Source organism: Arachis stenosperma, chromosome 1, assembly GCF_014773155.1.
Source record: "Arachis stenosperma cultivar V10309 chromosome 1, arast.V10309.gnm1.PFL2, whole genome shotgun sequence".
NCBI lineage: Eukaryota > Viridiplantae > Streptophyta > Magnoliopsida > Fabales > Fabaceae > Arachis > Arachis stenosperma.
The window spans coordinates 129,067,364-129,128,311 of NC_080377.1; the positions used below are offsets into that span (position 1 = coordinate 129,067,364).

A 60,948-nucleotide genomic window follows, 5' to 3' on the forward strand; every position below is an offset into this window, starting at 1 on the left:
TGGTTGGCATTCTAGAAGACTCACTATTGAATTCCACCAATCAAAGAAGTTGATTATCCTAGTGATGAGCGGATAATTTGTATACTTTTTGGCATTGTTTTTAGTATGTTTTTGATATGATATAGTTAGTTTTTAGTATATTTTTATTAGTTTTTAATTAAAATTCACTTTTCTGGACTTTACTATGAGTTTGTGTGTTTTTCTGTGATTTCAGGTATTTTCTGGCTGAAATTGAGGGACCTGAGCAAAAATCTGATCCTGAGACCAAAAAGGACTGCAGATGCTGTTGGATTCTGACCTCCCTGCATTCGAAGCGGATTTTCTGGAGCTACAGAAGCCCAATTGGCGCGCTCTCAACGGCGTTGGAAAGTAGACATCCTGGGCTTTCCAGCAATATATAATAGTCCATACTTTGCCCAAGATTTGATGGCCCAAACCGGCGTTCAAAGTCTCAAGGAATCCCAGCGTTAAACGCTGGAACTGGCACCCAAATGGGAGTTAACGCCCAAACTGGCACCAAAGCTGGCGTTTAACTCCAAGAAGAGTCTCTACACGAAATTGCTTCATTGCTCAGCCCAAGCACACACCAAGTGGGCCCAGAAGAGGATTTTTATGTCATTTACTCATTTCTGTACACCCTAGGCTACTAGTTTCTTATAAGTAGGACCTTTTACTATTGTATAGAAATCTTTTGATCACTTTTAGATCTCTAGATCATCTTTGGACATTTTAGTTCTTAGATCATGGAGGCTGGCCATTCGGCCATGCCTAGACCTTATGCTTATGTATTTCAACGGTGGAGTTTCTACACACCATAGATTAAGGTGTGGAGCTCTGCTGTACCTCGAGTATTAATGCAATTACTATTTCTTTCATTCAAATTCCGCTTGTTCTACTCTTGTTCTACAAGCATTTGAGGCTTGGTGAATATCTCTGGATTCCTGATGCACGATGCATGGTTGATCGCCTGACAACCGAGTGCTCGCCTGACAAACGAGCCAACCATTCCGTGAGATCAGAGTCTTCGTGGTATAGGCAGAACTGATGGCAGCATTCAAGAGAATCCGGAAGGTCTAACCTTGTCTGTGGTATTCTGAGTAGGATTCAATGATTGAATGACTGTGACGTGCTTCAAACCTGTAACCTACTGGGCGTTAGTGACAGACGCAAAAGAGTTATCTATTCCGTAGGGAGGGAACCACACGGTGATTGGCAGCACTGTGACAGAGTGTGTGCATTAGCTTTCACTGCGAGGATGGGAGGTAGTGCTGACAACAGTGAGACCCTATACGAGCTTGCCATGGAAAGGAGTAAGAAGGGTTGGATGAAGACAGTAGGAAAGAGAGACGGAAGGGAAGGCATCTTCATGCGCTTATCTGAAGTCCTACCAATGAATTACATAAGCATCACTATCTTTATCTTTTATGTTGTTTTCGTTCATCACCATATATATCTGAGTTTGCCTGACTAAGATTTACAAGATGACCATAGCTTGCTTCAATACTAACATCTCCGTGGGATCGACCCTTACTCACGTAAGGTTTATTACTTGGACGACCCAGTGCACTTGCTGGTTAGTTGTGCGAAGTTGTGTAATGCCATGGTATTGAGCGCACCAAGTTTTGGAGCCATTACCAGGATTATGAGAGTTGTGAAAAAGTATAGTTCACAATTTCGCGCACCAAGTTTTTGGCGCCGTTGCGGGGATTGTTCTAGTTTTGAGCAGCCTTTGGTAACATCAGTGCCAAGATCCGGCAACAACATCAAATTTTTGGTGTTATTGCCGGGATTGTTCAGGCTGGACAACTGACGGTTCATCTTGTTGCTTAGATTAGGTTTTTTTTTTCGAAATTCTTGAAGATGAATTCTAGAGTTTTCATGATGATTTGTGAAATCTGGCTGGCTGAGAAGCCATGTCTAATCTGATTGGACCGAGTTTCAACTTATCACCACAAGAGCCTGTTGATTTCGTATCAATCTTGCTTTTGGAGCAGTGATTTGCTAAGGCTTGGCTGACCTTTGGTCATGTCTAGTGTTTTGGACCGAAGCTTTCTTTGGAAGCTTGGCTGGCTGTGAAGCCATGTCTAATTCCTGGACCGGAGTCTTAGACTAGCATTGCACTGATTCCTGGAATTCTCATTAAGAATTTGATACCTTCTTTTTCCACTTAATTTTCGAAAAACAAAAAAAAATTTAAAAATAAAAAAATCATAAAATTCAAAATATTCTTGTTTGAGTCGAGTGTCTCATTCTAAGTTTGGTGTCAATTGCATGCATTCATATGTCTTAGTGATCTTCAAGATGTTCTTGATGATTCACTTGCTCTGATCTTTGAATTCTATTGACTTGAGTATTTTGTGTGTCTCATATGCATTTTCAGTTCATTAGTGTCAGTAGTATACAAACTGCTAAGTTTGGTGTCTTGCATGCATTGTTATTGATTTTGTTGCATTTTAATATTAAAAATCCAAAAATATTCTAAATTGTGTCTTTTCAAGTCAATGATACAAGGATTGAAGATTCAGAACACACTGCAGAGGAATTATACAGAAAAAGCTGAGCATTCAAAATGCCCAGTGAAGAGGCAGACTGGCGTTTAAACGCCAGCCAGGGCACCTGGTTGGGCGTTTAACGCCCAAAAAGGTAGCATTTTGGGCGTTAAACGCCAGAATGTATACCATTCTGGGCGTTTAACGCCAGGATGGTGCTAGGGGGAAGATTTGTTTTCAAATCAATTTTTTTCAAGTTTTTCAAAATCAATCTTTTTCAAATCAAATCTTTTCACTCAAATGTTTTCAAAATTAATTTCTTTCCTTTCAAGATACTTACTAACAATTAATGATTTGATTGAACATTTTTGCCTTTTCTGTTAAGGAAGGTTTTATGTTTGAATCATATCTTTTCTGTTAGGCAAGTCACTAATTTTCCAAATCAAATCTTTTAAAATAATTTTCAAAACATATCTTTTAAAATGGTTTTCAAATATCTTCTCAATCACATCTTTTAAGACAATAACCTTTCAATCATATTTTTTTATCATACTTTTCAAATTAGTTTTCAATCAATCTTTTTAGTTTCTAATTTCAAAATCTTTTTCAAAAATCACTTAATTTCTCTTCCACTTTCAATTTTCGAAAATTATCAATCAAATTTTCAAAATGTTTCAAAATCTTTTAATTGAATTTTCGAAATCCTCTTCCCTCCTTCTCACATCCTTCTATTTTTGGAGTACCACTCCTTCTAAATGCACAATTCGAACCTTATCTAATTAAAGTTCGAATTCTTCTTCTCCTTCTTCTTTCTATTTCTCTTTTCCTGACATTTCAAGGAACTCTATACTGTGACATAGAGGATTCCACATTTTCTTTTTCTCTTCTCTTTCATATGAGCAGGAGCAGAGACAAAGGCATTCTTGTTGAAGCTGACCCTGAACCCGAGAGAACCCTGAAGAGAAAGCTAAGAGAAGCCAAGGCACAACTCTCTTTAGAGGACCTGACCGAATTCTTCAAGGAAGAAGAACACATGGCAGCCGAAAACAACAACAATGCCAACAATGCAAGGAAGGTGCTGGGTGACTTTACTGCACCTACTCCCGACTTCTATGGGAGAAGCATCTCTATCCCTGCCATTGGAGCAAACAACTTTGAGCTTAAGCCTCAATTAGTTTCTCTAATGCAACAGAAATTGCAAGTTCCATGGACTTCCAATGGAAGATCCTCATCAGTTTTTAGCTGAATTCTTGCAAATCTATGACACAGTCAAGACTAATGGGTAACCTGAGGTCTATAGACTGATGCTATTCCCTTTTGCTGTAAGAGACAGAGCTAGAATATGGTTGGATTCTCAACCTAAAGAAAGCCTGGACTTGGGAAAGCTAGTCAATGCTTTTGGCAAAGTTCTTTCCACCACAAAGATGGAGTAAGCTTAGAGTGGAAGTCCAAACCTTCAGACAGAAGGATGGAGAATCCCTCTATGAAGCTGGGAAAGATACAAACAATTAATCAGAAGATGTCCTTCAGACATGCTTTCTGAATGGAGCATCATAGGTATTTTCTATGATGGTCTCTCTGAACTATCCAAGATGTCTTTGGATAGCTCTGCTGGAGGATCTCTTCATCTGAAGAAGACGCCTACAGAGGCTCAAGAGCTAATTGAAATGGTTGCAAATACCAATTCATGTACACTTCTGAAAGGAATCCTGTGAACAATGGGACTAGTCAGAAGAGAGGAGTTCTTGAGATTGACACTCTGAATGCCATATTGGCTCAGAATAAAATATTGACTCAATAAGTCAATTTGATTTCTCAAAGTCTGTCTGGAATGCAAAATGCACCAAACAGTACTAAGGATGCTTCATCTGAGAAGAAGCTTATGATCCTGAGAACCTTCCATGGAAGAGGTGAATTACCTAGGAGAATCCTATGGAAATACCTACAATTCTTCATGGAGAAATCACCCAAATCTCTCATGGAAGAATCAGAGAGACCTCAACAAGGTTTCAATAACAATAATAGTGGAAGAAACAGGTTTTAGCAATGGCAAGCCTTTTCCTCATCTTCTTAGCAACAGACAGAGAGTTCTAAGCAGAATACTTCTGACTTAACAATGGTCTCTGATCTAATAAAGACCACTCAAAGTTTCATGAATGAAACAAGGTCCTCCATCAGAAATTTGGAAGGACAAGTGGGTCAGCTGAGCAAGAAGGTTACTGAACTCCTCCTAGTACTCTCCCAAGTAATACAGAAGAAAATCCAAAAGGAGAGTGCAAGGCCATCAACATGGCCGAATATGGAGAGGAAAGAGAGGAAGAAGACGCCACTGAGAAAGACCCAGTGGGCGTGCACCACTCTCCTCTGAGTTCCTCAATGAGGAACCTTGGGAATCTGAGGCTCAAAATGAGACCATAGAGATTCCATTGGACTTACTTCTGCCATTCATGAGCTCTGATGAGTATTCTTCCTCTGAAGAGGATGAGTATGTTACTGAAGAGCAAGTTGCTAAAACTTGGAGCAATCATGAAACTAAATGACAAGTTATTTGGAAATGAGACTTGGGAGGATGAACCTCCCTTGCTCACCAAAGAACTGGATGACTTGTCTAGGCAGAAACTGCCTCAAAAGAGGCAGGATCCTGGGAAGTTTTCTATACCTTGTACCATAGGCACCATGACCTTCAAGAAGGCCTTGTGTGACTTAGGGTCAAGAGTGAACCTCATGCCCCTCTCTGTAATGGAGAAATTAGGGATCTTAGAGGTGCAAGCTGCAAGAATCTCATTAGAGATGGCAGACAACTCAAGAAAACAAGCCCATGGACTTGTAGAGGATGTTCTGGTTAAAGTGGAAGACCAGTACATTCCTACTGATTTCATAGTCCTAGAGACTGGGAAGTGCATGGATGAATCCATCATCCTTGGCAGACCCTTCCTAGCCACAGCAAAGGCTGTGATTGATGTTGACAGAGGAGAGTTAATCATTCAAGTGAATGAAAAATCCTTGGTGTTTAAGGCCCAAGGATATCCCTCTGTCATCATGGAGAGGAAGCATGAAGAGCTCCTCTCAAACAGAGCCAAACAGAGCCCCCACAGTCAAACTCTAAGTTTGGTGTTGGGAGGCTACAACCAAACTCTAAGTTTGGTGTTGAAACCCCACATTCAAACTCTAAGTTTGGTGTTGGGAGGTTTCAACACGGTTCTGAGCATTTCTGAGGCTCCATGAGAGCCCTCTGTCAAGCTAATGACATTAAAGAAGCGCTTGTTGGGAGGCAACCCAATGTTTTATAATTAATTATTTTCTTTTGTTATTTATCTTTTTTGTAGGTTGATGATCATAAGAAGTCACAAAAACAATGAAAAAAGCAAAAACAGAATGAAAAACAGGAAGAAAAACAGCACCCTGGAGGAGAAGAAACTGGCGTTCAAACGCCAGTAATGCTAGCTGTTGGGCGTTTAACGCCCAGTCTGGCACATTCTGGGCGTTAACGCCAGAAAGGGGAGACTGGCGTTAAACGCCAGTAAAGGGCAAGAACCTGGCGTTAAATGCCAGGATGGGCACCAGCCCGGCGTTTAACGCCAGAAATGGCTCAAAACGTGATTTTGAGCAACATTTGGTGCAGGGATGACTTTTCCTTGACACTAGGATCTGTGACCCACAGGACCCTACCATCACTCTCTTCTTCCCCCATTCACCAATCACCTCAACACCTCTTCCCCAAAAACCCCTCACCTATCAAATCCCATCTTTCTCTTCACCACTCACATCCATCCTTCATAAAACCCCACCAACCTCACCCTTCAAATTCAAACCACTTTACCTCCCAAACCCACCCATAATGGCCGAACCTTTACCCCCTCTCTCCTATAAATACCCTTCTTCAACTCTTCACTTTCACACAACCTAAACACCCTTTCTTCCCCCTTCTTGGCCAAATACACCACCATCTCCCTTTCCTCATTTCTCTTCTTCTACTCTCTTCTTTCTTTTGCTCGAGGACGAGCAAACATTTAAGTTTGGTGTGGTAAAAGCGTTGCTTTTTGTTTTTCCATAACCATTTATGGCATCCAAGGCCGGAGAAACCTCTAAAAAGAGGAAAGGGAAGGCAAAAGCTTCCACCTCCGAGTCATGGGAGATGGATAGATTCCTTGAAGAAGGGTGCATCAAGACCATCTATGAAGTTGGGCCTTGAAGAGGTGATCTCCGAGGTCCCCTTAACCCGAATCCAAAGAATTATCTCACTATGGTTCGGGGGAAATACTTGGATTTTGTCCGGAGAGTGTGAGGGTGGCGTTCAACTTGCCTATGATGCAAGGAGATGAGCATCCTTACACTAGAAGGGTCAACTTTGATCAAAGGTTGGACCAAGTCCTCACAGTCATATGTGAAGAGGGCGCACAATGGAAGCAAGATTCAAGAGGAAAGCCGGTCCAATTGAGAAGGCATGACCTCAAGCCCGTGGCTAGAGGATGGTTAGAGTTCATACAACGCTCAATCATCCCCACTAGCAACCGGTCCGAAGTTACCATAGACCGGGCCATCATGATCCATAGTATCATGATTGGAGAAGAAATAGAGGTTCATGAGGACAAGCCCATCACCAAGAAAAGGATGGAGTACACAAGAGATCTCACTCATCATGAGATCCCTGAGATTCCTCAAGGGATGAATTTTCCTCCACAAAACTATTGGGAGCAACTAAACACCTCCCTAGGAGAACTAAGTTCCAACATGGGACAACTGAGGGTGGAGCATCAAGAACACTCCATTATCCTTCATGAAATTAGAGAAGATCAAAGAATCATGAGGGAGGAGCAACAAAGACAAGGAAGAGACATTGAGGAGCTCAAGCACTCCATAGGATCTTCAAGAGCAAGAAAGAGCCGCCATCACTAAGGTGGACCCGTTCTTTGATTTCCTTGTTATGTTCTTCTGTTTTTCGAATTTTAATGCTTATGTTTATCCATTTGTGTCTTATGATCATTAGTGTCTTAGTGTCTATGCCTTAAAGTTATGAATGTCCTATGAATCCATCACCTTTCTTCAATAAAAAGTGCCTAATTGATAAAAGAAAGAATTGCATGAATTTTGAATTTTATAATAGTTAATTATTTGATGTGGTGGCAATATTTTTGTTCTCTGAATGTATGCTTAAACAGTGAATATGTCTTTTGAATTTGTGGTTCATGAATGTTGGCTCTTGAAAGAATGATGAAAAGGAGACATGTTACTGAGGATCTGAAAAATCAATAAAATGATTCTTGAAGCAAGAAAAAGCATTTCAAAAAAAAAAAAAACCGAAAAAAAAAAAAAAAAAAAGAAAGGAATAAGAGTTGTGATCCAAGGCAATAAGAGTGTGCTTAAGAACCCTGGATACCTCTAATTGGGGACTTTAGCAAGCTGAGTCACAATCTGAAAGGTTCACCCAATTATGTGTCTGTGGCATGTGTATCCGGTGGTAATACTGGAAGACAGAGTGCTTTGGGCCACAGCCAAGACTCAATAAATAGCTATGTTCAAGAATCATCATACTTTACTAAGAAAATCATTAACACTATCTGGATTCTAAGTTCCTAAAGAAGCCACCATTCTGGATTTCAAAGGATCAAAGGATAGTGAGATGCCAAACTGTTCGGAGGCAAAAAGTTAAAAGCCCCGCTCATCTGATTAATACTGATCTTCACAGATGTTTTTGGAATTCATTGCTATTTCTTCTTTTTATCTTATTTGATTTTCAGTTGCTTGAGGACAAGCAACAATTTAAGTTTGGTGTTGTGATGAGCGGATAATTTGTATACTTTTTGGCATTGTTTTTAGTATGTTTTTGATATGATATAGTTAGTTTTGTATATTTTTATTAGTTTTTAATTAAAATTCACTTTTCTGGACTTTACTATGAGTTTGTGTGTTTTTCTGTGATTTCAGGTATTTTCTGGCTGAAATTGAGGGACCTGAGCAAAAATCTGATCCTGAGACCAAAAAGGACTGCAGATGCTGTTGGATTCTGACCTCCCTGCATTCGAAGCGGATTTTCTGGAGCTACAGAAGCCCAATTGGCGCGCTCTCAACGGCGTTGGAAAGTAGACATCCTGGGCTTTCCAGCAATATATAATAGTCCATACTTTGCCCAAGATTTGATGGCCCAAACCGGCGTTCAAAGTCACCTCAAGGAATCCCAGCGTTAAACGCTGGAACTGGCACCCAAATGGGAGTTAAACGCCCAAACTGGCACCAAAGCTGGCGTTTAACTCCAAGAAGAGTCTCTACACGAATTGCTTCATTGCTCAGCCCAAGCACACCAAGTGGGCCCGGAAGAGGATTTTTATGTCATTTACTCATTTCTGTACACCCTAGGCTACTAGTTTCTTATAAGTAGGACCTTTTACTATTGTATAGAAATCTTTTGATCACTTTTAGATCTCTAGATCATCTTTGGACATTTTAGTTCTTAGATCATTGGGAGGCTGGCCATTCGGCCATGCCTAGACCTTATGCTTATGTATTTTCAACGGTGGAGTTTCTACACACCATAGATTAAGGTGTGGAGCTCTGCTGTACCTCGAGTATTAATGCAATTACTATTGTTCTTTCATTCAAATTCCGCTTGTTCTTTATCCAAGATATCACTTGTTCTTCAACATGATGAAGGTGATGATTGACGCCCATCACCATTCTCACTCATGAACAAAGTGACTGACAACCACTCTTGTTCTACAAGCATTTGAGGCTGGTGAATATCTCTTGGATTCCTGATTGCACGATGCATGGTTGATCGCCTGACAACCGAGTGCTCGCCTGACAAACGAGCCAACCATTCCGTGAGATCAGAGTCTTCGTGGTATAGGCAAGAACTGATGGCAGCATTCAAGAGAATCCGGAAGGTCTAACCTTGTCTGTGGTATTCTGAGTAGGATTCAATGATTGAATGACTGTGACGTGCTTCAAACCTGTAACCTACTGGGCGTTAGTGACAGACGCAAAAGAGTTATTCTATTCCGGTAGGGGAGGGAACCACACCGGTGATTGGCAGCACTGTGACAGAGTGTGTGCATTAGCTTTCACTGCGAGGATGGGAGGTAGCTGCTGACAACAGTGAGACCCTATACGAGCTTGCCATGGAAAGGAGTAAGAAGGGTTGGATGAAGACAGTAGGAAAGCAGAGAGACGGAAGGGAAGGCATCTTCATGCGCTTATCTGAAGTTCCTACCAATGAATTACATAAGCATCACTATCTTTATCTTTTATGTTGTTTTCGTTCATCACCATATATATCTGAGTTTGCCTGACTAAGATTTACAAGATGACCATAGCTTGCTTCAATACTAACAATCTCCGTGGGATCGACCCTTACTCACGTAAGGTTTATTACTTGGACGACCCAGTGCACTTGCTGGTTAGTTGTGCGAAGTTGTGTAATGCCATGGTATTGAGCGCACCAAGTTTTTGGAGCCATTACCAGGGATTATGAGAGTTGTGAAAAAGTATAGTTCACAATTTCGCGCACACCTAGATCCAGGTATATATGCTTCCATTTTTGCCTTTTGCCATATCAGTTTCACATTTTCACACTGGAACATACAATGGTTTATTGTTTCGTTTTCTTCCTGGCATAATGGGCATGTAAGAGGCATGTTGAGAAATCTTTGGTGAATGAGCTGCATGACAGGAATTTTTTCATAGAGACATTTTCAGAGAAAAATTGTGATCTTCTGAGGTGTGAGCAGTTTCCATAAATTGGACTAAATTCCTCTTTGTTGCATATACTCTAGACACAGCTTAATTGGCTCATGGTAGAACAGGTAAGCAATTCGATACCCAGAGGCTATATCATAGCATTTAGAGTTGTTTAGCAACCATTGAACCTTGTTTTAACCTTCATTTGGGGTTATGGCAAGTATTCATTGTGCAATTTCAGGGAAAAATCTCTCTGAGATGAGTTGTTGGTTCCATTGCTTACCGCTAGAGAATAAATCTTTGACTAGCAAAATGTGATTTAAATCTTGGCTTGAATTGTTGTCATAGAGAACTCTATATGGAAAGACCGGAGGAAACCAAGGGTCTTTGAAGGTCCGAATGGTCTCACCGTACCCCACTCTCCAGATAATGCCTTTTTCAGCTACACTTTGCCCGTGAAAAAGACTCTGCCAGCCCCAAGAAGGTAATACTCCTTTATCCGCGCTTAGAAAATAACCATACTTATAATATTTTCTCTTTAAGATTTTAGCTAAAATAGAGTTAGGTTGGGTCATGACTCTCCAGCATTACTTGCCTAGTAGAGCTAAGTTCTGTGCTCGCAAATCCTTTATACCAAGTCCTCCCTCTCTTTTTGGCCTTGTCATCTTGTCCCAACTAATCCAAGCCATGTGTCTTTCCTCTCCTTGCTGTCCTTACCGAAATTGGGTCAGAATCCCATGAATGTCTTTAATTAAAGTATCTGGCAGTTTGAAACATGATAAGGTATAGATGGGGATTGCTTCCCCTACTGCCTGGATCAAAATATGACGACCTCCATTTGATAATAAACTCTTCTTCCAGCCCTGTACTCTCTTGAAGACCCGGTCCTTAATTGAGTTGAACGTGGCTTTTTTTGATCTCTTGATTATTGAAGGTAGCCCTAGATACTTATCTTGTGCGCCAATATAAGTGATGTTCATCCTTGTTGCAAGCATTTCTCGGATTATAGCAGGGGTATTATTGCTAAAGAAGATTGCTGACTTAAAGAGATTAACTTTTTGTCCACTAAAGCTTTCATATGACATTAAAAGGTCTAGAATTCGGTCACAACTTTCTTCAGAGGCCTTACAAAATAAAATATGTCGTTAGCGAATAATAGATGATTAACTTTAGGGCACCTTCTAGTTATCTAAATACCGTGAATCAAACCGTTTTGCTCTGCCTTATGTAGCAGGAAGGATAAACCTTCCGCACAAAAAAGAAAAAGATATGGTAATAGAAGGTCCCCTTGCCGAATCCCTCTATTTGGTTTGAAGAAACCAAATGGTTGACCTTCCACAACAACAGAGTAAGAAACTGTGGTAACTAACTCACGAATCCAATTAATCCATCTCGTGCCAAACCCCAATTTTTCCATGTTGAACCATAGAAATTGCCATTCAACCCTATCATACGCTTTACTCATATCAAGTTTAATAACCATTTCATGCTCCAATCCCCTTTTCTTATTTTTAAGGTAGTACATGCCCTCATGGGCAATTAAAATGTTATCAGAAATCAGCCGCCCTTTAAGAAAAGCACTCTGATTAGGGCCTATTAGGTTATTCATATAGCTTTGTAATCTAGGATTTGGATCCTCTAAAGTTTGAATTTCACTTTAGAGAGTAAAGTGTGATCTCTTACCATTGATTGCATAGGTAGGACCAAGAATAAATATGAAAGAGAAACTATTCAAAGGTAGAAGATCATATTTTACTCTCTACAGTAAAATTCAAACTTTAGAGGATCCAAATCCTAGCGATATACTAACACTTTAGAGATAATTTTGTACATAGCCGTAGATAAACTAATAGGTCTATCCTGTGACATATTGTTGGTATTTGGGACCTTTGGGATCAAGCAAATATTTATGTGGTTAAAGCTTTTTAATATCCTCCCTCCTCCAAAGAAATTTTTGACTGCTCTTGTTACATCCTCCCCTACAATGTCCCAATAGAATTGGAAGAATTTTGTTATCATACTGTCATCACCTGGGACACTTTGGGGGTGAACACTAAATGTAATTTTTTTAATTTCCTCTCCTGACACTGGTCTTTGTAGTCTACGCTTCATAGAAGCTGTAACCTTAGACTCAAAGTCAGTAAGAAAAGGCTCTGGGTCGGCCTGGTTGGTAGAAAAGAAAATGTCTGTAAAGTGTTCCTCAGCCACTCTTGCAATTTCAGCGTGAGAAGACACCACTTCACCGTTTCTTCCAATTAGACGCCATATTTTATTCTTCATTCTCTGAACTTTGAATCTTTTATGAAAAAAAGCAGTGGTACGATCTCCATCTCTTAGCCATTTAGTCCAGGATTTCTCCTTTCAGTACAATTATTCATTCAAGTAAGCGTTTTCAAGCTTCCACTCAATCTCATGTACCTCCATACCCCCACAAATTCCTGCTGCCCTCATTTCCTCCAACCAAGCATTGAGCATCTCTATCTCCTTCTTTGAATTTGATCGACTATTTTGTTGCCAATGCACAAGCTTATGTCAGCAAAATTTTAACTTTTGGGCTACAATATACATTGGTGAACCTTCAACTGGAGAAGTCCAGCTTCCCTAATAATACTCCTTATTTCCTCCACACCACACCATCTCTCTTGGAACTTGAATCGTCTCTTTGTTTTTTCCACTTGAGGGTTGGTGTTCAGCAGCAGAGGGGCATGATTTGAACCATTTTCAGAAAAGCCTGAGGACAGTTGGGTGGCAAAAGGATTGCAACAGTCCCCCATTCACTAGCACTCTGTCTAAACGTTCTTGAATCAATTCACTCTCAACCCTCCTATTGCTCAAAGTGTATTGTCGACCAGTCATCTCTATATCCACCAAATCATTGTCACTAATAAATAGGTTGAAGGTTGCCATTGACGATAAGGATGCATCTACATCCCCTGTTTTCTCTTTTGATTTAGTGATTGCATTAAAGTCGCCCAGGATAATAACATCTTCCTAAGCCTGCCCCACTATCTTCAAAATCTCTTGAAATTGGGCTACTCTTGCTTGTTCATTACAACTAAGGTGGACTCCAATTATGTGCCTTTCTACATTGTTCACCACATCCCTCACTACACCTTGTATATGAAAACTAGAACTGCTGGTTACTTTAACATCACATTCTTCTTTCCACGCCATGGCTAGTCCTCCTGTAATACCATTTGGATTGATTATGTGCCATCTGCTAAATCCACACGACTTTAGCTTCGCTTCCACCAAACAAGTTTGGTTTTTTGTTTCGCATATAAAAACCAACTGGGGGGTGGGATTGAGTAATCCCTTTGAGGTTATGGATTGTCAAGGGTCTCCCCAAATCCCGACAATTCTATGTAAGGATCCTCATGGTGCTGGGGGTGCCATTGTATGGCTGGCACCCTCCACCTTCTCCTTCTTCGCTCCTCTTTTCTCTATACAGGCTTTTTTCTGAATAGGTTCATTTTCCCTACATGCTGGTCCCCTTTTCACTCCACACCCTTGCTGGTGGTTTTCATCTCTTTGCCTAGCAATTTGTTTAATCTTCAACTTTCTTTTCTCTTCTTTAATCACACCGCTCTTTTTCTGTTCTACCTCCATATGTGTCTCCGTTATGTTAACATCATCCAATAGGATCAGGGCTCCATCATTTTCCATAGCCTGCCAGGCCTCCTTTGGAGTCTGATTCAGCACCCCTTCATCCTTTTTTTCCAAGAATTCTGCTGTCTCCTTTACCTGATTTTTGGTTCCACTCATGCTCAATTCAGCGAAGCTTTCTATTAACCATGTAGAGGATGGTTTCTTCCTTGGTTGTGCAGTTTTTGGGTTAGACTTTTTATTCTATGTAGTGTCATTGCCGCCCTCTGTGTCAACTCTTTTTCCTACTTGATCAGCTTTAACCCACTCTCCTATGTGGTCCTGTTTGGTTTGATTTGTCGTTGAGTCTATGATCAGCTTGTTACAATGCTTGGCATCATGTTTCAGTTTTGCACAATAGGTGCAGAATTTTTCCAGCCGCTCATATCTGACTCCAATCTCTATTATTCTCTGTTTCGGTCCAGCTAGTCTCAGGCTATCTCTAATCTTTTCCCCTGACATTAAAGAACCCTACATCAATAACCTCTCCAATCTTCTCTCCCAATTTTCTCCCTACATCCAGCGTTTTAAATTTCTCCGGAAGACCCCAGAGTTGAGACTATACTGGGAAGAAACGGAGTCCTTCTTCCCATACCTTCTCATCTTCATTCCATCTCTGAAGGTGGAGCATATAATCTTTAAAGAGCCAGGGTCCTCCTCTTTTTACTCTTATTGCATCTTGTTCCTCTTCGAAAAAGAATTGGAATATGTTGTTCCCTTTCTCAACCGTACGAAGTCCATTTGGTCTCCCCCAAATCACCCTGAGGGCATTGTCCATTGTTCCTTGAGAGAAAGGTTTGTCTGCGAATAGTCTTTCAAAGAGGCTTTTAGAGCACGTCTCAGCCCCTTTTGCAATTTCTTCATCCCCCAATTGTACCAGATCCTCCTTCTCCTCCCCACTATCTAAGTCATATTGTTTTTGTCATTTTTTCGCTGACTCCATTATGGAGAATTTGTGTTTCAATCTCAGTCAACAATCAGAATTGTGAGGTGTTGGGTATGAGTTGAAAGTAAACGAAAGAAAAACCCTAAAATAAGAGCAGTTGTGGAAGCCCTAGCAGAGCACTTTTCAAAAACCTTAAAGGTTCACTTGCGAAGCAAAAATAATAAAATAAGAAAATCATCTTACTTTTTAAATGTATTATTTGTTGTTGTTGTTGAAAGAATAATTTATTCACCAAAAACTAAGCATACACCTTTTCAATTTACATCCGCCAAAAACTAAAACACAAACCCATGCCCGAAAACAACAATAACCAAAAAAATATAATCCAAATTAATAATTCCTTAATGCTATAATATTATCAAACTTCACACAGTAATTAATCCATAAAAATTTTTGCCATCGCTACTTTGTCTCAGAACTTGTAACCACACATATTCTTCTTTCCTAATGCCAGCTCCTTTCAGCAAATGCTGAAAAACTTTTGTTTCAGCACCATAGTCAAACCCTAAAATATTTTCACAATATTCTGTGATCACAACAATTTTAACCTTGATTCGTATAGGATGCAGGATGATGATCTGTTCTTTTTAGAAGCCGATTCCCAATGTGCTACTATGTTAGTACTTAGGAGTATAATATTTTGTAGCCTTAACTTTTTCTCTGTTCCGCGTACCTCTAATCTCACACACTTATGGTATACAATATAAAAATGAAACATGAAATTACATGATTGCTGTAGTTGACCAAAACCGAGGGGTAGAAATTATTCTCTCGATGTTTGCAATTTCTTTGCATCTATATACCAATTCTTAGGCCTATTTTATGATTAGTATAATTGGTTTATATAAATCAGTAGAATTATTATAATTGTATACATTATAGATATCTATCAAAATTTTAAGCGAGTCTAAAAACTACTTAATACTTGCTGAATAGGTGAATATGCAGCTTTGTACAAGAGAAACAGGTAGGGCAGTCAGAGTCAAAATTCATGAAAAACGGTAATCCACTCGGTAGATATGCCTTTGACAAAAGCAACAAACTCAACCAACAACGTTTATCTTTACTAGTCAAACACTGGTTATCCAAAAGTATCAGCAACTACCAGCGGCAAAAACCCAATTCCTCCACCCCATCTTATCTAGTTTTATCTACGTTGAAAATTATTAGTCTCTCGAAACCATTACTTTGAACTCAAAATTCAGTTGCTGCAGACATTGACATCTCCAACTCCGTCCACACTCCTTTTGCCCTTGAGAATTTCACTAAGAGGTTTGGGGTCCTGAAAATCAGGTGATGTGCTTTTGCAGTGAAAACTTCCTGCAGCCTTTTTCTTCTCTTCTCTAATTTCTGCAAGGCTCTTGGGTCCTGAAAATGTAGAGGACTCGTGAACAAATCTCCTTTGCTTGAAAACTGGTCTCCTGGAGTCATTGGATGAATGAAACTGGCGTTTAGATGGCTTTTCTCTATAATGCTTCCTTGGCCAATGCTGCTGGGAATTCCTAGATAACCTTGGCTTGTTAGCAATTGAAAGAGTTTCAACCTCTCCAATGGGGTCTATAGTGGTAATTCCCACTTGCGATGACAATCTTCCCCTTGGTCTCTGTTCATTGTAATGCCTTTGATGCCTTTCCCGGTTTCGAACCATCAAAGAAGAGGATTCATGTCGTCTGATGAAACTTGCATCAGGTGGACCACTACTTTCCCTTCGTCTTCTCAGATGGTCTCGTAGATCTAACTTCCCGTCACAGGTAGCTATATCACTCATCTGAATCCTTTTCCTAGTCAACATAGAATCTAAGATTATATCACTGGAACAATCACAAACTCTTCTGCCATTAGCACGAGTAAGATCTCTATCTAAACGTCTATAATCATCATACATTTCTTGTTCATACAGGATGTCAGCTTTGCGGCACATATTATCATACTCAACTGGGTTTTCAAATTCATACCCCAAGTATTGTTCATTCAGTTCCTCATGTTCCCCATCAGGAAGATATTCAGGATCCTCCTCATAGCCCAAGTTTGCCGATTCATCATGAACAAGAACATCAAATCCAGGGGATGATGATTCCCAACGTTCATCAGGCTCAATGTGACCATTTACTTGCTCCTCTGAACCCTGCTCACTGCATCGTTGAGAGATGTTATCAACAAATCTTCCTTCTGGATACGGAGACTCCGACCCTGCAACTGTAGCTTCTTCATACTCAACAGCATATGTAGGGGAATCACCTTGCTGTTTAACATATGTAGGGAAATCACCTTGCTGTTTAACATTTTTTGGTAAGGATAGTTGAAGATCTTCCTTAGGTGGAGGCTTGAAAGTGGGCAAAGCCTTTGGGGCAGTTAACGATGGGTTCGAATGAGTTTCAGTTGTTGATGGGGCAGTTCCTGACAACACCTTATTCTCTAGGTTGGGTGGATCAGTGCCTCCCTTGTCATTCTTTACAGGCTTTACAGTGAAATGGCTCTCATCATGCCCATGCAAAAATGAGCATCTGTCGCCTTTATTGCAATATCCATTGAAGAAAAAATAACAGGGAACCATTGTCTTATTTGCAGGCACAGCAGACTGTGTTGGCTCAGATGAAACTCCAGTCTGGCCATCCAATGGCTGGGAAAACAAAAGGAATTAGTTGAAGCAAAACAAACAGTAACAAATGAGCCCTGATCACATTTAAAAAATAAAAAAATAAAAAATAAAAAACTCCACTGATTCAAGGAAACCAACAACAGTATCAAAGAAGCAAAAAAGAGACGGATTATGCAAGCTGAGGTTGAATACTCTAATGGAGATAAAAATTACTTCCTTCCTTGCAATTTACATTACACAGTCATTTCAAAGGATTAAAGGATGAACATTTTTTATATTTGCCTATTGAAAATTTTATACATTCCATATAACATCAATACTGAGTCTTTGATCTGCAACCTCACATCACAAACTACTTACAACAATGTTTGAGCTTGCTGTGTTAGTACAAGCTAGCTTCAACCATATTCAACCATGTCTCTGTGTATACTTTAATGAGATAGGAATAGACCGATTCAATACAAAAACAACTATTACTTCAACAACAGAAGCCAACAAAGGAACAAAACAATTGCAAATCAAATTGGAAAGGATACCAGTTTCAAGCATTTCATACACACGCATTAAGTTTAAGTTTAAGACCAAAGGTAGCTTGCGGGAAACAAGTCGAAATAAAATAACAAAAAGCAACAAATGGTGGAAACATACAGGGTGCCTGAAAGCACATGTTGGATTAAGGCAACTGCCAGATAACCAGTACCAGCAATCCCTAGGGTTAAGCCTCGCAATCTCATTATGCCGATACTCGCATTCAGCTCCCTGCAAAAGCAACACAAACAAAATGAGCACGAATGACACCACAACCATAAACAAACACATACAGCATTGCAAAACGCATCAAATGAGTAGTGCTACAAATCCTTCCTCGCATTTAAACAAATCGACAATTATTACTATAAACAGAAGGTTAATAAAGAGGAATAACAACGAACATTGTGAAAATGAACCGAAAAGCAAGTGTTACGTAAAGTGCAGTTTTGTTTTGTTTTTCCATATTGTTACGGTAGGGTTAGGGAAAACGCATAATTGGAGAGAGTGAGAGAGGGAGGAGCAGAAATGGAAGGAAATGACGCAATGCAAGAGCAATGGAAGGGAAGCGGAGAAAGGGGAAAATAGGGTTAGGAGGAATGAGAAGAGTGGAATGGAACGGACCTTCTTGCAAGTGAGGGGAGATGCCAAGAAATAAACGCAATCGGTGTTGCGCATCAACGAAGCTTCGTCCATAGTCAAAAGAAAACACGGAGAAGGAAGAAGAAGGAGGAGAATGGGATCAGAGTTTCATCGACATTCCAAGTTTTGGAGGGAGAAGAGATCCATCGCACATAGGAGGATGATGACGATGATGATGTAATGCAATGTAGTAATGTTGTTGATGATAGCGAGTGACGGAGCGAGAAAGACAAACACACCACCATCGACTTCGCTTCTCTGGGCTTATTATTGGGCTCCGTCAAACAAATCTTCGGGCTTACATTGGGCCACATGTGGGCCCATCTTCCGACAGATCCACGACCTAAATACAGAAGAAAGTGTAATAGATGGTTTGATTTGGGTGGGTTCTGCTGATGTCAGATGCAACTTCACATAATTACATGGAAGGTGGTTATGCCAAAGATATATGGACATATCAAACCAACTTGGATTGGTCTAGTAGTTAGTTCATTAGTTCGCTAAGTGTTAGGGATTCGAATCCCGTTTTGTACATACAGTAATCTATTGACCAGTCACAAACCCTTAAATGGAGCTTAGTACCTTTTTTTTAATTTTTAAGTAACGGAAAATCGAAGTGGCAGTTTTCTATTATAATGTGAATTTTTCAGATTTTTTTAAAACTTTAGAAAAATGTTCCCTGTTCATTCTTTAAACAGATAAACTAAAGAAAAGATTTAAAAATTTAATTTTGATGCATTGTCCAGTGTAAAACCGTGAATTTAATTTTGATGCATTGTCCAGTGTAAAACCGTGCATCTAAATTACATAACGCCTACATTAACAAAAATAATTACCATTTATATTAATCATAAATGATCATCCAAGAAAATAATTGTAATTACACAACTGTATAAAACATTTTAATGCATCAAAATTAAACTCAAGGTTTAAATGGCAACAACGAGTACGTGACTGATAACTTCAGTGTCTCCTCCACTTAATCATAATTCTGAAGAATTGATCAGCCTTTTACATTCGAGATTCGATCTTCACATCTTCATTTACAGAAGATTATCTCTAACGAACAAGTTTTTGTTTCTTTTTGTTATTGATAGTCATTTAGTAAAAGGCAATTTATGATCTCCAATTCTTGTAACTGTAAAACGAAGAACGCTACTCAAACAAAATGTTACAGTATTATTATAATTGTATACAGAAATGTACTTATTCATTGGTAGTTTTACTCTCATTGAGCTGAAAGAACTGTATTACTGTAGTTCTGTTGAGACCCTTTATTGACATTCATTCTAAACACCTGCGATTTTAAATACTCGCAAAATTGAGAATTACGATGGGGAAAAAAAAACAAATCTCTACCCTCTGCTACTCTAGATTTATTGCATGTTCGAACTTTGACCTGTAGCCCTCTCCCAGAAGAAACCATTTTGGCATACAGATTACACAGCAAATTGGGGCTTGCCAAGCATGCTTCAGATGCTAGAAAATAATTCCTACAGTTATTCAGAATTTGTAAACCATTTGTTCAGTGTATCCAGCTTCTTTGAGTAAACCAGAAACCTGCAATAAATCAAGTAATCAACCGTAAGGTATATCATATGGACTCAGTAAAAAAAAGTCAGAAACATGCATCACAAACAGAAATTGATACCTCTCCTTGTGTCCAATCTTTGGCCTTCTCACCAGATACGTGTTTCATCATCCCAGGGGGACCACACACCTAAAATGCAGGAGGCAGAAAAAGGTTGGGTATTAACTTCATATATATTGTAATAATAATGAAACTCCACACCAACCATCGCCACCATGACCAGTGACCTAAACCATATAAACACTAATGAACCAAAAATGTGAACATCAATATGAAAAGCAGAATGTTTTTGCAACGTAAAGACTCCTATTGTCCTAAATGTTCAAAACAACATTGTAATTACACTCATAAATCATGAAGAAGTGTTGTCTAGGAGAAAGTAACTAGTCAAAGTAATCAGTAATTCTTGAGACAGTTGATAGTATTCAAAACTTAGCAGAGGAAAAATGATGAGTAATGGGCCAAAATTTGTCATGGAATTGAAGGAGCTGTTAATATGTTAAAGAGAAGGGTTAAGAAAGGAAATAAGTCTGACTTCTGCAATTCCAAGAGCCCGGGCTCAAGTGGAACCAAGTTCCTCTGGAGACTGCTTTATTGTAGGTGAAATTCTATCAAGATTCAAGGCTGATTATAGCCTCCATTTTCATTCAAATAATTCTTGCATGGGCAATTCTAAGGATTGTCCAAGGCACACTAACCAAAAATGCATGAGTGGGTATATGTTGAATAAAGGCGGTAATTCCCATTTTTATTATCATTGTGCTCAAATGTGATGTGTTAGAAGGTACTTGTAAGGTTGATTCATATTAAAATTAAAGCATCATCTTGCTTCACATTCTATAGGAGTAACCAAAAGAGAAAGAGAGAGTTGATTTCCCTGGAGGTCCAAACTGTTTCAATGCAACGAGCCATCAATTAAGGTCAAACACAGAGTTCCTTTAATGCTATGTCGGTTTAAGGTGCAAAAGTGAAACTCACAAGTATTAGAGTATCGTCAGCAGGAGCAGGTAAACCTTTCACAACCATATCCTCTGATATTAAACCTGAGCCTCCCCTCCAATTTTTTGTTGGATTATCAACTGTGTAGAATATCTGCAAAATTCGTTAAAAGTTTTAAACTAATTAAATAACAGTCATGGCTGAATGATTACCAATAGTAAATTTGCTAAAAAAGATCATTTTACCTTTAAGTTAGGGTGGGTTGCAGCTAGAACATCAAGCTTCTGTTTAAGCAGTATGTCATCTGGGGACACATTAGCATACAGCAATGATATCTGCAGTGAAAAGCCACTATAATCTGAGATATTCTCATATTTACCATGAATATATTGATAAAAGAAATAAATTAACCATATCTCATTCGTATAAGAAAAACGACCTAATGTACATTCACCAATATGAATGGCACTCACAGAACCATTTCAATAGACCAGAAACCAAAAAATGTGTTCATAATTTATCTATTTATAACATAGAGTAAAGTGACAATTACATCTTTGAAGATTTCGACTTCAAACTAATTAGTCCCTAAAGAAAAAAAAGTACCAATTTGGTCCTCCAAGATAGTAAAACATGATATCCTTCTATCAATTCATCAACTAAAACTTAGTGGTGATGTTTATATATACTGTTAATTACTCTGACATATCTATCTATAAAAGATAGTCATGTAGATAACAATTTTTGGAACGAAACTTCACTTGTTTTGATAGGATTTGTGATAAATAAAGAGCAGCTAATAAAAGGTATATGAAAACTCAAAAGATAATAAATGCTTCATTGTCCAAAATTACATCGTTTTTCGGCTCATGTGACAATAACGAGACATGCACCATTGTAAATAATGAAATACATGGACAATTCGGTTTTGTTTTGCACTATTCATTGACAGAAGGACATACATGTCCACCATTTGCTATTTTGGAGGACCTAATTGATACTTTTTTTTCTTCAAGAACTAATTAGTCCAAGGTCAACATTTTCAAGGATCTAATTGTCACTTTACTCTATAACATAAATAAAAGAGCAGGAAGAGACTAGTTGTACATCACTGGAAAACACAAGGTTTAACACCTACCTTAGTTTTGTCATCAGGATTCTTCAATATCGCCTCAATTACCTGAAGCATTGGAGTAATTCCTGAGCCACCAGCAATCTGTGCAGAGCATTAAAAAGTACAGAAGAAAATCAGAAATCAAATAGGTGTACTGTGGAGAGAAAAATGAGAGATTCTAATAGTTTATGCATTCATGTCATAAAATGTAAATGAAATATATTGAACCAAAAAGTGAGATGCAACAAGGTATGCATTTATCGAAGAAGCTTACCATGCCTATATGCTTCTTCATATTAGGGGTATATCTAAGCTTTTCAATGGGCCTGAAATCAACAATGCCTTCGTTATAGAATGTTCAAGTATGAAAAGTGTTCTGCAAACCTTGAATTGTTATTGCAAATGACATACCCTTTAACTTCAACAACATCCCCTGGTTTCAAGCTTGCAAAATGCTGACTCATTTTTCCTTCAGGATACACCTTCAACATATTGGAAAGTACATACATAAATGATCCTCAGAACTGACCCACTAGATGATCTATGGATGCTACAAGTAAAGCCCATGCTAACATACCTTGATTAACAAATCAAAATATCCCTTGGCTTCTGGATCTGATATAGGAGTATACCTGAAGATTGCAACACAACCACTTTCTTAAACTGACCTCTATGGAATATCAATAGCAAGCAAGAAATAATTCTTATCTAAGTTCTACCATATGATCTTGCATTGGGTGGAAAGCTTTAGTATTTTATTCTTTCCTGAACTTTCCAATTTAGGAACCCCACTGTATCCCTTCACCCAATATTTGTAAATAACAGGTATATTTTGATAAATTCTTTAGTTTTACTTGAGAAAAGGAGAAGTATCTTATAAGATAGAAAATAGAATATAGTGCTGTCAAATCTCAATTTATTAATTTATATACTATGCTGCTAGCTATGCAAAAAATTTTTAGTTCAATAACATAAGTGGAAAAGTGCATGCCATCTGAATGATTTTCAAAGGCATTCATCATTAATAATGCTTCAGTTATGTCTTAAGAGAGCCTTTAACAGGCATTCTAGAAAACCTTTTCAACTAATCATACTATTACTAAGGCTATCAGTGGCAGAAAGAAAAACAAGTACGAAAATGAAACACAAAATTCAAGCACTGATATTTAATATAAGAAAAATTGCGAATGTTTTATACTGAACATGTCCGGAATGCTACATCATCAGGAGCCACAATATAGAAAGATCTGTGGATGAAATGTAATTATTGTCTCAGCAGGAAACTTACGGACGTATCACATATTTCGGTTTCCCTTCAGCATCCTGTCCCAATGGAGCTCTGTGGTAATAAATATACATTCAATACACATTATATATGGCCGAAACCTAATTTTATTTATATCAATAGCAATAATAAATTATCAACAATCTATGAACCTTGTAAGAATGCAGGAAGCAATATCCAAACCCAACTTTTTAGTGGAATCAAACGAAAACCTGTCAAACACAGGAAAGAGACATAATCATATTAATACAAACATTTTGGTGAGAAGTTATATAGATATATTATCACATCTGTTGAAGTGTTAGCGCATATACCTGAATAGCTGGGTATTGTGACTGACTCTGGCAGTATCTTGCAACTTAAATTCAACCCATTTATCTGGATTAAGTGCTGAAAAGACAAAAAAAAAATAATATATATATAAAACCCCGAATCTTATTTCTCATGCATTGGTTGGGAAGCAAAAGTCACAGTACACTCCTAAAACGATAATTCAGATCAAATGGTAAAGAAATAATATCTTCAAAAACAATTGATCTGCACAGTTACAGATTAAAACTTTCTCTGAAGCTGGGAAGTGAAGGAGAGAGGGAAATATAAACTCACCAATATTTTTTATTTCCCCTTCTTCAGCCTGCTCTGAATGAACCTGCAAATATAAACACAACTTTATTACCAACATTTTCATCACTAAGGATGAGCATAAAGCAAACGATCATAACTCATATCAAAGAAGAAACAATAATAATTTTTATTTAAAGGACAGTGTAAATCAATAGATCGAATAATCAAATGAACGCGAAGCTGGATTGGATCAGAGAATAGTCAAAGGGAAGATGATAAAAGCAAAATGAGAATTAAGAACGAGAGGCAGCGTACAAGGTTAGGAGAGGAGAGAAAGTAGAAGCAGGAGAGTCCGCCGGAGACGCCGGCGGCGACAGCAGCATATGGTAGGCGGAATTTGGCGGAAGAGTAAGAGGAGGAGGAGGAAGAGGACTTGGATTGGGCGTTGAAAGCATTGGCGAATGCGATAGGCGTGGCCCTGAGAAACCTCTTGAGTAAAACTTCCATTTTCAGAGATTGGAGAATGGAGATCGAAGGAATGAAGGAAGGAACAAGATTCTTGGAGTGAGAAGGGTTTAACACTGTCACTCACTCACTCTAGCTTCTCTTACAGCAACCTGCTGCAGATTCCAGAACGTGGGCTTCGTTCTCTTTTTGTCTTGTGGGCTTCAACGTTACCAAAACAAAAATCAAACACGGGCTTTGATTCCAAATTGTGTTTGTTTTTTAATATAAAAGGTAAAAGATTAACCAACTTGTCGAATGATGAGCTTACTCATCCGATTAAGCAAGTGTTGAGAGTTCGAATCCCGCCTTGTATATGTAACAATCCATTAGTCAACAGCAAGTCTTTAAATAGAGCTCTGATTTGCGATGGATTAATCATTAATTTATCGAACTGAAAATGTGTGAATTTTGTTTTTGTATGCAGTAATTTATTAATCAATAATAAAGTAGAATTCAAATTCCTAATCTCTTGATTAAAATACCAAATAATGAACTACAAAATCACATTCATGTAGTTTCTTAATTATCTTCTATTTATGTAAGAAAAAATATTTTATTTGACTTTTATTAAAAAAAAGCAAAAACTATGTGTTGGTTTTTACTTGGTGACAATTATAGTTGAATATTTGACATTTTGCATAATAGACATGACTCTCCCAACACTGATTTTTTCATATTCAATATTTAGATTGAGACTATTACTTAAGAAGGAAGAGAATCTGTAATTATAATCGATTATGTATTTGTTATATTTGACTCGACTATTTTTTTTTATTTTTATAGTTGTTAGTATATTATTCGTTAAAATCTAACATACAGTTTAGATGTATTTAGACTTATATTAATATATGAAGTGATTTGTATGATCATGAGGAGAGTATAATATTTTACATGAAAAAAAGTATGTGTAAATTTGAAAGCGAATTGTTCAACATCTCAACCTGTACTACATTAAAAAATTCGATATTGATATATTGATGATATTTGGTATCTTCCATATGATTCCTAACAACTCCTTGTCAATTCAGGCATGATTTTAACTTATTTTTAAGTTGATTTTTCTGGTAGGTTAATGACCCACTTGGACATCATTCTCATCGGATGAAAAAACTTTTCAAAATGATAATAAATATACAAGCTCATATACATCGCATATTCTCAATTCTTGTTGAAAAGTCTTAGGTGAAACCTCTTCTTCAATCTTATAAAATCAAAAAAATAAATGAGAAATGCTCGTTGCACTTAGGATTTTTTTTTAATAAATAAATTAATTATAATATTACTTAAATAAATAATTTAAAAAATATTATCGAAATTAATGAATTTATTAGTTGAATGATTTCCATTAATGAATAAGAGTCGAGTTATAATTAATTTATTTATTAAAATAAAAAATTTTTGGACTTATGTAGAGTTGTAGACAAGTTTGAAAAACCTAACCCTTTTTTGTTGACTTAGAAAGCTAACTATTTAGTTTTCCTTTTTGAAAATTTGAAAGTTTAAAAAAAAAGTATTCAATAATTTTTTAAAAAATCGGAAAATAATTTTTAAAATATTTTTTTAAAAGTTAAACTAATACTATTTTAAATGAGTTTAAAAGTCTTTTCTCCTAAATAATTTTATTTGAGATTATATGTTTATTGGACTGCTTGAATCATTTTAATTAATAGACTTAACATAGGCTATTTAAAATACCATTACGTCATGTATATATAAAAAATTAATTCGTAAATCAATTACTCATATATAATACATGATGAGATATAAAATACACTTTAAAAATAACTTAAACAATAAATGTATTATATTCATGGTTCTAAAAACTGAATCAAACTAACCGATTCGGCCGAGTTAATCAAGAATCAGTTCTTCAATCAATTCAATTAAAAAGAAAAATTATTTGGACTGATGAGAAAATCAGCAATTAAACGATAAATTACGTAAACTAATCCAGTTTTAATAAAAGATTTTTCAATTCAGTGCTAAATCTCTTAAAATGACATTATTTTAACTTTTAAATTAAAAAAAAAATTCAAAACAACATGGCAACTTATAACTTTTATATATGAGACTTTTTAAGTAATTTTTTTTCGCGTGGATTTTACGAGTCTCGTTAACGAGTACATCCACCCTTATCTCTGTCTCTATTTATTTACGGGAGCGGGTCTTCATTCCTGTGAAAATTTTACGAATCTCTATTTAACTTCTGTCACGGATAATCTCTATAGGTAGGGACGGTTTCAAGTGTATTGGTGTGGGGGCAAGCGCCCCCACTACAATTTGAAATTTTTTTAAGTAGTACATGATAAAAATACTTATTTGCTCCCATTAGATTATTAAATTTGACCCCACAATATTTTTTTACTAACTTTTGGTATTTAATCATTAATTTAAAAATTTTATATTAGATATTCGTTAGAATGATTAATTCTCATATTTAAATGAAATTAAAAAAATCAACTCAAAAGAATATTATTTATCTTATTTTTAAATTAGCTTTAATTTTTACGTAACAACTATATTAATTAAAAGAACTTTTTTAACTACGAATATCAATAAGAGTCGACTTCTATTGTGTTGGAAAGTGAATTTTTAAATAATTGTTAAATAATATATATGGAAAGAAAGAAATTTTGATGGTAGTGTTAAGAGAAAAATTATTTGATTTTTTAAAAATATAAAACCTAAAAAAATAGAATTTTAAATTATATATTATTATTATTTAAATTACTATTTTAGTGTTTTAATTTGTATATTAGATATTTTAAAGACTAATCATATTTTATAATAACAAAATATAATCATAACAATAATCATGCTATATATACATAAAAAATAATTATCTGTATAAAATATATTTTAAAATATAAAATATATATTAAAAATAAGTTAAACAATATATGTATTTATACACAGATATATAATGATTAATAGATAATTTAATATTTAATTTTTTATATACATATATTATTTTTATTATAAAAATTATTACCATGTTATATCAATTTTACTCCCACTACCAAAATTTTCTGAATTCGTCATTGTTTACAGGTACCTAACCTACTTGTATGGGTATTTTTATCATTCCAAATTATGGTAACAAATATTAATATATTATGTATAAAAATGTCATTGCTAAAATTAAATTAAAACGAGATTATTTGTTGTACCATATTCATTCTTAAAAATAAAATAACATGACTAATGTTATTATTCGTTAAAGATAATAAAAAAACAACATTAAATATATAATATCATGTCTTAACTCTTGTGGAATAATAGAAAATAATTGTCTCTCGTCACTATCTAATACAACCATTAAAAAATTTCTATCAATGCAGTGAATAAAACTCATCACCTTCATGTTTATTATTTTTCTTCGTTGATACAAAATATTATCATAGAGCTCATGCCAATAACTATCTTAGATGTGTTTTGAAATTGAGATATTGTTAAAAATTAGTAGAATAATAAACAACCTCTTGACATATGATACTGAGGCAGTGAGGTTTATGGGATTACACTTTAATGGCATCTATGAATTTCTTATCATATTGCAATTTAATTTGGTAAAATTTTTATTTTTCAAAAATAACTTATGAAAGCTAATTTTAAAATTTTAAAATTTATCTAGCATCTGTATTTGGTAAATTAAATTAAGGGTTAAATACGATTTTGGTATCTAAAGTAGAAGTTGAAAATTTTTTTCGTCTCTAACTTTTTTTAATATACAAAATCATTCCTAAGATTTAACGTAATTTTAAATCGTCCTTCGATGCTTTTAATAAGCACAAGCAATAATAAATACGTTTAGTAAAATAGCTTTTAAAATTTAAAAATACTATAATAGACATTAAATGTTTTTAAAATAGCTTTTGAATTTAACATTTAAAAGTATTATAATAGTTTTTAAAATTTAGATATTAATTAAAGTAAGGTTATATTAGATTTTTTAATTTTAATAAACACAAGCCAAGTTTAAAAAATTTTCTCTTAAGTTCTTTCAAAAATACCGGCAAATATATGAATTTTTTGATTTACCAAATATAAAATGAGGTGCTTGAACACTTTTTCAAAAAATTTTATCAAAACAAGTATGTAATAATTCAAGAGTAAAATATACTTCCTTATAAATAGCATTGAATATTCGGGTCATCTTTCAGTATTCAAGAGGAACCATGTGTAATAGACTAATAGTTTTTAGAGTTTCTTAAAGAAATATTGTTTAAAATTTCACTTTCATACATTTATTAAGGTAACTACATATGCATAATTTTTTTTTTTGAGAAAGTATACGACAATAATAAAATTTGTAGTTTATATAATACTAAATTATAATAGCTGAAAGTTATTTAAATATTTTTTTTGTAATATCAACAAACCAAATAAAATAACTATGAAGTACATGTTGTTAGGGCTTTAAATTTAAATTATTATATATGTTCTGGGGTTTACTTGAAATTGAATGATTGGACTCGAATGGAAGGTCCAAACATTGAAGGATGGTGGTCTCCGACTTATTCACGCTTGGAAGTCGCCGTCCGAGTTGTACGTATATGTTTGGATAGGTGGGGGATGCCTGCAAGACACTCCGATGCTTAAGTTAGTAAGGGGTTAAAAAGGTTTAGAGTATTGGATTTAGATTTACCTGAGTGTATCAGTGTATTTATAGGAGATGAGCCAATAATCACCGTTAAAGTAGTTCCACTTCTAATGGTGGATAACCGTTCCTTTATCTTAGGCCATATAGGGTTGTTTAGATCTTCCTTTTAGAAGTGGATGAGAGATTCAAAAAGGCAGTTACTCACTTAGTTAAGTGGGAGCCGTCTATCGAGTTGTTCCGACCTTTTAGAAGAGGTCAGAGTGGATGAAGTCATTCTTCTTGATCGGGCCTTTTATCTTTATTGGGTCTGACTTATATGTTGAGTTAGGATTTGAACAATACATATATAGAAACCAAATTGAATATAAAATTATTATTACTTGCAAGCATATAAGTCAATTTTTCAATCATAAAATATATTTTTTTAAATAAAATTTGTTGAAAATAACATAAGTCAAATTTCAAATATGAAAATACGACTTCTTAATTGCCATTTAACCTAAAAATATAGACTTGTGATATTTTGTCTTTTTAATAATATTGTGCATATAAGAAGATTTTTTATAACATAAATCATCGAATGAAAATGTACTTACAAATAATTATTTTTCTTGGATATTACAGTCAAATAATCATCATGTTGCATTACATGTCAAAATATATCTACAATTATCGAATTAATTCCTAATTTTATCAGCAACTTATGTTTTTTCTAATGAATTACTAATATTGTATATAGTAATTGTTACACAACATTGTCCATGTATACTGTTTAATGATTTAGTTTTAAGCAATTCATTTGAGTTTAAAGTTGTGTATTCAATTTTTATAATCCTTACTTTCTTCATTTTAATAAAAAAAATTTAAAACTATTTTTTATAATTTTTGTTTTATAAATTTCGTACCATTAATATATTGGTAATCTTCTTTTTTTGAATACTCAAAAAAATATTTAATATAAATTTATTCTCATTAATTATTCTCAATTTGTCATCTTATTAGAAAAAAAGTAATTATTAAAATTAATGAGTTAATATTCAAAATGTTTCACAAAGTTACACTCACACTTTAAATTAGTCTCCAAAATTTTAATTTACTCAATTTAATATCTAAATTTGACATTCGTTTCCGATTAATTTCTTAAATATTTTTCTTACGACGTGTTAACGTGACATATTGACATGGCATACTGAGATAGATTATTAATACCACATCTTAAAACATGGTTAGACCATGTGTAATTGAACGATGACATATAAGTTAATGACACGTGACATATTGACATGTTGACGTGGATAGTGGTGTTACGTGACAAAAACGGTTGTCCATATGTTGCTTTATGATTTGTCTACATGTTACTGACATGCCATCATTGTAAGCGACTCAATTTATTTCTTGAATTTTGCTAAGATACTCAATTTAGTCTCTAAATTTTGAAAATTAAAAATCATGAACTAAAGTGATTTCTACATAAATATGTGAAGAATAGAAAAAAAATATTAAGAATTTTGATTTGTTTAACAAAATTCAGAGATTAAATTAAGCCACTTGTAATGATGTTATTGACTGACACATAAACAAATGATAAAGTGTCATGTAGACAAATTGTGTTCTAGAAAAAATAAAAAAGAGAGAGAAAGAAAGAAGAACTGAAATAATAAGAGCAATAAAAATGATAATTCTTATAATTTTATTTGACCATCTATATATAGAAGATAGAATCTCATAGTTATTTAACCAAATCAATTTGTATTTATTATATTCAATTTGAACAAGTAAGAAATCATCTTATTTTAATTCAATTTTAAATTTACATGATTTGAATTTGGTCCAATACATATGATTTGATTTAATTATTAATTATCTATTTTGTTCATAAATTTATTATTATAATGTCTAGTGAATTAACCAAATCAATCAATTAATATACATAATTAATTTAATTGATTTGATTTAATAAATTAAAAAATATTACTAAAATAAATTAATATAAATTATAATAAATAATATAATATTTGAATATTTATTCAAATTAATTAATTGATATTATTAATTAGTTATTATTAATTTGATTTAATGAATTAGAAGAATAAATTGAAAAATATTTTCAAGAAGATGCCACGTTGCCACATTATTTTTATCATTAAACGTAGAAATTCAATTTTAATATAATGTAATAACTAATAGATTATTAGCAAACATTGCAAAATGTCAAGCTAAGAATGGAGAGTGGGGACAAGGATTAAGCACCAGACAAATAATTCTTCCATTGTTTAACTTGAGCACAAGACAAAAAAGCCAAGTGGACATGAAGCATACAAAAACACACACACACACAAATGACACGTGTCTGACGTTCATTGCTTTATGTGTCGTTGCAAGAGCAATAATTCAGTACGACAAACAGCTACAGTAGTGTAACTGTAAGACATGTCACATGAACCCCCTTTTAAGTTTTAACAGCATCCATTTTCATGGATCAACTTGTATGTGTATCTTGTTCATTCACTAGGAGTGCAATCTAGGCATATAGACACAAATTATTAACTCATATGATTGAAGTGCAACACTGAAACCTTAATCATGGTAATAATTTCAAAACACCATCACTATGCTAATGTCCAATTTGTCATTTTCCTACCACTTTGCTCTCTACATGACCTAATTATATAGGCATGCTATTTGCTAACTAAAATCTACTGGGGTTATTTAATTTGAATAATTCGGTAATTCCTAAGTTGCCTTTAGTAGGAGATTCTGCATTGTGGATGTTGGATTTGTACTATTGCACAATCTTGGGCTTTAAAAGCTGTTCAGAGTTAGGTGGAATGCATAAAAGGCTCAGCAATAGAATTCTGGAGTTTAGTGCTGTGACTGTGACAAAACTTTGATTGAATCATTGTCAATTGGAAACTCTTCACAGGTAGAGAACTACTACTGGAGATGATAAGATTGGTTGAAAACATAAAAAACTAGAAGGCACATACTTCATAGATGTATGTGAATTATTTTATGATGCTTAAAATTACATAGGTAAGCATCATAGGGAGGATTAGTTGATAGAGATGCTGGAAGGTGGTATATTGATGTCTGTTCAGACACTGAATCCCCTTCCACTTCTGATAGGCACTGCTTTTAGGAAGAGGAATCATCAGTGCAAAGCAAGGACAAATTCTTCAAGCACATCTTTGCAGTTATCATCTAAAGTTCCACTCACTGATAGAAGTGGAAACAGTTGGGAGCAAGGCTCAAACACTAGCGTGATAACACGGCCAAACACTGTTGGAGTCATAGGAGGTGTATCAGTTCTTTCAACTCTCATTTTCTTGGAGAAGCTTGCTTGTTGGAGCTCAAGGAATGGCAAAGAGTGCCCTCCTTTTGTTGTCTGCAGTGATCCTGTATTGAGCAAAGTGCTTCCAATTCGCCATCCTTATCGTTCTTCGCACAGGAGCAGAATTGATCAAGTCAAGATGAATCAGGAATTGGTGATTGAGAATTTGCGGCGCAAGAGGAACATTCTTCAGCTGTCTGGAGCTGGCTGTTTTGTCATGCCATGCCATCTATCACATGCTTGGCACAGTGAGATATCTGAGGATTCTTCATTGCCTTTCCTTCATGTTGGTGAGTGCATGGCCATGGAGCTCAAGAACTCCAATTTGAAGCCAATTCACGCTTCGAGCAGCGTTCGTATCGGACTGCTGACCACAGATTCAGTTTTGGTAGCTAGTTATTATCAGCATAAGCTTCAAAATCAGGTATCCTAAATCCTACTGTTTTTCCTCCCTTTCTGATGTTAATCAAAGCATTAGTACTATTTAGTAGCTTTGAGCTCTTATGCATTTTTAGATTAGTAGCATTTTCTTTAGACCTCTAAGCACATTAGTGTTAATTCATGTGCAGGGATTTGAAGTGGTGTTGCTAGACAAAGCAACTGAGGAACACATGATGGTTCCGGCGGTGGAGGCATTGAACAGAAAGGACATTGAAGGGGCAAGGAATTTACTTAGAATCGCCATTCATGTGCTTTTGATGAGGGCAGTGAATGTGGTGATTCTGGCATCTGATGATTTGGTTGGGATTCTCCCTCACAATGATCCTCTCCTCAGAAAATGTATAGACCCCATGGATGCTTTGGCCAGGTCAACTATACAATGGGCAGAAACAACACAAGAGGTACAAGAGAAATTTTAGCATTCATTTCTTGTAAAAATCTAGCATAATGATCGGAGAATTTCATGTAAGAAAGCAAGCCCCATATGGAAAGAATTTGTTGTGTTGTGTGAAAATTTGTTGTTATATCAATTGCAAGAATAACTGGGTTAAATCATAGTACTAGAGCCATGTACATGTGTTGCAGAATGCAGATTTTGATGAGCTTTAGTATCAATGCACTAGAACTCTCTTTTTAGTAGCTCCTTTTCAATTCTTTCATAAAAATCACAACCCTATGTGATGGAAAGATATGATTCCCATGTTACTATGTCAGGATAAGACTCGTTCTTGTAATGATTGATAAAATGACACTTTATTGTCAACATTTTTCCACAAAAACAAAAAGGGAAAATATCAGAATCCCCAAATTGTCCATTCATAAATATCTTTCTGCTAAGCAATCACATGGGAACCTTCAACTATGGAAGTAGAATAAGAGTGAAGTGAATCACAAAAAGTTTCTTACTACCGGAGAATGAAATCAGTTGTAATATATTGAAAACAAATAAGCAAAACAAAATATGGAATTCATTTTTAATATAGATTGTGTTGTACATGAAAAAATAATAAGATACAATGATAAAATGATGATCTTTACCAAATCCACCTATTATACTGAGATAAAATGATACATGACACTAATAAGATAGTTCCCAAAAATAATTTCAGCCAGTCCGACAAGTTTGTCATTATCAAATACTACTAACAGGTTGTTTTGAATTGCTTCCCACACCATTTACTACATTTTGGTCTGCAAAGGCCCAAGAAGAGATAAGGTGATGAGCTATGGCAAAGGGTCCAGGAACAAACATTGGATTAAGTTGAGTTCCAACATTGAAATCTGCAGCCAAACTTTGATTCTTTCCTACTCCCTTACACATTTGTTCTACTTTTGCAGCTGCACTTCTTTGTGCTTGCTTGTATTCATCAAACGTCAATGCTTTTCTTACTTCTTCTTTACTGTACCATTGAGCATCTACACAAGCAAGTTTCAGCATCAGTTGTCACAATATCCAATAAGCAAAAGAAATGGGAGAATATGGTGTGGGAAGGAAGCTAATGCTGTATGATGCTATACCATTGCATGATCTTATTTTACATACAAATGTGCCGTAAAATGGACTTTATTTTCTTGAGGATACATCCTCTAATTCTACCATAAGGAAGCATTATTCATAGAGCAAATAGCTAAAACTCAATTAAATACTGCAGCTCAATGTACCTTCTAACTCTTCCCTGTCAACCTTTATTTCGAAGGATTTTGCATATGCAAAGAACCCAACCATCAGCTGGCATGGCATGCTATTGGGTCCAACTAAAATATATATATAAGAAAAAGATAACCAACATGGTTAGTGTGTATTTAACAATTTGGCAAAGAAATTGTATAACGCATATAATCATTATTTAGTTCATCATTACATAAGCATATGTTAACCTGTACTTAACTGCTTCTGAAGGTTGCCAACATATGATAAAATTAGAAGTCTCAATAGAGCAAACATATTCAGAACTCAAAGCATTAAGTCACTTCAAACATGACTAAACCACCACAGAACTACTAGTAACTAGTTTGCGGAAAAGAACTTATTCACATACTCGGTTACCCTCATGCTATTATGCAAAATAAAGCAAGGGAAACAAAGATTGATTGAATCGAGTTCTGCTGTTAATACTCTACCAAGTATAAGTGTATAACCATCGTCATCAGTAGTGACATGAACTCCTAAACCGTATTCAGATTGAACAAACTGCTTTTATATAAGGTAGTAATAAATTAAGAACCCCACATGTTTGTCATGTGGCAAATACAGAGAAATACTAAAATGAGAAGATAAAGTTAAACTAAGGTATGTGGAATATATTTTACCAGGCCATGGCTGAGAGCTGTGATATACAACTTCTCCCACTTCAATACCAGTCTCCTCCCATGTTTCTCTTCTCACAGCTTCCTCCAAGCTTTCTCCTGCCTAAATGCAACAAGTGGATACATGCAAATTAAACTTCTACATGTGTGCACAACTGATTAAAACTATAAAAACTAGGAAACGATCCATGCAAACTTAGGCCAATGAAACCTGGTTCCATTTCTGCCTGTTTTCCTTTCCTCTTCCTTCTGAGGAAAGAATGCAGCCAATCCAATATGCTTACCACTTAATAGCATCAAAGGAAGCCCAAATATTAAAACCACATAAATTTTATGGACATTAAGTTGGACATACCGTATTGCTGAACTTGAAAATATATTTAGATGAGAACCCAACCCCCACCCCACTTCTCCCTTTTTTAATTTAGTCACTTCATGGATAGCTAGGGAAAAAGCTGTCTAATAATAATTAAGTCCCTACAAACTGAAAAGCCTTAAATTCGGTCAAGACATGCACCTCTGTGAAACCTGATAAGCAGGTCCATAATCGAGGTACAAACTTTGATCGTTTAGCCAAAAGGGCACGGTCATTCTCTCGATCAATGACTAGCATAATGGCCACCTGCATAAGATCAAGTGAACAAAAAACACTTTAGCAGAATACTTGACCATCTATTTATCAAATCAACAGTTAGAGCTTAAAATAGCAAACCGGATCAACGCGTGGATATATCCTTTTCTTGCACGAATCATTTGAACATTGCTTCCGTCTCCCAGCTTCCATTGGGACTGCTTTCGCCCCACAATGCCCACAAAATCTTGAAGTATTATGCCATTCTAGCAGTGCCTTGGCCTGGCCAAACCCAGTAATTAGGAAATTTGAATTCCCTATCAGTATCATGGACAGAAGTATGATAAATAAAGACCATCAAACAAAATTACATAATCATCCCAACAGCTGCTATAAAACTAAGCAGTTAACACCAAATAATCTGACAGATTCAAAAACTGTAAAGCTCTAACTGAACTATTCAGATCCATGAATTAAAATTTGAATGATCATAGTCAAAGCTATCAAATTTTGAATAATCATAAGTCAAATACTGTTTTCCCTTAACTTACATGGCCAGCAACAGCCAAGTTTCCCATTGCTTGTGAATCGCGCCAATCAGAAGCCACCATTAGCGTTCGTACCTCCACAAAGCTCAACTCCCTTGCACCAAACTCAACAGCCTCAGAAGAAGAAACATCAATTGCCCAATAAACGACGTCGTCCTCTGATCCCAAATACACCAATGACTCAGCGCTCAGCTGCGCACCGGAACTTCCCAATATACCCCTCAGATCATCCAAACCGATCCAACCCAGATTCCAAATCGGCGGGGAGTCGCCGGAGCCAGCGGCGGAAGAGGCCAAGGCCTTCCCATTTCTGAAAGGCAGAACCTTGAAATTCAGGGGAGTGGGAGAAGGTTGAGAATTGCCCAGAATTCGAGCAGTGAGAGCTTCGAAAGCCGAAGAGGGAGATAAGGAGTCAATGTTTTTGTGTGATTTGAAGTGTAAGGGGTTTCCGGCGAAGACATGGGTGCGCAGGTTTATGGACATAGTGGTGGTGGAAGAGTTTCGGGGTGAGAAATCCGTTGTTAGAGAGAGGATCCGAAGTGGGGTTTTGTTAAAGGTAGCAACTTTGGAGAAGAGAGGAAAGGGAGAAGGAAGGAGGATGAGTTTGAGTTTGAGTTTGAGGTTGAGCATGTTGCTGTTTCCATTGGAGTTTTGAAGAAGCTGCTGAAACAGATACTCCAAAATGGTGGGTAGGTGGTGATTGGCCGTTGAATGAAGAGTGCCTCTTGTAATGACACGTGTCACTTCTCAAGTTTTCGTCCCGCTGATGACACAACCGATTCTTAACCATGCATTGCAAATTGTGAAAAATTAAATAGAATAAAAGTTGGGCAAGTTAAGTATATAAATTTGGTTAATTTATCATATTACAATTTTTTAATATTGCAGATATTTTTGAATTTTTTTACTAGAAGTGTTACACATACAAATCATTTGATTTACAAGTCATACAAATTGGGAGAAACTTAACAAAAAGCACGCTAACACATATACGATTTCCATGGCATGCTTCGCGTTCCTCCTTCTCCTCCTCCTCTTCCTTCTTCTTCTCATTCTTCTTCTCCTACTCTTCTTCTTCCTCCATGAAAACGAGTTTCTTGTCAAATTTGTTCGATCTCCTTTGTGCGTTCTCTCTTTGCCTTTTTATTCGTTGTTTTATCTGCGTTTATCATTGGTATTCTTGCTTCATTTTTTTCGATTTTCATGATTTCTGAAATCAAGCTTTGAAATTGTTTTGAAGATAATGGAACTTCAGAAATACACCAAACCGATTACAGAAATACACCCAAAGGATTACAGAAATACACCAAAAAGATTACAAAAATACACCCAAAGGATTTAAAAAATACACCCAAAATTCGTTGAAGTATGCTTTATGCATAATTCAGAACTCTTCCTCTTTCTCCTCCTCGTCTTCTTCTTCTTCTTCATTTTCTTATTTCATATTCTCATAATTCTTTTTGGGAGGAAAAAATCAAACAAAGAAGAAAAAAATACATAATGTTACAAAATTAAAAGAAGAATGAGGAGAAACACGACGATGAAGATGAAACACTTCAAAAACGAAGAAGAAGAAAAAGAGGAGGCATGGAGAAAGAAAAAGAAAAAGAAATAAATGACTTGTATGAAAAAACGCTTGTATGTGGAGAATTCTTCTTTTTTTTATATTTATAGAGATAACTATAGAGTGTAGTAGTTTTAAAATTAAACGTAAACAATTATAGAGTGTAGCAGTTTACGTGGGGCAGCAATTTTTGAAAAAACGGGAAGAAATTGCCATTGGCTATAGTGGTTTCTGAAAATTTGTGGCGTTGCACTTTTGCAGTATGATGGTGAATTTTATTTGAGACTTTAGCTAAATGAAATTTTTTTTCTCTGCACAGAAATCTAAGAATTACTTCAACTCAACTAAAATGGTCATGGTTTTTGAAAAAATTTTCACTCAGAAGTTCTTTTATGAGATTTTTTCTTTCTTGAAAATAGCATTTATTCTAACAAATCAAGCTATCATTGAAGTAATGGAAGGCTAAAAAATTATTCATATAATTGATTTTAATGCTGCTGATTTTGGATTGCACTTCTCCAAACTCTAAGTGCACGTCCTAAAGGTCCACCTCATTTGAGATCAAATAACTCAGAAATTGATCGAAAAAGCAGAAAAGTTGGATATTCCATTCTAGTTTAACCCTCTATTTAACAAATTAGAGAGCCTTAGATTTTGAAAAATTTAGTGTGAAAACGGGGAAGGCACTAGCTATAACTTTCATGCTCCAATTACATTTGTTTTTGGTACGGGATGACGAAGCTGCTGAAAAAAAAAATTAGTTTAGCAAGAGTCTCAAATATAATTTACCATCACGCTTCAAGATCTTTAGAGACTGCTATAGTCAATCGCGGTTAGGGATTTTTACTCAGTACGCAAACTCACGTAAACTGCTACATTTAATTTTAAAATTATTATAGCTTGTACTGATTTTCTATAAATATGAAAAAGTTACAAAAACGTATGTAGTATTAAAAAGTTGTAATATAATAAATTTAATTTTCATATATTTTATATACGTAACTTATCCTAAAAAAATTTATTATCCTTGAATAATATAAATTAATTAAATATAAATTATTTGAATTTTTATAAAAAACTTTTAAAAAAATAAAAATAATTTTATATTTGAATAGTTAATATAAAAATAACCTTTTATTTAATAATTATATTTGAATATATAAAAAATTATTTATTTATAAATTTTTAAAATAAATTTTTTTTAAAATATAAATAATAACTTTTAACTTTCTTATTTTTTTAATAATAATAATAATATTATTATTATTATTATTATTATTATTATTATGTCAAATATATTAAAAAATAAAATAATACAAAAAATTATTTTTTTCTAATAATTAAAAAAAACCAATTTTAATAATAATATTGCATTGTGGTTTTTATGAAATTTTCTTATGTTGTTGAACGGAAAAATGGGTCGAAAACCATTATGTAAAAAGGAAGTTTTTTGGTGCTATAATAAAAATAAACATGTAATGTTTACGTTATGTGTTTAGGTGTTAGTGTGATACATGTATGGAGATTAGTTGCTCTTAACTGTTTTTAAGTTGGTTGTGAAGTTACCTTAATATTTGTGTTTTTGTTTGAGAGAAATGCGATTAATTAGTATTAAACATATTGTTAAGAGTTGAAACAGTTTGAATTGGTGAGTGAGATAAAATAGTAGAGTTTAATATGAGATTTTTTTGTTAGTTTATCATTAATTAATATTAAACACGTTGATTTTTTTTATTGCTGGTATAATATGAGTTTTTATATTAAATCCAAAAAAAAGGTAAGAGAACTTTAAAAAATAAAAAACAGAAAAGTAGTATAGTTCAAATTAGGAGAACAAAAACAAACACCATTTATATTTGTTTGTGACTTTGTGCAAACTAAGGTGTACAGAAATAGAAAAATCAAATCACAATAATAAATTAATAGTAATAGAAAAAATTTAAAGCCAACGTCAAACATTATTACTGTCGTAGAATAAATTTATTAATGGCATACAAATAAACATTAAGTCATTAAGATAATTATGTTCAATGAGTTAGGCTAAAAAAATTGGAAATACTCTAAAATATGTCAGGTAAGATATCATTAATTAAGAAACTAAATTTTTAAATTTTTGAATTTAAATTTATCTATTTAGTATAAATATAAAATCAAATTATATCACCGTAAAAATTATTTATGTCATAAATCTATGTACAAAGTATATAAATATTATTTATTAACCATAAGGTGTGAATAATATTCACCTCAACCGTTGTATATATAGGCAATATAAATATTATAACGTGTTATATATCATAAATTAAATACAAATTTCACACATTTTTTAAAAAAACTCACTCTTTCTGTTTTAAATTGTCACAAATTAAAATTATTTTTACTATTTATCATACTTAATTATAATTATGTTAAAATTACTGTTGTACAATATAAATTAATTAATACATGCTAGAAAAAGAAAAAAATAAAAGAATTATTAGTAATAATTTCAAAGATAAGAAAATATTATTATTTAAATTGTTGACCTGATTTAAGTTAACTGTATGAAACTAGTGATAAAATATCAAAAAATTAGAGTAACAAATAAATAAACATGGACATCAACTCAGATGTGAGTAAAATAAGAATAATGAATTGATTATAAGAAAAAACAAATACATATTAGTGACATAAAAAATGACAAATATCAATTTTATAGGATTAAAAAGATAAAATTTATTATTTATTCTTTTCAATTATTTTTCAAACTTAAAATTCTGATATTCATTTTTTTACTCTTTTGTTCATTCTCTCTGTATTTTTGTTCCTAACATAACTTATACAATAGAATATGTTGTTCAACCAAAATAAATTTTATTTTTCGACTATCTTTTCTCTCTTTTATTCCAAATAATAACTACTATTGAAGTTCATATATTTGCAAAAAAAAAAATACAACCTAAAAAAATATCCCTCACTTTAGCCCACCTGATAGGCCCACTATGTAGGTCTCTTTAGTTGGCCAAATATGTCCTATACATCAACATCTAATTATGAATTAATATCATTAATTAGAAACGAGAAAACCGAAACTCATAACTACCCCACAATCAATGCATCTTACACGTGTTACAATCCAAATTTGACATATAATATCAGTATCACATGCTTATCTTTTATGTCCTCACCAGATAATTTTTCTTTGTGGAAACCAATTCTTTGTTAAATTTTGGGTAAGATACTGAACACTCAAGTTAATTAACTTGAATAACAAAAAGTTTTAAATTAATTGATTACTTATAAATTAGGTTGGATTAAAGTTTAATTTGAGTAAATAGTTTAATTAAGTTTCTTTTAAAAAAATAGTTTAAACAATAAATGCTTATATTAAAGTAGTTTATACATAAGTTATTTTATTTTTGATTTTTTAGTTCTAAAAGTGCTTATTTAAAAAAATGTGATAAAAAAATTTTTATTATGAGAAAAGTCATTTTTTTAACTTCTCCATAAACACTTAAATAACTTTTTAGAAAGTTATAATTTGATTTTAAAAATTGCATTAGACATTAATACTACTACTTTTTATAAGTCAAAAACTCAAAAAAAAACTTTTAAAACTTCCCAAATGAACCCTAAGTACATCTTTTTTACGTTTACATAACTATTACACTCTCTTTCTTTATTTCGTGAGAGAACATGAATAATATTGCCATGAAATGAAAATGTTATCTCTTGAAGGAAGAAGTAGAGAGAGGTAAAAGTGTTCTAATGAAAACAAAATTATTTTTGTATCGATAAAAGATGGATTTTTATTAACAAAATTATTCAAATCTTAAAAAATTATTTAAAATTTTTAAATTATTTTTTAATTTAACCTAATCTCAAATTCAAATTTTAATCCACAATGTCACCATCTCAATTTCAAATTCCATTGCCACTTAAATCCATTTTTATTACCACTTGTCCTCAACTACCACTATTACCACCGCCATTATTATCACCATGCTACTGTCATCGCCACCTCATTCTCTTTACCACTACTATCATACTATTTCATCTCCCTCCGATCATTGCCAACAAATCTAATCTCTTTCTCATTTGGGAATAAATAACAAATCTCCTTTGTCTCATTCGGGAGCAAATTACAAACTTCCTTTTTAACAGTTCCGCAAACACTTTGATACTATACCCTACCTAGTTTTCTTTGCTCATGACAACAACTGTTACCAAAAGCTCATCGTGGAAGAAGACGACAAAACAGAAATAGTGAGAGAGAAAAATAATTTGAGATAGAGAAAAGAGAGGGGGGCGACGACTGAGGGAAACCACAATCATCGCTGTCATTGTTGTAAGATCTGAAAAAGAGAGACATAATGGTGAGGAGTAAAAATGGAGATGATGGAAGGAGCTACTATTGTCGCAGCTGAGACACAGAAAGAGGATACTATGCAGTGAAAAGGAGGAAACACATAGGGGAGGAGCTGTTGCTAGGAGTGAGAAGAGCCACTACCATGTCTATCATTTGAATGTTACTACTTTTGTTTTTTTTTTTCTTCTATCTCTGCTTTAATTTTTCAAGTGGAATTTTAGAAAATTTTTTAGTTTTGAAATTTGGAGATAATACCCATGGAGGATTTTGAGGAGCTAAATTTCTGGTAATGCTGATGATAGATTTAGAGAGAGAAAGAGAAATGTTGGTTCTAGAAATTTTGGAACTGTGAGTTATTAGTGGTGGCGGAGGTGTACTGATGGCGGCAATAGTGGTGATGGTGGTGATGGCCGATGGCAGCTATAACAGTGGTGGTAGTTGTTACATACCCAATAGAGGGAGAGAATGCTGAGTCAACAGCAAAGGCAGCCAAAAAAGGAAAGAAAATAATCCATTTACCTTATCATTATTCTAGAAGAAGCAATAAAGAAAAGAGAGGAATAATAAGACAGAAAAAATATGTAGTCATACATAAGTGACAATAATTGATGATTGGATTAGTCAGATGAGAGAATCAGGGAGCCGTAATCGTAGGAGTTGAATGCTTGATTTTAGGAGATAATTATGATAATTAATTCGGTTACAGAGAATGAAGGCAATAAAAGGAGGAGCTGATTAGATAAGAGGTAGGAAAAGATTTGGAAAGACTTAGGCCAGGAGAGAAGAGGACTCTCAAAGTTTCTCTATTATCCTTTACTATTCTATTGTATTTCTGCATTTATCTTAAAATAAATAGCAGCGTAACAACTGGTATCAGAGCACCGATCTTAGGTGTTTTGTGCATGGTTTCCACACGAGCTACCATGGAGTCAAGGTAGGAAGTCTTGGAGAAGCAATGGAGAAAAATTATTGTTTGAACGTCGCTCAGTATAGGCGTGAGTTTGAGGAGATAATTTATTACTAAAACAATAATTGTCACTTATGTAATTATGATAATTAATTTTTAGGAGATAATTTGTCTCAGCAGGTTGGTGGATAAAAGTTCAAACGTCGCTCAGTATAAGTGTGAGTTTGAGGCTGCAGCACAAACGCAGAGAAACCTGGGAATAGAGGCTCTCATGTGTATTTTTGCAAATAGACTCAAAAAGGAAATTCAAGCCAAGTTGGAGGTAGCTCGGTTCGATAATTACCAGCTCTAATGGATAGAGTCACGGCTATTGAATGGAGAAATCAAGCATGGAAGAAGACCGGGGTTGACCTTAATGGCAGAAGGGTGGAGGGGTTGCTGAAAGGAAGCGGGTCAGGGAGATCTGATTCAGTGGGAGCTAGATTTGGATTTTTTAAAAATCCTAGTTTGCTGAAGTACAACACCCACGACAGCAGAGGCGAATAAAGGGGAGAGATTGGGTTCAACACAAACAGAGGCACCTCTATTCCTTGTACAGGCCTTAACACTAGTTCGAACGGAGGCAGCAGCGCTTCTCATTCACAGACGACTCGTAACAGCGCACACGGCGGCTCTCGAACAAAGAGTGGGCAGAGAGACAGAGGAAAGAGTTGTGCTTTAGATGTGGAGAGAAGTGGGGACCTGATCATAGGTGCTCCATGAAGCACTATCAAATCATACTCCTAGGAGAAGATGCAAAAGAGGAGGCAGAAGGAGACATAAGGATGAACCAAGAGGCACATGAAGGGAAACTTGAACAGAAAGAGCTGCAATCGTCATCATACAGCTATTGGGGACATACTACTCGCAAGACCTTTAAGGTCCAAGGGGAGATTCAAGGCAGAATAGTGGTGGTGCTCATCAACCCTGGGGCTTCGGCGAATTTCATTGCCACCGAGGTGGTTAAGCGGCTGGCGTTATTGGTGAGAAAGATAAGGGAGTTTCAAGTGGAGGTGGGGAACGATGCTCTAGAAAAGGGGCATGAAGGCTATGAAGGTGTTCACTTGAATATTCAAGGGGTCCAAATAGTCAAAAACTTTTTTGTAATGAAGCTGGGCTATTCGGAGGTGGTATTAGGAGCAGGATGGCTGGCGAGTCTAAGGAGGTTTGTGGGAGATTATGGAAAATTAACATTGAACTGGAAGCAAGATGGCAGGAAGATGCAACTAAAAGGTGATCCTTCCTTGAGCAGAAGTAAGGCTTCATGGAAGAAGACTTTGCACGCTCTGAAAGGTGATGGGGAGGGTTATGTTATCACCATTAGGGTTGCTGTCATCAAGGAGCAAGAGCAAGAGATGATTTTTGCAGAAGCTAAACAATTTTTTCAACAATATGGGGACTTGTTTCAGGCCCATGTAGGCCTCCCACCCAAACGCGAGAAGGACCATGCAATCATCTTGAAGGAAGGGTCAGAGATTTTTTGCATTAGACCCTATAGATACCCACAATATCAAAAAATCTAGATTGAGAAAATTGTAGAAGAGATGCTGAAATCTAGCATCATACGTCCAAGCACTAGCCCATTCTCAAGTCCGGTGATCCTAGTTAAAAAGAAAGATGGAGGCTGGCGATTCTGTGTAGATTACCGAGAATTGAATCGAGAGAACATAGCTGATAAATTCCCAGTTCTAGTGATTGATGAGCTGCTGGACGAATTGGGAAACGCAAGAGTATTCTCTAAGCTAGACCTCAAGTCTGGCTATCACTAAATAAGGATGAGAGAAGATGACATCCACAAAATTGCTTTTCGAACTCATGAAGAACACTATGAGTTTCTCATGATGCCCTTTAGGCTCACAAACACTCCTTCCACTTTCCAAGCACTCATGAATCAGGTGTCGCGACCATTTTTGAGGAAGTTTATTTTGGTTTTCTTCGATGATATACTCATCTATAGCTTGAGTTAGACAGAACATTGGGGTCATTTGCAATAGATTTTTGAAGTCCTTCAGCGCAACCAGCTCTACCTCAATAAAAAAAAATGCAGATTCGCCCAAGAACGCATTGAATACCTGGGTCACATTATATCTAAAAAAGGCAGCAGACCCCAAAAAGGTTCAAGACATGGTGGATTGGCCAGTTCCGAAGGACCTCAAAGAGTTGAGGGGATTCCTTGGGTTAACCGGTTACTTTCACTGTTTTGTTAAGAATTATGGAGGCATAGCTTGGCCCCTTACACAATTACTAAAGGAGGATCAATTCAAGTGAGGTAATGAGGCACAAGCAGCTTTCGAAGCACTCAAGACTGCCATGGTGACAGTCCCAGTGCTAGCTGTCCTTTTATTTTCAAAGCCCTTCACAATGGAAATTGATGCTTCTGGAAAGGAAATTGGGGCAATACTGCAGCAGGATGGCAAGCCGGTGGCTTACATGAACCAGAAACTTTCTGAACAGGCTCAAGCTAAATTTGTTTATGAGAGGTAGTTGATGGCTATGGTCCTGGCAATTCAAAAATGGAGGCATTATCTCTTGGGTCAACAGTTCACTGTTTATATAGACCAGAAGAGTCTTAAATTCTTTTTTGATTAGCGAATTGGAGGCGAGGAACAACAGAAGTGGATGACTAAGTTGCCCGGGTTTAATTTCAAAATAAAATACAAGGTAGGGAAAGACAACCAAGTAGCTGATGCCCTCTCCAGAAAATTCCAATTTGCTGCTGTTTCCATGGTTTTAGTTGCTGAATGGGCAAATTTAGAGGAAGAGGTGCAACATGACCCAAAACTCAAGAGCATCATGCAGGATCTTATTTTCGAAAAGGAGGTTACTACTGGATATGCATTGAAAAATGGGAGGTTACTGCACCAAGGGCGCATTCGAAGTTGATTCTCAAGATATTGGAAGAATTCCATGACACCAAGTTGGGAGGACATTCTGGTTTTTTTCGAACTTATAAAAGGATCGCTGGAGTACTGTATTGGGAGGGAATGAAGAAGGCCATAATGGATTACGTGAGACAATGTGAAGTATGCCAAAGGAACAAACATTCCACCTTGACTCCAGCTGGGCTGCTATAGCCACTCCCTATTCCGACAAATATTTGGTCGGATATAGCTATGAACTTCATTGGAGGACTACCAAAGGCACAAGGGAATGACACCATCTTTGTTGTGGTTGATAGGATGATGAAGTACACTCATTTCTTTCCCTTATCTCACCCTTATTCAGCAAAGGAAGTTGCAGACCTGTTTGTGAAGGAAGTGGTGAGACTTCATAGGTTCCCCACATCAATTGTTTCCGATCGTGACCGGCTATTTATGAGTGGTTTCTGGTCCAAAATCTTCAAAGTAGCAGGCACATCATTAAAGATGAGCTCAACCTATCATCCCCAAACGGATGGGCAAAGCGAGGCGGTCAACAAGTGCGTGGAAACTTACCTCAGATGCTTTGCGGGGTCTACACCAAAGCAATGGCCCCGATGGTTGAATTGGGCAGAATATTGGTATAACACCAATTATCATGCGTCGATTAAAATGACCCCTTTCAAGACCCTTTATGGAAGGGAACCCCAATTCTGTTGCGGGGTGAGGGAGAAGCTGCAGTTGAAGAAGTAAAAAAATTTATGTAAGAAATGAATCACATGTTGGATGAATTGATGTTTCAACTAGAAAGGGCCCAAAATCGAATGAGGACATATGCTGATAGGAAGAGGAGGGACGTAACTTTTAAGCCTGAAGAGTTTATGTACCTCAAACTGCAGCCTTATCGAATGAAGACCTTGACAAAAAGGATCAACCAAAAACTGAGTGCAAGATTCTATGGCCCTTATGAGATTCTGGAGAATATTGGGCAAAATGCCTACAAGCTTAAATTACCAGAAGGAACTCAGGTGCATCCGGTCTTCTATGTTTTTTTATTGAAGAAGTATGTCAAGCTCACTGCTCAGATTCAGCCACTTCCTACGACTCTAACAGAAGAATATGAACTACAAGGTGATCCCCAAGAAATCCTAGCTGTTAGAAAAAATGCGACTGGTAAATTGGAGGTGTTGATCAAGTGGAGGAACCTTCCAGCATTCGAGAATTCGTGGGAAGCAGCAGCTGCAATTCAAGAAGCCTTTCTTTCCTTTCACCTTAAGGACAAGGTGATGCTTCAAGGAGAAGGTATTGTTACATACCCGAGAGAGGGAGAGAATGCTGAGTCATCAGCAGAGGTAGCCAAAAATGGGAAGAAAATAATTCCTTTACCTTGTCATTATTCTAGAAGAAGCAATAAAAAAAAGGAAGGAATAATAGGGCAGAAAAAATGTGTAATCATAAGTGACAATAATTGATGATTGGATTAGTTAGATGAGAGAATCAGGGAGACATAATCGTAGGAGTTGAATGCTTGAGTTTAGGAGATAATTATGATAATTAATTTGGTTACAGAGAGGGAAGGCAATAAAAAGAGGAGCGGATTAGGTGAGAGGTAGGAAAAGATTTGGAAAGACCTAAGTTAGAAGAGTAGAGGACTCTCAAAATTCCTCTTTTATCCTTTACTGTTCTATTGTATTTCTGTATTTTTCTTAAAATAGATACCAGCGTAACATTAGTTAAGGATGAGATTTGGATGATGATGAATTTGGGTGATAGTGGTAAAGAGTTGGAAATTTGGAGGTGGTGGTAAGGGTTAAAGATGAGTTAAGATAAGTAAGGAGGACAGTTTAAAAATTTTAAACAATTTTTTAGAGTTTGAATAATTTTGTCAGTAAAAATCAATCTTTCATGGATATAAAATTAATTTTGTTTTTTTGTGGATAGATTTATCATTTATCAATGTTCTGAACATTTATGTATAAAAATGGTAGTAAAAAATCCAAATCAATTATGATAAGATCAATAGTTGCTGGTGAATAGTGATCATCTCTACCTGTAATGCCTTTGGTTTTTTGAATGGTGGAAAGTGGAAACTCAAGTGCAGTTAACTTCATGTGAAGTTGGAGTAAATCCCCATAGTGATCCCTGAGATTCACACGATTACCCTATGTGGTCTTCAAGATTCCAATTTCACTATCGTAGTCCTTCAGATAGAGCTCTGGACACCATAGTGGTCCCTGAGCATCTTTCCGACGATGAGTTAGCTATCGTAGCGCTGACATGACATCGCTTTGCCATGCTGAACCCAATTTGGTCTTTCCTTCTTCGGGCCACTTAGTTCTGGCGATGTCACCACTGCCGGAGTTCCATTCTTGGCGCCGCTAGGAAAGGTGTAGGTGAGGAAGAAGAAGAAGAATGGCGTGTCCATATTCAAGAAGGCGTTTCAGAGGAGCGTGCCGGAAAAAAAGTGATCGTGGATGGTGCAAGTAGAGGCGGTTGACGTGGCGAGAGGAGAGCAATGTGCATGGGCGATGGGGACGATAAGGAGCAGGGTTTGTATATGCAGAAGGGAAGGATGAAAAAGAAGAAAGCATGAGTTCTGGAGGCTGCTGCCGCGGAGTTTTGGTGCGGAAGGGAAGGAAGAGCAGAAAGGAAGAAGTTGTGGAGGCTGCTATCGTGGGGCTTTGGTGCTGGAAGGAGGAAGAAGAAGACTTTGGTACGAAAGGAAAGGAAGAGCTGCTCCCGTGGGGCTTTGGTGTGGAAGGGAAGGAAGAGTAGAAGGGAAGAAAAAGATCCAACATGGCAAAGTGATGCCATGTCAACGCTGTGATAGCTTATTCATCGCCGGAAAGATATTTAGAGGGACCATTATGGTGCCCGAAACTGTATTTGGGAGACTTCAATAGTGAAATTGGAATCTCAAATATCACATTGGGTAATCGCGTAAATCTCAGCCTATAGGGATTTACTCTGTAAAATTAATAGCTGAGAGTCGTTAAATAATTTGACAGGTTTGACTAAATTGTTATCTAGCCACTCTCAACTTCACATGAAACTAACTTCACATAAACCATCTAGAAGGTAAAAACCATTTTTTAGATTAAAAAAATCTTTTTTCTTTTAAATCTCTTCAAGTCTCTATGCATTCTATGAAGGGAATTTGTGATTCCATTGCTTGGAATTTCAGGGTGGAAGAACTAGCAAAAACAATCAAAATAACAGATAATCACATTTAATATAAGAATAGAAGCAAACTACAGTATATAGTTTTAACACTTGAATCAAAATTTATGGCCTGGATGTGGGTTCAGAATTTGACAATTGCTGAATACCTAAACCTCAAACCCACAAAAAGGTCCTAAAAGACTTGTTTCCATCAAGATCCTGAGATGTACTTACAATTGGACATCTCTAACAAGAAAACTGCAAACACAAAACAATTTTACCAGACACAAAGAAATATTAAGAATAAAAAAAAAAAACTATGAATTGATCACCAACAATCAGTGACCATGGTTTTCAGTATCCTAGTCCAACAATTGGCTATATTCAAACAGCACAAAGTCAAACTCAGGTCTCCACTCTACTTGGCAAGTTGTGCACAAGTGGGAAATCATCGAGCCAATCACCGTAAATCCGATTGATCTTCTTAAATCCTTTCCACTTGAGCAGAGATTTGTTACCCTGCCCGTCTTCATTCGCCGGAGGTACACTTGCCGTGTTGCTCGGGTGCACTTCATTGGCATGAACTGATGATATAACATTTGGTAAATTTGGAACGGCAGACTTTGTCGAAGCTGAAATAGCTCCAACAACTTCTGCTTCAGCGCGTCCACCAGGAGCTTGCAACTCTGGTTTTCAAGACAAACAATACATTGTAGCCAGATGAGAAATTGCAACACTAATAATGTATAAGTTTTCATAGGCTAAGGAAAGTACATCCCGGTGATCTCAGCCAGGCATCAAACTTCTTATAGTCAGAATCATGAACAAAAAGTAAGGGTTCAACTACATGACATAGTTAAAAACTTAAAATACAGAGGCCCTCAATTAGGCGAGGATCCAATCTCCAATTACGCTTGCTTTAGTTTGATCATGATAGTGAGGGAGATGATAGTGGCTTCTACGCCATATTTAAGTCATCCATTCATTGCTGACAACATCTTAATAACCAAACTGACACACATTGAAAACATAGAATTCAGCATCTCTATGCAATGTGAATAAGCATCTACCTTTTACACAGCATCCACATAAACCAGAATCCATATAATCAAACACAACAAAATCATAATAGCACCAACTCTAGCATACATAACCAAATCCAAGAATAACAAAAATATTTTTTTAAAAGGAATATGCATAAGTATAAGCATGTACCTGCTTGTCCATGGGCAAAGTGACAGTCCCCACCAAAAGGACAGTGCCCTGTAGTCTCCCACTTGATACAAAGCTTAGTCTTCCAATAAGTACCCTTGGAAGAACCCCTGGAAACATTCAACCCAGCCGCACCACCATTACCATTGTTCACAGCCCTATTATTACCACAACCTTCTGAACTATTACACCTAGAGCCACCACCATCACCACCACCATAACCCTTTGGTGGTGAACCACTAGTAGTCCCTATGCTTATTACTGAGCTCTCCCTATCTCTATATCTCGCAGAATTCGAATCCTCCCGGAACTTTCCAGGATCCTCATGAAGGAAACTGCACCTCTCACCATAAGGACACTCCTCACCATTGTAAAACTTCTTGCATAGCTTCATCTTATGGATGATCTTGTGATCATCATCCCAATTCCCTGAAGACCTTTCGTCATTGCCTCTCAATCCAACAATTTCTTGCCAGTTAGGTGGTGGCTGCCTCACATCGTCGGCGCCGTGCGCAAAGTTGCAGTTCTCGCCGTTCCTACAGGTTCCGAGCCGGAACTTTGCGCAGATTCTGGTCTTGTAGAAAATGTGGCTTGTTCCTTTGTTCCCTGCAGGGTTTGCCGTGTTCATCGTCCTTGGCGAATCATTGAGGTTCTCCATTGAAGTTCTTGGCCTCTTGGCCAAAGGGGTTTGGTCCAAATGCGAATGCAGGTCCAATGATTCATTGTTCATTGGAACTTGACGAAGCCTCACATCAATGGCATCCGTTGATGCGAATCTCGTCGGTGACATCGTGAATGTTTGTATATTATCAGGGAAATTCATAATTTCAATTATCACGGAACAGATTTTGATACTGTTCTATCAAATTTCGATTTTTCTTTTCTTCTTTGAAGAAGACAAAAAAAAAGCGTTCTTGCTGAACAAGTCAGATCAAGAATTCAAAACATGCAATCAGAGTGATATCAACCGATTCAACGGCTTTGCCGAATTCCAGAGAATGATGCTGATTCTGAATTTCTGATACAATATATATATAATCAAATCAAATCAAATAATTAAGTACCACTAAAAAGGAAAGGAAATTCAGGGTTTAAGGCTAAATACTGAGAGGGAGAAAAAGATTGAAGGATCAAAACGAAGGAATTGGGAAGACCGAGATTGAAACGATAATAGAGAAAGGAGAAGGGTGATCGAAGTTTGAATCTTTTGAGGGATTGATCACGAATTATAGAATGAAGGAGGAGGAGAAGGAGGCAAGTGCAAGGTTTAAGCCTTTTTGTTGGCATAAGAAAGTCAAAAACTCCAAAACCCTAGCCGCCTAACACACACAACCAACATTGACTATAGTAACACTTAACACTAAAAAGATATTGAAATTTTAAAATGTTTTTTTTTTATTAACATAAAAAAGATGAATATTCCATGATAAAAAAAAAGGAAAATAGAAAATATTTGAGATAAGAAGGATCGAGAATATTATACCAATTGAAATTAACTAATTTTTTTAAATTTTACTTTTAAACATCCAAATAAACATCTAGAATCGCATAAAAAATCTAAAAATAGAATTAAAAACTTATCAAATTTATTTGTTATATATTTAAAAAAAATAGTCCTACATAATTAATAAATATTATTTTTTTTAGTTTTTAATTAATAATAATTTGTATTCATATTTACAAATATTTTATACATAAAAAATATATAATATATATTTATATTTACTAAAATTTTATTATATATAAACTAATACAAATTGTATTCAGGTTTTTTTAAAATTTAAATATATAAATTAATAAAATTTATTTATTAAAAATAACTTAATATTTATATTGATCAAATGATAATAAGATATATTAAAAATTATTGATTTTCAAAAAAAATTTATTTGTTCAAAAATCATTAAAACATTCAAATAAACCTCCAAAATTTAAATAGAAATAGTCAAAATCCTAATAAAAAAGACAAAAATAAAGTAGTATGATGGAGCATGATGATAGCAACTCCAAACGACATAGAAGAAGAAGAGAGGAAATCTATGGGAGATAGAAGAGACAGAGGAAGAAAGAAACGAAAAAGGAGTGTTTAGACTTCAGAAAAAAAAAAAAAGAAATGGGAATAAATCTTTCATTTAACATTAATAGCTATTTGTTTTCTTTCAAATTTCTATCCAAATAAATTGAAAAAAAAAAGTAACTTATTTCTCAATTTTTTTTTGGTTATTCGTCGTTTAAAGAATTTTCTGCAAACAAATATAGTTGAACGGTTAAAAATTAAAATGTCTATAACTCATAATTAATGTATGAGAAGTGAAGGTTACAAGTCTACAATTAAGAGTGTGTTTGGTTTAATGTTTGAAGTATCAAAATTTTGTTTAGTTTTTTTTAAAAGCTTAATTTTTTTATTTAGTTATTTTTTTAAATATAAAAGCTTAATTTTTTTATTTAGTTTTTTTTTTAAATATAAACTTGATTCTAATCTTTAATCCACGTTTATTAAAAGTTACAATTTTTACTTTTTGTATTTAATTTTTTATGTTCGACTGAAATTGATTTTAATGTACCAATTGTATCCTTAATTATGTATATAATGAATTTTTTTTATAATATTTATTTTTTAATATTTTTTTATGTATATTATTATTTTTTATAAAATTTTTATTATTTTTTGTTTATATAAATTTTTTATTATTTTTTTTTATTTTTTTTGAATAAAATATTTTTTTGTTTTAAATTATGATTCTATTAAGTTTATTAGAATACTAAAGAATTTGAGAATATTAAAAAAATAAAATGTATTTAAATATATAAAATAAAATTATAAGATAATACAAATATATACCCACATGATTAAGGCATGTCGTATGAGTCCATTCGGGGCAGGGCGGATTTTTTTAGCAGGACGAGGTGATGGATGGAGGGAAGTTGAATTTAGATGATATTTGTCTTATTTATTTTGATATATATAATGTGTGTAAAATAATTAATAATATTATATTATATTTAATTTTTTTAATTTATGTTATATATGTAATGATAATTATATAAATTTTAATTTTTAATTTTTTTATTAAATTTTAATTGAATAAAAAAAATATAAAAGCAAGTAGAAGTGAGATGAATATCTATAAAGATAGATTAAGATTCAATTTTTTATTATTTGAGAATAGAAATGGATAAGTTTTATGTGGTTTATTATAGGGTGGAATGGAATTAGATATGACAAAAATTCATTTCTATCTACTCTATTATCACTTTTAATAAGCCAATTTGGTAAGTATCAAGTGACTTCTAAGAATTACCTAAATTAGTCTTTAAATATTTTAAAAATATATATTTTAGTTTTTAAAAAAAATTAATAGACAAAAATATCTCTAAGATTTTATTCCAGCAGACAAATTAATTTTTAGTTCATTTTCTGGCAAATTAATTACCCACATTAGTCTTCAAGAATTTTAAAAACAAATATTTTAGTCCTAAAAAAATTAATATGCAGATCAATTCCTAACTTTTTTTCCGTCATACATAATAATTTTTTGTCTATTTTTTGGCATGACTGACTAAATTTTTTAAGTATTTATTAGAAAAAAATATTAGTAGATATTATAATCAAATTAACTTTTAAGGTTAAGTTAAACCTATTTGATTTTTAATATGGTATTTTTTTTAAAAAAAATATTATAAACTATCCTCACTATATACACAATTTTAAATTCAACAAAAAGCCATATACTAAGTCTCATATTCTCTTAAATTAAAAGTATATTATTGTGACTTATTTAGTTTTATGTCTTATTATTTGTACGTTTCATTTCATTAGATTATTATGTATGCATTTATAATATAAAAAAGTTTTCCTATAAAAAATATAAAAAGTATATATATTGTCACTCAATAATAATAATAATAATAATAATAATAATAATAATAATAATAATAATAATAATAATAATAGTGTTGTTCAATAAAGTTATTGAGATTATTCTACAAAAAATTTAAGATTGAAACTATTTGATATTTTTTATATTTAATATAACTTAGTTTAGTATGATAGTTAGGAATTAAATATAATCAAAGTTATTTTTTTCTTTTCATTTAAATTTTAAATTGATCATCAAATTATTAATTAATTCAAAAAATTAATTGAATTTTTACATCATAATAAATACCATATTAGAAATCAAATATGTTTAACTTAATCTTAAAAATTAATTTGATTATAATATTTATTAATATTTTTTTTAATAAATATTTTAAAAATTTAATGAGTCATATCAAAAAATAGATAGAAGACTATTATGTCTAATAAAAAAATATAGAAAATTAATGACTATTAACTTCTTTTAGAAACTAAAATATTTGTTTTTAAAATTTTTGGGAACTATTTAGAAAATTATTTTATCAGAAAATAAATCGAAAATTGATCTATCTATCAAAATAACACTTTAAGAATATTTTTGTGTATTATTTAAAAAAAAAATACGTATTTTAAAATTTTTGAGGCATTTGAGTAATTACTCGAAAAATTTCTCTGCATTCAACTGGCTTAAAAGAAATAAGAAGAAAAATAAATTGTAGAAGAGCTGCTGTCGAAACAACAAGAAGGTGAAAGAGAAGAAGAAACATAAAAAAAAATTGCAAAATAAGAAAAAACAACAAAGGAAAAAGATATGCAATAGGATTTAATTGAAAACTCAGTTAAAAAAATTTGTTTATCTTATTTAATTCTTATATTTGTTTTTCTAATATATATAAAATAATACAAATTTATTATAAAAAATAATTAAAAAATTGTGCCAAAAAAATAAAAAATTTAAATTGTTAATGTTTATTAATAGTAATTTTGTTATACGTTCTAAAATTCTGTATTAGTTAAATCCTAATTTAAAAAAAATGAAAAAAAGCGTTATAGCTTGAATATAAATATAGATTTAAAAAACACGTGTCTGCTGCTAAGGCCCACAGGGTATAGCAAGATGATATAAAAGATCGCTATCCAATAACTTCAATTTTCATTTCATGGGAAAGTCACTTGTTGAGTGTTGAACCAACCAAGGTAAGTAACATCTCTTTCTATGCCTTTCTTGTTTCTTCCTTTCCAATTTCCATGTGAAAAAATATCTCTTCTCTCTGCAATCTTTCTCGGCTACAACTCATGTTTATGTTATGTGCTAAAGTTTCAGTTGCTACTTATTACAACTAATGATCCTGGCCTGTTATTGATTATCATGTGCTGAGCCTTGCTTCCACATTAACAATGTTTTTAAAGCAGTTGTTATGTTTGCTAAAATGTGGAGTAATGGTATATGCCCCACTTTATATGTACACCTTATGTGCACCACTTCTCCATTAATATTAAAGTGATCGTCAAAAAATTATATTAGATATATAATTATTCATGTTGTATTCTTCTCAGGTTAAGCTTCTGAGAGAGTGATTTTATGATATGGTATTATAGGTCTAAGTCCAAAAGAATTAGAGTTTAATTCTTGGTGAACTCTAAAAGTAAAAAAAAAATAGCATAAGAAAAAGAAATCCTATAAAAAAAATTAAGCAAACCCAAAAGAGGTTTTTGTTTGAGAAGAGTGTTAGAGATATAATTATTTATGTTGTTTTTTTCTGTCAACTTAAATTTTTGGGATGAGTGGTTTTATGACAAGTTAGAAAAGATTTAGATGAAAAGTTTGTATTTTATAACATAAGAAAAAAAAGTGTACATTTAGTGGTGTACCAAATATGGGAAAAATATAATTTCTCCTTTATTTGTAATGAAATTAATATATTGCATTGCCTATGTTCAAACTTGGGGGGATCATAGCCTTAAACCCTGGTTAATTAGGTTGCTGGGAGAATCATTCTTGCATTTGCATTTGCATAAGCCATTCTCACTCTTTCCAAGATTACTCAGCCTGTTGTTTGGATGTTAATGAAGGGAAGTTTTTAAGATCATGCTTCTGGGGAAGTCTAGAATGAATTCCTGTTAGAAAAGCCAGACAAATGATTTGTTGCACATGTCTGCATAATCTATCATTTACTGTACTTGTCTATTTTAATATCAATAATAAATTGAATATGTGCTTGGAGACAATAGCTACTCCTATTTTCTCACTTAAATTGTTCATTCCTTTTTGCCTTTGCGTAATTAACTAATGATCATCGAGGTTGATCATTTGATGCACATTATCATGGGGTGAAAGTCAGTAGTAGTGACAATTTTGAACCGTAGTTACAAGTTCATTTCACTATGGAACAATGAGAGAAAATGAGTGCATAGTTAAAGTGCAGCTACTTGAACACAAGGTTTGGGTGCATGATTACTCCTAAGTCCTATCTTAGTTATCTTTTGTTATATTCTTGTCCCATTGTTCCTTCTCTGCCCCCCCCCCCCCCCCCCCCCTCCTCCTCCTCCTCTTTTTCCTCCTTCTCTTTTCTCTTTCTTTGCATTCTTATTATAGTCTTGCAATGGATAAAAACATAGCCGCTATCTCTAAAATAATAATAGAGTGTTGGACACTAGCCATCGAATGTAGATTTGCAGATTATAGATGCCTCTTCAAAAGTATTATTTTCTTCCTAAAGTTTAATATAATTCTTTTCTTTCCCTTCATCATGCTGCATCTTCTAATATTTATATAAGGTTAAACATTACATTTTTTTTTTCTTAATCCGGTTATTTTCCATGTATGAAGATACCAATAATAGATAAACTATATAATGAGAGGAAACAAAGGCATCCAACATATGCAGATTACTGGTCCAGCACTTTGGATCCCCTGCATTATGCTGGGGGAACTAGTTCACCAGAAGTGGGGTCCTTTCTTAACATCTTCAAAGCATATAAACAGAAAGCTAGCTTAAAGAAAGCCAAGAATATTTTGAAAGCTAAGTGATAGGGCACACCGAGAAAGAGAGAACATATATATTCTTTTTGACTCAACTTCCACATTCCAAAGTTGCTATTAAGTCAATGAAGGAAGATCACAAAATGATAATGAAGCTCAATGCTTGATTTGAAATTTCGAATTCCTTCCCAATTTTGGGGCATAACAAGGAATCAGGACAGTATTCATGGCCCAGAAACAGATTAATTAGCAACAAAAATATATGTGACAAGTCTGGAATTTGTTTGAAGCATCTCTACTTTTACATAGTGCATCAAGTTCATGTTTTCTCATTTTCTTGCTCAGATTATATATGCTTAATAGTGGTAAGAGATTAAGCTGGATTTCGTAGTAAATTGTGTGCATATTTCCCTTGACTGTGAACTCATTTTAGCATACCTTCTAATTTGGAGAGTGTTGCTGAATCTATTTCTCTGCATAACTAGTGTTTAAATTATCGGCCTGCTCTATAGCCATGCAAAACCTTCTTTGGACCATCCCATTAGAGGCAACTCATGACTAGTGGTTAAATGATCTCTCTATCTCTTTCTCTCTCTCTCATGGTTCTTCTGTCTTGCATTTAAAATAATGAAGCTAAATAGAAGTGTTTTTTAGGAAATGGGTCGTAGACCGTAAATCTTAATTACCTCAGTAAGGAAAAGTGAAAATACAAGGATTTCATAACCTTCTTGTCAGTACATGTAGCAAGAAACAATTACATCTAGAAATTCTTCTAAATGAAAGGACATTGCTTTGATTATAACAGAGGGCCTTCATCCATGACTAGTCTAGAGCTCAACATAGGGAAAGGAAGATGGAATGTTGTTTGGAGAAGGAAGATGTTAAGGGAAATCAATGATATCACAGATGTACCGAAATTCCTTTAGTCTGCACCACCTGCAATAGAAGTAATATATGTATCATGGAACTGAGAGTGAGAGTTTATCTTAAGATACATTTGGATAATGCTTTTTGTCTAGAACACTAAACTCTTCTCACCAAAATTCCTTGGCATTTTGCACTTAAAGCATTCTGTCCTGCTAGCATAATTATGCACTCCACAGCCAATTCTGTTGCAATAGGATAAAGAAAACAAAGATGAGATACTGTACCTTAGTAAAAAGAAAAAATCATCTAAGAATTTCCAATTCTTGTTAGCATGGTCTTTATTAACTATCTCAGCGATTTATATATCAATGTGCAAGTGCTGTGTAAAGAAAATAGATTCTGCTTAAGTACAAGACAATGCTGCATTGTAGCTGTTTTGTGTATATCAGTTTACTTCTTATTCAATCACATTGTTCAGCTTTTATGATAGTAGGACATTTATGTGTTATATAGTAGGTCATTTAAGTTGAAAGTTGCAACTGAATGCAGCTTCTTTATGAAATTATTTCACATTAACACCAACAGAAGAGATACTATTTTCAATACTCCAAATATATATAAAGATAATGTGAACTGACCTAGGACAAAGCCAGTCACCGCTCTTCCATCCCGGTGGGAAACTGCAGTCAGATCCATAGCCTACAGAGCCTGCCATGTTCCCTCCATATCCAGAAGAATAATCATCTTTGAATGCACCACATCTATAGCAGTTTGATCGGCTGGCGTAGTTGTGAGCTCCACAGTTCATACCGGTGCAAAACCAGTCTCCGGCCAATGCTTCCGTCCTGTGATATCTATAAGTTGAAGGGTCAGGGCCTCCAAACTTGGGATATCCACAATTTTGGCATGCCTCCCTCTTCTTGAAATTTATGTGCTGGCAAGCACCACACATCCAATCTCCTCCTGACCAGCTCATTTTCCCTGTTTGATATGTACCTCTGTAGTGGGAAATGACAAGAAATTTAGGGTTCATAAAATCTCAGAGCAGCAAGCTAAGAGTTATATTACTTGACTCCTTGTGCATGTTGCCTAGAGTTATGTTACATGCCACTAGGAAATAATAATAATAATAATAATAATAATAATAATCCTTCACTTTTTGCTCCTAACCTCTATTAAAATTCAAAAGGCATGCAAAGTGCAAAGTTAGTTGTATAAAAAGCCAACTAATTTTTATAAAAAAGGCATGCAAAGTGCATAGAAGTTAGTTGCATAATTAAGTAGCTACAGTGTTGAGTGATAGCATACTCTTTCAACATAGCATAGAAGTTGTATCATTATAGTAGTTTCAATAAGTTCCCTAATTTTAAGATGAATGATCAATGAAGTTCCACTGACTCTGCATTTACAAGGAAAGACTGATTATCAAAGTTATGATTAACAAACATAGAAACAAGAAATATACCTTATATGAGGAGTTATGAACAAAATTTGTTGCTGCTAGATTACTAGTTTTAAAACAGCTTGGTGGTGAAGATGGTGAGTTTGGTTGCTTGTGTTGTGAGCCTTTATATACTGGTTGTAAGACCTATTGTGGGGAACATGAATGTCCCTTTTAGTTCCCTGGTAATCCATAAGTGGTTTTCTTCATATGAGATTCCAAAAGTAGAAATTACTGCAAGATTAAGAGACAACTTATGCAATCTTTTACTACTAATTCTGTGGTTAATGTAAGAGAGAGTAGGTGAGGCTTGTAAAGTTGGTAAACAATAGTGCATGTATGCACACGTTTTTTTCCATATAGTCTTTTGGCCAATATCTTTACGTGATTCCTATGCATTATTGAGAGGAACATATCCAAGGGAAGCAAGGCTTATGAGGGGTAGCTGCTATGTGGTCTAGAATCCAAACATCCCTTAAACCAACCCCACATAAGGCTCAACACAACATGAGCTCATCCCAACTATCCGACCCGCCATTTTATCGGATCCATGCATAACTGTTTCAAAACACAAAATACAAAGACACTGAGATAGTAACTAAAAAAATACATTCAAAGAAGAAAATATTTTATACTTGTCTCTATATCTCACTCTTTCTCTAAACAGATTTGTAGTATCTCATGATATTTCTGTATTTTTGTTTTAAGATAGCATCTGATTAAATGCATTGTACTCTCTATATGTTTAGAGTCATTCCAACTTGCAAATAAGCCTTCACTGGTTAGGCTTATGCAGTTATGCAATGGTGTCTGTGGAGTTACACAGTTAAAAAAGAAGAAATAAAAAACATGTACATATGGAGAATAGATGCCTATCTATCTCATGCAACATCCATTTCCATTTCCATGTTCTTTTTTTTTATTTCCCTCCTCCAATCGCTTTATTACAATAATTGAAATGCCATTCCAAGATTCGTATCCAATATGGCAATATCGATACTTGTTTAATTACTAATAAGTCTATTAAGATTATTTAAAACTGATGCAATGTCTGTATATCAGGGTAACATGAGTTGAAGTTATATTATATATGCAGTTAAATTCTTTGACATGTAGCCCATATGCCATTGATTATGGTCCTCTTTTAGGATTGTGTATTCACATATCGTTGTCTGCCACATATTTAGAAAGATAATAAGCTAATCTTGTTGCTTTACTTACTTTAGTTTAATTAGAAAATTTTTATACTAATATAATAATATATGATTAAATAATTTGTATTTAAAACGATTTCAAGATTGAGGTATATAGAATAGAATTTAATTATATTTGTTGAGATTAAAATGAGAAGAAATTATATTGAAAGAAAAAGGATGCGGCGAGC

At 34.6% G+C, this 60,948-nt stretch overlaps 6 protein-coding genes across 6 annotated transcripts; 1 reads left to right on the forward strand and 5 right to left on the reverse strand.

Moving 5' to 3' along the window:
- Positions 1-15,661: 15,661 nt before the first annotated feature.
- On the reverse strand, positions 15,662-18,668 carry LOC130962246 (zinc finger CCCH domain-containing protein 32-like). The gene is made up of 3 exons (XM_057888406.1): positions 18,506-18,668; positions 18,002-18,112; positions 15,662-17,374 (listed from the first exon to the last, which is right to left on the reverse strand). The coding sequence occupies exons 1-3, from the start codon at positions 18,575-18,577 to the stop codon at positions 15,956-15,958; spliced, it is 1,602 nt and encodes a 533-aa protein (XP_057744389.1). The 5' UTR covers positions 18,578-18,668; the 3' UTR covers positions 15,662-15,955.
- A 1,011-nt stretch (positions 18,669-19,679) lies between these two features.
- LOC130947319 (NADH-cytochrome b5 reductase-like protein) lies at positions 19,680-24,643 on the reverse strand. Its single transcript, XM_057875990.1, has 13 exons — positions 24,332-24,643; positions 24,059-24,101; positions 23,767-23,842; positions 23,605-23,664; positions 23,456-23,506; positions 22,745-22,799; positions 22,579-22,649; positions 22,442-22,493; positions 22,192-22,269; positions 21,299-21,388; positions 21,093-21,206; positions 20,175-20,243; positions 19,680-20,083 (listed from the first exon to the last, which is right to left on the reverse strand). The coding sequence occupies exons 1-13, from the start codon at positions 24,521-24,523 to the stop codon at positions 20,027-20,029; spliced, it is 1,008 nt and encodes a 335-aa protein (XP_057731973.1). The 5' UTR covers positions 24,524-24,643; the 3' UTR covers positions 19,680-20,026.
- A 6,985-nt stretch (positions 24,644-31,628) lies between these two features.
- LOC130973291 (uncharacterized) lies at positions 31,629-33,696 on the forward strand. Its single transcript, XM_057897755.1, has 2 exons — positions 31,629-32,881; positions 33,027-33,696. Exons 1-2 carry the CDS (start codon positions 32,192-32,194, stop codon positions 33,315-33,317), a joined length of 981 nt encoding a protein of 326 aa, XP_057753738.1. The 5' UTR covers positions 31,629-32,191; the 3' UTR covers positions 33,318-33,696.
- A 150-nt stretch (positions 33,697-33,846) lies between these two features.
- LOC130973283 (nudix hydrolase 19, chloroplastic) lies at positions 33,847-36,995 on the reverse strand. Its single transcript, XM_057897745.1, has 6 exons — positions 36,328-36,995; positions 35,918-36,058; positions 35,723-35,827; positions 35,209-35,308; positions 34,561-34,653; positions 33,847-34,314 (listed from the first exon to the last, which is right to left on the reverse strand). Exons 1-6 carry the CDS (start codon positions 36,952-36,954, stop codon positions 34,031-34,033), a joined length of 1,350 nt encoding a protein of 449 aa, XP_057753728.1. The 5' UTR covers positions 36,955-36,995; the 3' UTR covers positions 33,847-34,030.
- A 12,247-nt stretch (positions 36,996-49,242) lies between these two features.
- LOC130961310 (zinc finger CCCH domain-containing protein 39) lies at positions 49,243-51,723 on the reverse strand. The gene is made up of 2 exons (XM_057887126.1): positions 50,418-51,723; positions 49,243-49,888 (listed from the first exon to the last, which is right to left on the reverse strand). The coding sequence occupies exons 1-2, from the start codon at positions 51,235-51,237 to the stop codon at positions 49,608-49,610; spliced, it is 1,101 nt and encodes a 366-aa protein (XP_057743109.1). The 5' UTR covers positions 51,238-51,723; the 3' UTR covers positions 49,243-49,607.
- A 6,256-nt stretch (positions 51,724-57,979) lies between these two features.
- On the reverse strand, positions 57,980-59,099 carry LOC130953108 (uncharacterized). Its single transcript, XM_057880773.1, has 3 exons — positions 58,762-59,099; positions 58,295-58,365; positions 57,980-58,192 (listed from the first exon to the last, which is right to left on the reverse strand). The coding sequence occupies exons 1-3, from the start codon at positions 59,097-59,099 to the stop codon at positions 58,179-58,181; spliced, it is 423 nt and encodes a 140-aa protein (XP_057736756.1). The 3' UTR covers positions 57,980-58,178.
- Positions 59,100-60,948: the final 1,849 nt, after the last annotated feature.

What these genes read in the sequence shown, in the direction of transcription:
- LOC130962246 (XM_057888406.1), bottom strand. Translation starts at nt 18,577, where the DNA reads ATGGACGAAGCTTCGTTGATGCGCAACACCGATTGCGTTTATTTCTTG. An exon ending in CTCCCCTCACTTGCAAGAAG is followed by an intron (nt 18,113 to 18,505) that starts GTCCGTTCCATT and finishes TTGCTTTTGCAG; the next exon opens with GGAGCTGAATGCGAGTATCG. An exon ending in CATGTGCTTTCAGGCACCCT is followed by an intron (nt 17,375 to 18,001) that starts GTATGTTTCCAC and finishes TTGTTTTCCCAG; the next exon opens with CCATTGGATGGCCAGACTGG.
- LOC130947319 (XM_057875990.1), bottom strand. Translation starts at nt 24,523, where the DNA reads ATGGAAGTTTTACTCAAGAGGTTTCTCAGGGCCACGCCTATCGCATTC. An exon ending in GATGTTGTTGAAGTTAAAGG is followed by an intron (nt 22,494 to 22,578) that starts GTATGTCATTTG and finishes TGTTGATTTCAG; the next exon opens with GCCCATTGAAAAGCTTAGAT. An exon ending in TGAAGAAGCATATAGGCATG is followed by an intron (nt 22,270 to 22,441) that starts GTAAGCTTCTTC and finishes TGCTCTGCACAG; the next exon opens with ATTGCTGGTGGCTCAGGAAT.
- LOC130973291 (XM_057897755.1), top strand. Translation starts at nt 32,192, where the DNA reads ATGCTGGAAGGTGGTATATTGATGTCTGTTCAGACACTGAATCCCCTT. An exon ending in AGCATAAGCTTCAAAATCAG is followed by an intron (nt 32,882 to 33,026) that starts GTATCCTAAATC and finishes ATTCATGTGCAG; the next exon opens with GGATTTGAAGTGGTGTTGCT.
- LOC130973283 (XM_057897745.1), bottom strand. Translation starts at nt 36,954, where the DNA reads ATGCTCAACCTCAAACTCAAACTCAAACTCATCCTCCTTCCTTCTCCC. An exon ending in CAGCTCTCAGCCATGGCCTG is followed by an intron (nt 34,654 to 35,208) that starts GTAAAATATATT and finishes TATATATTTTAG; the next exon opens with TTGGACCCAATAGCATGCCA. An exon ending in TGACAGGGAAGAGTTAGAAG is followed by an intron (nt 34,315 to 34,560) that starts GTACATTGAGCT and finishes TTGCTTGTGTAG; the next exon opens with ATGCTCAATGGTACAGTAAA.
- LOC130961310 (XM_057887126.1), bottom strand. Translation starts at nt 51,237, where the DNA reads ATGAATTTCCCTGATAATATACAAACATTCACGATGTCACCGACGAGA. An exon ending in CTTTGCCCATGGACAAGCAG is followed by an intron (nt 49,889 to 50,417) that starts GTACATGCTTAT and finishes CTTGAAAACCAG; the next exon opens with AGTTGCAAGCTCCTGGTGGA.
- LOC130953108 (XM_057880773.1), bottom strand. Translation starts at nt 59,099, where the DNA reads ATGAGCTGGTCAGGAGGAGATTGGATGTGTGGTGCTTGCCAGCACATA. An exon ending in GGTGACTGGCTTTGTCCTAG is followed by an intron (nt 58,366 to 58,761) that starts GTCAGTTCACAT and finishes CTATTGCAACAG; the next exon opens with AATTGGCTGTGGAGTGCATA.